General features: G+C 42.1%; 3 protein-coding genes and 1 non-coding gene across 10 annotated transcripts; 3 read left to right on the top strand and 1 right to left on the bottom strand.

Annotated features, from left to right (window-relative positions):
• Window positions 1-910: 910 nt before the first annotated feature.
• Window positions 911-3,449, bottom strand: LOC103695546 (beta-amylase 1, chloroplastic). The gene is made up of 4 exons (XM_008776910.4): window positions 2,743-3,449; window positions 2,298-2,508; window positions 2,081-2,191; window positions 911-1,995 (listed from the first exon to the last, which is right to left on the bottom strand). Exons 1-4 carry the CDS (start codon window positions 3,348-3,350, stop codon window positions 1,207-1,209), a joined length of 1,719 nt encoding a protein of 572 aa, XP_008775132.1. The 5' UTR covers window positions 3,351-3,449; the 3' UTR covers window positions 911-1,206.
• A 6,802-nt stretch (window positions 3,450-10,251) lies between these two features.
• On the top strand, window positions 10,252-56,921 carry LOC103695549. Of its 7 annotated transcripts, none has more exons than XR_003383175.2 (19): window positions 10,252-10,694; window positions 10,815-10,873; window positions 14,271-14,352; window positions 17,123-17,190; window positions 18,347-18,416; window positions 19,098-19,179; window positions 19,646-19,710; window positions 20,054-21,052; window positions 21,170-21,232; window positions 21,361-21,407; window positions 24,203-24,248; window positions 24,358-24,437; window positions 25,516-25,632; window positions 28,831-28,912; window positions 29,831-29,956; window positions 42,734-42,805; window positions 50,269-50,394; window positions 55,690-55,860; window positions 56,241-56,921. XR_003383175.2 is itself a non-coding variant. In XM_039123200.1 (19 exons), the coding sequence occupies exons 1-19, from the start codon at window positions 10,386-10,388 to the stop codon at window positions 56,410-56,412; spliced, it is 2,727 nt and encodes a 908-aa protein (XP_038979128.1). In that variant the 5' UTR covers window positions 10,252-10,385; the 3' UTR covers window positions 56,413-56,921. The 7 variants fall into 7 exon arrangements, 5 of the variants coding, with proteins under 5 accessions (XP_038979128.1, XP_038979132.1, XP_038979135.1 ...); XM_039123200.1 differs by having other exon boundaries at window positions 55,690-55,751; XM_039123204.1 differs by having other exon boundaries at window positions 28,876-28,912; window positions 55,690-55,751.
• LOC120109460 lies at window positions 31,497-33,948 on the top strand. Its single transcript, XM_039123222.1, has 2 exons — window positions 31,497-33,468; window positions 33,545-33,948. The coding sequence occupies exons 1-2, from the start codon at window positions 31,743-31,745 to the stop codon at window positions 33,670-33,672; spliced, it is 1,854 nt and encodes a 617-aa protein (XP_038979150.1). The 5' UTR covers window positions 31,497-31,742; the 3' UTR covers window positions 33,673-33,948.
• A 12,658-nt stretch (window positions 56,922-69,579) lies between the features above and the next one.
• On the top strand, window positions 69,580-69,685 carry LOC120110044. Its single transcript, XR_005510823.1, has one exon. It is a non-coding gene; the product is annotated as a small nucleolar RNA R71 (small nucleolar RNA).
• The last annotated feature ends 2,065 nt before the right edge of the window (window positions 69,686-71,750 follow it).

The following is a 71,750-nucleotide window of genomic DNA, read 5'->3' on the forward strand; positions in this document are numbered from 1 at the left end:
CGAGGTCGTTCCTGCCGAGGTTATTCTTATTGAGATTACGCCTGCCATCGGATTCAGGTGCTTTAATTATATTTTGTGGGGTGGTCCACTTTTTTCCCCATCAGAACTTACCCTCTATTAGCTAATCTATAGAAGATGATTCTGTTTCGATCTTTGAAGCTAAGAGTGAGTTCGATTGAGTTGCTTCTTATGTTAACTATTGAGGGTGTGGTGCCGAATTTAGTCTCATACCGACTAGGCAGCGGAAAGGTCTGTGCCTTATAAGGAGGGAAACCTCTTTCCTCACGAAGCGCCTTTTAGGGGGCAAAACCATACGGGTATCCCTCCGTCAGCATTGGACGCGCGGGCCGGAGTCCCAGAGCGGACAATACCTCGTGGGGGACGCAGGCCGTTCTCTGTCGTCAGTTGGTTGGGACTTTGCTGTTGTTGGGTCAGAAGGCCCGCAACAGATGGCGCGCCAGGAAGGGGCCTTTCCGTACAACCGGCCCAGGACCTTCCCGCTGGGGGGGCTATGTTATGGGTGTGGTGCCGAATTTAGTCCCATACCGACTAGGTAGCGGAAAGGTCTATGCCTTATAAGAAGGGGAAACCTCTTTCATCACCAGGCGCCTTTTGTGGGGCAAAACCGTGCGGATATCCCTCCGTCGGTGCTGGACGCACAGGTTGGAAAAAATTTCCCCCGTCGTCAGTTGGTTGGGACTGTGCTGTTGTCGGATCGGAAGGCCGCAACATTAACCACCATTTTGACAATATCATGTGGAGCTCCATCTCTGTTTTCTTCAATTTCTTTTTGCAGCTAAGTCTCCTAGCATTTTTGCAATTATATGCCCAGTAATTTCACCACATTTCAGAGGAGTAAAAAAACTGCAGCTAGAATTGAAGCTCTTGCATATCATGGCAAAAAAGGTACTCGAGATGATAAGCATCCGTTGTTATATGTAGAAGCAGCAAGTAAAGGACCAACAACAAAAAAAAAAAAGGACAAACACTTCATTAACCTTCGAGCAACAGATAATATACGCCAATAATTTGATCATTTCACACTCCCCACTGTAATGATCCGAGTCCACTGTAATAACTGCAACAAACTGAAAACAATATATCCCCACTTCAGTACTTCACTCTCCCCACCACCGGTAATATATACTCCAATGTTACAAATAAAAGGTGCAAATTCAAATACAGTGTACCCCGTTATTTTTTCGTTTAGCCGTTCATCAACGCCACGGCAGCCTCCTGGACCAGCGGGCCGGTGGCGTGCACGAATTTCTCCGCCTCCCTTTCCACTTGTTCCCGGCACTGGCCTCCACCTTCCCTCCCCTCTCCCATTCTCTTGACGAACGCCACGAACCGCCTCCAATTATCCGGCTGGAACAAATCCGGCCCCATCCTGAGGTACGTGAACGCCTTCATCTTCTCGCCCTCTACGGCCGTCTGCACGATCTGGTCGTGCGCCGTCTCGTCGTACCGCGGCAGCGCGTTCTCCCCGGCGAGCCCCACCCCGGCCGCCCGCGCCGCCGCCGCGACCTGCCGCACCAGCCCCTCCGGCCGGCAGCAAGCCTCCCCGGACTGCTCCTCGTCCCGCATCTCCACGCACGTGAAGTTGAACACCGCCCCGTGCCGGCCCAGCATCTGCGCGATCGGGAGGTAACCGTCGCGGAAGCGGGTATTGTAGTAGCCGGCGGTTAGCTCAGGGGCGTGGGAGCGGGTGCCGTAGTGCCAGTGGATGCCGGCGACCTTGACGGAGATCTTGACGCCGGCGCCATGGAAGACAGAAGTCGCGGCGGAGAGGACGCGCTCGCCGTGGTCGAGGAGCATCTGGGAGTACCAGGTGAGGAAGAACTCGCCGTACGGGCCGTTCCATCCGCCCTCGCGCTGGAAGAACGGGGCGTCCTCCGGCCAGCTGTTGTAGTTCCCGGCGTCGGAGGGACCACCGTGGCCCCACTCCGGCTTCCCCGCCACCTCCGCCGCCGCCTTCAGGCTGCTCAGCATATACTGCAACACAGCCAAAAGCAAACTTTCCGGTGAGATCTGATCACAATCCCGCGATCTCTCAATCAGAATCCAAAAGAATAAATACCTTATCATAGCACTGGAAAGCGCCGATGCCGGGGTACTTCCAGGTGCCGTTGAGCTCGGGATACGATGGAAATCGGAGCTCGCCTGCGGGCCCCATTCCAACTTGTATCTCCTGGCGACACGTAAAGAAGAAGAGAGTCTCGATGCGTTAGGTTAGGTTAGGTTAGGTTTGATCTGATTCGAAGTTTGATGAGGAACGGAGCCGAGAAGAGACTTACGACGATGGTGGAGCCGAGACGGGGTTGGAAGCGGTCGCGGAAGGCGCGCATGAAGTCGGCGTAGCACTGGGCGGGGGTGCGGCCCTTGAGGAGGGGGAGGGCGTCGCAGCCTAGAGAGACGTACTCGTAGTTCCGGCGTCCCCACTGGTCCGTGTAGGCCAGGTCCGGGTCCTTCTCCATCTCCTCCAGCACCCATCTCGGCAGCGGTATCCTGCACCCGCATCACCATTTTAGGCATGATCCCGTGAACGGACGCTAGCGCTCCACGTGAACAGACTCGAAAATCACGTGATGAATCACATGCTTTCCGCGGAATCGCAACTACCAAGCGCATGCGACCCTGCCGTTGCCGGCACGCGAGCGGCCCGTACAGGAAGGAAAAAAAGAAATATATAGAAAAACAAATAGAAAGAGATAAAGAGCAGGAGGGGAGAAGGATACGCACGTGCAAGAGTCACCGACGTTCCCGCCGCACTGGTGGAAGGACATAACGGCCTGGACCTTGAGGCCGATCCGCCTCGCCATCTCCATCAGATCGGAATAACCTCCCCAGTCGTACTCCCCCGGCCGCTCCGCCTCCACGATCCCCCACCAAACATCCACCATCACCCCCTCCACCCCCGCGCTCTTCAGCGCCTGCAAGCTCGCATTCATCGCCTTCCGCCGGTTCACCCCGCCCCCCGGCCTCACCGTGTCCAGCGGCAGCATCACGTACACCGGCACCCCCTTCCCCATTCCCATCTCCGCCCGGCCGCCGTACTCCCTCACCTCCCCCTCCGCCGTCTCCGCCGCCGCGTCCGTCACCAGCGCCTGGCACGCCACCGACAGGTCCGGCCTCGTCGCCCCCAGCACCGGCGACCGACAGGGACTAACCGGCGGCGACATCTGGTCGATCTCCCCGGCCCCTAGCCGCCGGCACCGCAGGTTCGCCAGCGGCACCTGTGGCCTCCACACCGCCGCCGCGCTCACCGCCGTCGCCGGCTGCTCGCCGCCGTGCTCCGCCACCGGCGTCCCGCAGAGCACCCCGATTTGGTGACCTAAATTCAACGCCATTCCGATCGTCCCCTTCTCCCCTTCTCCCTCTCTCTCTATAAATATATATTTTTAGCTAAAACTCTCTCCCTATATTTCGGTGGTCACGTTGTTTAGATAAATGAGTGGAGGAGAGCGAGCCTCTATATACATTATACAGGCGAGAGATCTCGAAGGATCCGTTGGCTTCGTTGTTCGCGCGTCGTTTAAGCCACGCGATAACCTGCGGCTAGGATTACTCTCTCCATTCTTTTTAAACGGACGGTTGGTTTTGTCCAAGCGTGAGTTGCTCCCGAGTTCAACGCACAGAAGTAGGGCCAATGGGAAGACCCCGCGTGTCCCTTCTGAACTGGGGACGGCGACACGTTTGCCGATCTCTACGCGGTGGCGTGCGCTCCTGGAGGCTTCGGGAACTCGCTGGCGATGGCCATCACGAGAGAGTCGCGAATTTTGGCGAACGCCATGCGTTTGGACGGCCGGTTAAGCAACTTGGTCTCGTTAATTGGGCGGCCAGTCGACGTGATGCTTAGGAGTATTGCCAACTGCTCGCTAAGGCGGCTGGCCAAACTTCGATGTTACTGGTAATCGTAGGACCTGGAACTTATGCATTATTGGAGAGGACTCCAGAGTCCAGACATTGGGAAGGTTGTTTTTATTCCACTGCACTGGAGATTGCCAAGTTGATGCTTTGCGGATAGTTTTGTGGGTTGGATTGCAGCAAGAGATTAGGGTGAGGATGAGGGAAGCATTTGCAGTTTTGCACCAATCTAGTTTGTGAAGGGCTTCATGTCTAAGTGGAGGTCCCTTGAATAAAAGTCCTGGGACGCTAGCCATTATTCTTCGCAGTTGTTTTTATTTTTTAGTGATGAGTTTGCAAAATTGTTTAATTAGAATTAGGATTTATTAGCTAACTGTTAGTTTTTTAAAAAATTTTAAAAAAATTCTGTTCTTGCCTTTTACTCTACAATGTCAACGTATTATGTTTGCACACATATATATACAAAGTCCTATATGGTCGTATGTTTCTCTAAAGACCACAAAATTAATGCTATTTTTTAGCTATATATTCATGCTTCGTAGACACAATATGAGAAATAATTGCTCTATCTCTGTGTATGAGAGACATATGCGGGGAGAGAGAGAGAGAGAGAGAGAGAGAGAGAGAGAGAGAGAGAGAGAGAGATGTGCACATCATGCATTTATGTCATGCTATCTCTTGGGCCATTACAAAGGAAGTGGGGCCTATGGCTTGTAATTTTAAATATATCTGTTGCTGGAAATTGGACCCGAGGATGACCGTAGACTGAGGAGGAAGAGCTCCGGCTGGTGATATGGTGGCGTACGGCAGTCTTCGGCGGACCTGCAAGAAGCCTGTGGCCGGGGTTCCGGTGTAGGCCCTCCGATGCTTAAGTCAGAGAGGGGCTTTTAATGGAGAGAAGTAATGGAGAGGAAAGTGATGATCTAGAGATGTATTATTGGCCGGGGAGGAAGAGGAGGTCCCCTGCATAGAGCTCCCCCCTTCTTATAGGAAGGGATGTAGCGGTTACCTGTGATCGGGCGTGATCGTGCGAATCAATGAATTATCGGAATCGGCCCGAGATTTCTGGCTAGCTGGCGATCCGTTGAGGTCGCGTGAATTTAAATGTCTACAGCCGTTGAGACGGAAATCGCAGGATTTGATCCCGGATATGGAGGACTTCATTTTCGGTGGAGTGGGGGTTGGTTTCTTTCTTTGACTGGGTCTTTCTTAGCCTTGAGGTCGATCGGGCTTAACTCAGCCAAGACCATGCCTGCCAAGGTCATGCCGAGATCGTGGTCGTGAGCTCTGGGGTCATCGATGCCGAGGTCGAGTGCTCTGAGGTCGGGCGCTTTGAGGTTGTGACTGCTGAGAGTATGCTTGCTGTCGTCACGTCTGTCATCAAGTGTCGGCAATTTGACCATGTGCTTTGAGCGACCCGTTTTTCCTCCAACAGTACCCCCGACTTCCGAGTTCGAGCCGTTTCCGAGCTCGGGCGAAGGAAGTAGCTATTTTTATCATGCTGGCGAGATCAGGCGGCTTTAAATTGTTTCGTCATTTTGAGCGCTTTAGGGCGTCTTCAATGAGAGCACGAGGCGGCGGCTTTTTGTTTTTTGAGGTGGTTTCGAGTCGTGGGTTCATGATGAGGCTCTAGTATTCGACGAGACGCCGTTTCGATTCTGCTTTTAAAGCGACGATCTAGATTGATACGTTGGTTTGATTTCTGAGATCGGCACGTGGCGCGATCTGGATGGGAGGCGCGGCTTGCCCTTATCGATCTGAACCATTGGGAGGGTCTATATAAACCCTAGCCTGGCCCTAAAAGCCTTTATTTGGCTGCCGTAATTTTTGTCTCTTCCTTTCTTCGTTTTGCTTCTTTCCGATTGTTGTTCATATTTTCCGAAGGTGCCTTTGAGTATTTTCTGGAGGTCTTTCTCGGTCCCCCATTTCTAGTCGTCGGCGCTTTCAGTGGGGACCACGGTAGGTTTCCTCCCACGCTTGCTTGGAGGCTTGTTTTCTCTTCTTCTTTTTCTTCAGTTTTCTTCTTCTTCTTCTTCCTCGATCTTCTTCTTCTTCCTCGGTTTCCTTCTTCTTCCTCTCTTTTTTTGTGAGCGGGAAGGATGTCTGGTGGTCCCTCATCTTCTGCTGGGGCTTCTTCTCGTGGGAAGGAAGTCGGGCCGGAGATGAGCCACGATTCGGACAGGATAAGGTCGAGCCTGACCGAGGGAGAATTGGGTGTGCTTTGAACCCAATTCTCATTCCCATGCGAGTTCACCCTTGAGTTCACAGGGCCATGGGACAGAGTTACGAGGCCCCCTCCAAGTCGGGTCGGAGTGTACGTGGACACACTTCGGGCCGGCCTGAGATGCCTCCTGCACGGGTTTGTGAACGAGCTCCTGGAGATGTATCGCCTCGTTCCAGCGCATCTCGCTCCTAACTCGTGGAGGATAATAATTGGTTTTCTATCTTTTTGCCTTGCTCACGGCATACCGACCTCGGTCAATGTTTTTCACGGGTGTTACATGTTAAAGTCTAACCCCGCAGACGGAGGATGGTTGTATTTTGCCCTTCGGGAAGGTAGACCATTTTTTCAAGGTGCTCCTTCTTCCATTCGTGGGTGGAAGGAGAAATTTTTCTTTCTTTCCTCCAAGCTTTCATGGGGGGTTCAACCCGACGTGGGGCCAGCCGATATCAAGGCCAATAATATAGCTCTTGTGTTAACCGAGGGCGAGCAGAGAATCCTTCAGGCTCTTCGCTGTCTAAAGGGGGTCTGAATGACCTCCTGAGCGAGGAGACCCTAATAAATGTCGGCCTGAGCTCGGCGTGCCTCAAGGGTAAGGGCGGTTGTGCGTCATTTTTTCGTTCCGCTTTTTGCTCTTTTTTTTTGAGTTGATCTGAAACTTGTGCTTTTTTTTTCTTTTTCAGAGACCTCAGGGATGGTGTCGAGCAACGAAGCCCTGCTCGTCCGATACCAAAAAATGGCAGCCGAGGCTGGCGGAGCTCGCCCTACGCCCAAGAAGAGGGCTAGGTCGGCCTCGACCTCTGCTCCCATAGAGGTTGAGGACCTCGAAGCTGAAACCCCTCAGCTTGTTCGGAAGAACAGCCGAAAGAAGGTAGGGGAGTCTGGACCGGAGGAGGCTTCCCCTACCGAGCGCGCAGCTTCTGTCGAGCGCGATTCCTGCCGAGGCCGCAGGGGAGCCGGTGGCCCATGCTCGCCCGACCTCGGGCCCTTCGAGAGCCCGCAACTCCGCAAAGTCATTTGCCTGTGGCGCTCAGGACCGGAGGCGGGGAGCGGCCTCGAGGTCCCGAGCTCTTCCCGAGCTCCTTTGTCAGGCCCTTTGCCGGGCCCTTCGAGGCCCGATGTCCCGAGCTCCTCGGGGGTTGAGGATCGCCCCGAGAGAAAGCTCTATTGCCCTGAGTGGGTGATCTTCGAGGATGACTCCGCGCTCCACAATAGCGAAGTTGCTCGCCAAGTCATCCGCTGCGCACTGCTTCCGACTGACCATGTTGAGCTTGATGCCATCTGGGTCAGTGATTTTGTTGACCAGGCCTACTGCTTGGCCATCCGGATAAGTTTTTTCCAGCACTTTCATTCTCGTACCCCTCCGGATTTTATTTTGGTTGACCTTTACCTGTTCTTGTTACAGCACCTCCATGATATCGACATGCTAGTCTCTACGGCGGCTGACTACCAGGCTCGGGCTCGGAGGAGCCAGAGAGGGGAGGAGGTCGCAGAGAAAAAGCTCGCCGAGGGCGAGGCCAGGTGGAAGGAATCCGCTGTGAGGGTGGAGGCTCTTGAATCCGAGCTCAAGCTCATAACTAAGCATTTTCAGGAGGAGGAAGCTTCGCACACCCTCACCAGGTCAACCCTTCGTGCGGCCGAGGCCCGCTTGGCTGATGCCCAGTCCGGGCTCTCAGGCCAGAAGTATGAAGTGGGAGTTCTCTGGCTGAAGATCGAGCAACTCGAGGCTCGAGAGAAGAGGGCATCAGAGCGAGCCCGGAATGCGGTGCAGATCTTCCACGAGTCGGCCGAGTTCCGGGATCTGATGGAGGAAGAGGTGGTTGACGGGCTCATCCGTTGCCTGTCCCAAGTTTGGAAGCTTTGCCCCAAGCTTGACCTCAGCAGTCTCTAACCTCGTCTAGGGGTCGCTGAGGACGACAGCGCACCCAAAAGCCCCAAGGATGACGACGCGCTTGACAATGCGCCCGAGAGTCCTGAGGCCGAGACTGAGTGTGCCATCGTTGAGGCCGAGGCCGAGGCCGGGGCAGCTGAGCAAGTTGCTCGCAAGGTCCCCTCTAGAGAAGCAGTTGGGGGTGCTCCTGAAGTGGCTCTTGAGTCTGCTTCGGAGGGTGCACCTGAAGCTGCTCTTGAGGTCGCACCTGAGGCCGCTCCCGAGGTCGCACCTGAGGTTGCTCCCGTGGCCGCTCCCGAAGTCGGCTCTACTTCAGAGACAGCCTGATCTTATTTTTCTTCTTCTCATGTTTGCATTTTTCATTTTGCTGGCGATGTTGGCCACCAAAAGATTACCGTAATCGGCCCGAGATTTCTGTTTAGCTGGCGATCCCTTGAGGTCGCGTGAATTTAAATGTCGGCAGCCGTTGAGGCGGAAATCGTGGGATTTGATCCCGGATATGGAGGACTTCATTTTCGTTGGAGTGGGGGTCGGTTTCTTCCTTTAACTGGGTCTTTCTTGGCCTTGAGGTCGATCGGGCTTAACTCAGCCGAGACCATCCTGCCAAGGTCATGCCGAGATCGTGGTCGTGAGCTCTGGGGTCGTCGATGCCGAGGTCGAGTGCTCTGAGGTCGGGCGCTCTGAGGTCGGGCACCCCGAGGTCGGGCGCTCTGAGGTCGTGATTGCTGAGAGTATGCTTGCTGTCATCACATCCGTCATCAAGTGTCGACGATTTGACCATGTGCTTTGAGCGATCAATTTTTCCCCCAACAATATCAATCCATATTTTGTGGGTTAAAGATGTAATTTGTGCTTTGTAGTGCCATACGAGCCTGGGTTTTGTGTTGTAATTTAATGCTAAAATGGTTATTACTTCTTGACTGTTGCAAATTAGCACTACAATTCTATCCCATTTCTCGAGCTCCATGGTGGCTAGCAATATGGATTCAGAATCTCAAGATGACGCAAGATAAGACCTCCATGAAGATGCCAATTCATGTCCTTGGTAATATCTGCCATTCAGTAACATATACTGTAGTCTCAATTGGTAACATATACTTTTAAGATTTATGCAACCGGGGAATATCAAGGTTTGCATCTCTCTAGGAGAGGCAAAGCTCCATTTTATGATCAAGGTTTCTGCAAGCCGTATTGTCCAAGTCGTGCGAGATATTAGTGCAGAGGACAGCTTTCCTTTTAAGTCCAAACCCCTGTTCCAGATTGCATGCTGAAGGGCTCGTTGCAAAGTCTGAAAACCCGGTAATTCTAACCTCCATATTTGGTTGACAATTTTCTAGCACCTTCTTCGCATCTTCAAACGCCACGGTAGTAAACATTGTCATCCTAGGTTGTGCAATTGAGCTATGCCGAGGCGAGTAGCTAAATGTTCGAGTTTGATTCGTTAAAAATATTCAGACTCAAAAGTCGACTTGAGATCGATCGGGCCTTAATATCTAAACTCTAACTCCGCTCGATCAAATAAATAAAAATATTTCTCTCTTTTATTGATTTTCCAAAAATATCCTTATATCTGGGATGCATTTGGTTCACGGTCGAAATGTAAATCGGAATCGCAATTGAAATGGCTTGGAATGGATAGCGGAATGATCATATTCTTTGACGTATTTGGTTCGTGATTAGAATCAGAATAGGATTTGAATATTAAGTGAGAGTTAGATTGAATTTGGGGAGATTAGAATAGGAATGGGAGTCTCCCCAACTAAATAGTAGGAATGGGAGTCAACTCATTCCTATCCCATTTCATAGCCTAATTCCTTCCAACCAAATATGTCTTTATTTGATTTTTTAATTTTGATTCTAATTCTAGCTACGAACCAAATACATCAGAAAATAATGACCAGCTTACATCTTCACTCTCTCTATGTATGATTGAGAATATGTATGATTGAGAAAAAATAGAGAAAAATATAGCAGATATTATAACAAATTATTTAGCAAAATAATTTGTTATAATATGGAATACTTATTTAAATATATGGTCATGTGGTAAATGATGGCTAGAATATGGTCATTAAATAGAATTGGTTGAGTCCAGGTCGACACACATTAGCCGGACCATGTCTCCAATTGATCTACTTCATAACCAATTGATGTTGGACGTGCATGAATAAAGCTGTTGCAACCGGAAGCACGCGAGTGAAGAAGCAGTTTGACCGAGCTCTGTTATCATATAATAACGCTGTTATGGAAACATGGCATCCTCCCTGCCGTCGCCGTTACAAGTTCCCTCTCCTTATCTCCTTTTCTTCCCTCGCTATTATCAATCAAGAAGAGAGAGGACCACGTTGTAAAGAAGAATGATGGTCTCCGCGCTTCAGTAGAAGCTCCCATCGAAGCCCCTCGCTAATGGCTACTCTGAAGGGCTCCCACGTTCCTCCTCTCCGCTCCTTTCCCTTTCATCCCTTCTCCTTGCCTACTTCTTCGAGACCCTCCGTTCGTATCAAGAAACCCGTCTCTACGTGGGACGCGAGGGCTTTCTGCTTCGAAATACCCAAGAAAGTTCGGGTTTTGAGGCCCCGCGGAAGAGCAAGCGGCGGCGGCGGCGGCCAAGCGGTCCTTCGTTCCGGCTCGGAGGAGGCGCAGCGGCCTCCTTTTGATATCAACCTTGCTGTCGTGCTCGCTGGGTTCGCCTTCGACTCCTATACCAGCCCACCCGTAATCCTCCATATATTTCTCCTGTTTATTTCCTTTTCTTTCTGGCCTTCTTTTTTCCGGATTTCTTTCTTTTCTTGTCTGGAAATTCGTTTGATGCTTTCTTTTTTTTTATTTTGCTAGAAAGATGTTGGGTGGCGAGAAATTGATGCCGCTGATTGTCAGACTGTGTTTTTGTCCAAGTAGGTTGCATGTTCGTTTTTTTGTTGCGTAGATTGATATTTTTGTAGTGTTGCTCTTTTCTTGCAAATTGAATTCTTTTAGATCGCTAAGTAGGTTTCATATCCTATTCTTTCTCTCTAAGTAGCTGGGGTTACAAGTTCTTGATATTTTTCTGCATTAGTGCTGGGGTTGCGTCTAGCATGACGCTGTTACTGAATTAATAAAAGGGCTGCTTTGTTCATGTACATGTTACATGATCATGTTGCTTCAGGAAAACTATAGTCTAATTTGCTGGTTGTCCTGCAAAAATTGAAAAGAGAGATTTTCGTTCTGTCTCTCTATATCTCTCTTTCTTTTTTTCTTTTTTCTCCCCTTAAAATCTACCGAGCTTTTAAATTGTAATCATTACATCTCACATTTTAAGAGATATTTCTTAATAGGACACCGACACCCCAAAATCATATATATGATTTAGCTAAAATGAATACTCAGATATTAACTTATGACCTTGAGATTCTTTGATACCACAGATGTACAAAAGATTGTGACGATTGAATCTACACCTTCATACAATCTGAAATTGATATAAGATCTGATTTCTTTCTGGAATCTGTAAATAAATCAAAGATTAAAGTGCAGAGTATGCTAACTTTGAAAACTAAGCTGCAATATGTTTTCTCAAGAACTGCAACCATAATATATTGCTTCTTGAGTCCTAAGATGCATGGTCGGCGGAACTGTCCCAAACCGAACGGTTCGGGGCGTACCGACCGTACCGGTAGTGGACCGGAATGGTTTCGGTGACCGAAACGAAATAAAAGTCAATGAAGCGGGAGAAAGAGAAGGAAAGAGAAGAAAAGAGAGAGAGAGAGAGAGAGCGAGCGGGAAAGAGAGGGAGAGGAAGGAAGAGAGAGGGCCGCAGAGGCCGACCGGCAGAGGCTAGCGAGCCGTGCGGAGGAGGAGGTTCTGGAGGGGACCCCTTTTTAATTTGCCGATTTTTAAGTGAAATCGGCAAATCGCTTGCCGATTTTACTTAAAAATCGCCAAATTAAAAAGAGGCCTCCTCCGGGATCCCTGTTTGGAATGAAAGAGGGGAACCAGAGCGGAGCCCCTCCTCCGCATGGTTCTACACGGCTCGCCGGCCTCCGCTACCCTGCTTCTCTCTCTCTTTTTTTCTCTCTTCTGTTCTCCCTCTCCCCTACCTCCTCTACTGTGTCGGTATGGGCCCGGCACGGAACGATACAAGAGCGTACCGACCCGTGCCATTGGGCAACTGGTTCGAGCCTTGGTTCCGGCATAGCAGACATTGCTAAGATGTCTTTTCAAATGGCTGGTTGAGAGACAGACAAGAGGGAGATAAGGCATGGGCGATGTAGGGGGTTACAGACTAAAGATGTCCAATAGAGGTGTGAAAGGCCACTTGCTACTTTCTCTCTCTTTCACCCTCCATCGCCTCCTCCATCCCGCTTTTGTCATGTGTTGATTCTCAAGCCCCCATAAACTTAAGCTGGACGATGTGGTATATGTCTTAAATTAAACCATGTCACCATCTAATGTAAGCCTTTTGTTAGCTTGCTAGGTTATTTTATCTCAACTTCAAGTCAGAAAACTCACTCTAAAACATAAAAATAAAGTCAAAGTCAACTAAATGAATATGATTTCTGACATTGTTGCTTCTTCAAAATGAAGTGGATGATCAAAATCCCTAGAATGTGCCAAACATTGATTCCAATGATCAAGAGCTCACCCACACGTTACTATAAATTTAGGGCATCATTGAGTAGGTGAGAACAGACAAATTGCCCAAGTAAAAGCAATGCTCTTTCAAATACTAGATACATCTCATGGGCCTATTATTGAGTTTACAACACTCTTGTTTTATACCAGCTCAACACTAACTAAAATTATGTCTTTCCAATTGTCTTCTTTGGTCTAGTCGGTAACTCCAAGATGATCTTGGTTCAGTTTTTTATTAGTGTTTCCGAGTTCCTTTTTGTCTTGAGAAATATATTGAAGTGGATTGGCAAGTTCTCCCCTTGTTAAAGGATATAATACCTCATTTTGAACTTTTGTTGTTATTGCCCAGAGTTAGAGTGTTGAAGCTAGATCATATTGCTGAATCAGAATAACAGGGTGTCTCACATACTATTCGAGTGGATTAGAACTGAAAACCTTTTGAAGATACACTTGCTACAAGAAATCTACTTTTTTAATTATATATTATCCTACTGACGAAGCAAGGCTTGCCATACCAGTCGGTAGTGGTACATACCGACCATACTGTACTGAATCGGTGATGCGGTACAGGGGGCGTACTGAGAGTACGCAAAGCTGGCTCTTCTGCAAGGTTATCAATACTGTAATAGGATGGTATTGGTATAGGATCCGGTACCGAAACGGCAAACAAATGAAGTAAAGAGTCATCCTACATCAACAATCTCCAAGAGGACTAAAAGAATGGTTGTTGGTTGTCTATATGTTCATGAGAAGGTTGCTGTTACAAACTCTCGCATCTTATGTTAAGCCCAAAAGTCTTAAGTCAATTTAATACTTTCATATACTAATGCCCTGGGCAGGATATATTTTGAAATGACATTTTTCATGCTCAGAATTGTTAGTAGGTGACTAGGTGTACTTCGATTTGATTTTGGGTTGAGCATGGTGGCTCTTTTTCACATTATAGACTCTCAGCCCTGCTACTGGAACCATAATTCTTACAAGAAAGAAGCAGATTAAGGGGGCAATTCTATCTTTTTTTCTTTAATGTAAAATTCAGGCACTTCTGTATCACTTAAGGATTTGATATTGATGGAAAAGAAACCGCATAGACTAGCTAGAGTAACTATACTAGCATTTGTAGTTTCTGTGTTACCTTATTTTTAGTCTCAACTCAGTTTATTGTTCCAACTGAACACTTGTTCATATTAAGTTAAATGATCACACTTGCACACATCTATATTTTTTAAGGTTCATTTATTTTATGAAAATATCCTTTATCATTTGCTTTACATACAGTGACTGTTAAAAGCAATTTCCTTTACTTTCTGGTTAATGTAGTTAAAAACTAAATAGATCCACTTCATTAATGTAACAATAGGATTTGGAATATTATTTTCAGCAAAGTTCGCCGTTTTGGTACCGGACCCTGTACCGGTGCCACACGAGCATAGGTCGGTATGGTATGGTATGAGATTTTTTTGGCGTACTGAGTGTCAATACGCCACCCGTACCAGATACCGGTACGAAACCAGTATGGTATGGTACGCCTCGTACCGTTGGTACCTTGATTTTCAAGCACTAGAATGAAACCTATTTCTACTTCAGGCTTTTAATGATATGGCCATGATCTGTCATTACGTGTGACTATTTACTCTATAAAGAGAAAGAATTTACATTTTTAATTTAATTTTTTGTTAGGCAGTTCCTTCGTGAGGTATATGATGGGCAGCTTTATATAAAGTTAAAGAAAGGTGAAGACTTTCCGGCAATGGATCCGTGGGTATGATTCTCTTTTAATTCACATCCTAACAAAGAGACCTTTTAATTGTTTAGGCTATTTCACTACATATATGGAATATGTTTTTCAGTCCTTTCATTAGATATTTTTATATTTTAAGATGAGTGAACACTTCAGGTAAAATGGGTGCCTTTGGCATGAAAGATGATGAATATGAATGAAATATTATGAGATAGTTAAGATAAGATAAAATGATTGATTGATGGCTAAAATTGTTTTCCTAATATATGATTAACTGTGTCATGGTCTTGTTTATATATCAAGTTTTGTACACAGACTTCAATAGTAAACTTATATTGTACCTTGCATACTGCGTTGTCGAGAAGTAGTCTTACATAGGGAGTCTGTATCATGTGCCTTTCACTTCTCTCAGCCTATTCTTAACTTTGTAACTGTGAAGCAGATTAATAATTCTAAGGTGCTCGTCCTGAAACTTCAGTGAAGATATCACATGGTTGTGCATCATGTGAAATATAGGAGAGTTGAAAAGTGTTGAAATCCAACTTTACATATATCATAATTTAGGTCAGTTAGTGAGAGAGTGAGGTGATAGAAGAAGAACAAAAATTGGGAAGAAGCATGAAATACATTGATCTATTGATGAAAATAATAGCCTGATATATGTAGATCCAAAAGAACAAGGGGCCAAGCCACCATAGAGTTAAGTTTACACACTGCAAGAAAACAAAATCATAATGTTTAATATGATCAATAAAGCACAATGTTTGGATAAATGAACACAATGTGGGACCAAGAGTACACCATGCTAAGACAATATTTGTTTTTTTTAGTGAAGTGGCAGTGGATTCATCTATGCTTGTCACTATTAAGGAAAACTGTTTGTAACAGGATAGTTGTCAATTGCTAGAGTACTGATTGATGCAGTTTTATGATCAGAGGGGAAATGGTGACTGCCATTTTTTCCAGAAGATAACGAAGCCTAACTTCCTTTAGAAGTCAATCATGGCATGTTCTTCCACTTAGATAGTTATGATTGAGAAGATATTTTACTTAGTCATAAATGGGGCAAAATAAAATGTTTAAGAAAGACAAAACAAATGATGAAAATATGACCAGTCACATCATGAGACTGATGTTAAAATTGACTTTGATAACGTCAGCTTCAGATGTGTTATGATAGGCCCAATTCTTCATTAGTTGAAAATAACGAGTGGAAGGCAGGCGATGTCAACCAAGTGAATTGCTTAAAAAGTCAAATACCCTTGCTGGCCCATGGGCAGCTAAAGCGGGGCCAAAGTTCCTTCAAAATTGTACTTTCAAGTGCTCCATATCCATTTGCTATGGCAACAACGACCACATATCAATAGACTGTTCAACCCCAAATAGATGCATCGATGAACATTTAATGTACCGCACAAAATTAGCTGTGTAGGAGGCCGCCTAATTAAAATACTCATGTTAGGATTGAGATGCTTTTTTAAGATCTTATATTGCTTTTCAGAACTGTTAGATGTGTTGGGAAGGGCAAGAGTGGCTAAAAGGAGACTGCACATGAACCTGCTCATGAAGATCAACACTAAATATGTCCTTTTCTTTACTAGCACACAACGTGGTAGTGATTATTTGTTAACAGTGACAACAATAGTCAACTACATGCTTGTCACTACCTGAACATGCAGATATTTTTAGCATCTTGTTCTATGCACATATGATGCATGAGTGTTGATAGATGAAAAAACATGAATATAGTGACATATTTATGACACATTTTTTATCAATGTTGATTTGTAAATTATACAAATTCCTACCTGTCTTGAAGGTTCATTTAATTTTCTGTACCAGTAAAAGGGCTTCTTTCCTCCATTTCTCTTATGTCTAATTGCAATAGGAGGAAAAGAGTGAAAGGTAGCCTTTTTTTATTATCTCGGAGGGCAGGAGGAGTGGGAAGAGGAGATAAGGAAGGATTTGTAAAAATGCTTGGCATGTGTCAGAATGTACAGAAGCAGTGGGTGTGACATGGAGACTGGAGAGGCTATGCTGCATCTGTGTCCGCTTAGGTTATATCTTATGGGTGGTCCAAGAGAGGTGACCAGATGAGTGGGTGGATAATGTGGGTGTTTGCATATGATATTTGGACACAACTCGGTCCTGGTAACTGGTTTTGAGCACGTGTAGTTCTTTTTTTTTTTAGATGCTAAGATAGGCCAGTCAAGGGGCATTTTGGAGTTATGGGGCATGTTGATGTGTTGTTTTGGTACAATATCAGGGGCTTGGTACTTCTTTGGACCGACACATGGTATGGATGCTGTCGACTCCTGCAATGCATCTTTTGTTGCCACTGGGCTGTGTCGTTCTGTATTGGTAAGTTTTCGGTATTGGACCTGATACCTGATACACCCTTGACATGCACAATTGCCTTACCAACTTGAAGGAGGTTTCTTGCAACGAAGATGGCATTTTGTATGCTGCAATTTACTTGATAGCCTTCCTCTTGGATATTGTGATTAGAATTCATATTATATCAAGGTGATGAAAACTATGTCAAACAACCTTTAATATCAAAGTGGTTTAAACGAGGTTGCATGCAACAAATATGATTTTGCATGATGCAGTTTACTTTGTTTCCTGGTAGGATGACATGGTTAGAACTCGAGTTAAATCAAGCTGATGAATGCCATGTTCATGTAAACTTTTACATTGAAGAGACAATCTTCTTGCATTATACATAAGGTTTTCTCTTTTTCAACATTAATTACTAAGGGGATTCTTAATAATCCATATCAATTTTCAGGGAACAAGTGATCCATATGTTATCTTGCAGATAGATGGTCAGGTCACAAAAAGCAAGGTCAAATGGGGGTAAGCAACTTTTTTACTTTCTTCATAAAGACCTCAATATGCAATTTTGTCAGAAGGGGACTGAAGCTATTCTACTGCTCATTGATGAAGTGTTGCTGATGTTGTCACAGTCCGTTTTCCTGAATTGTTAATTTGTTGCCTTGATCTGCATATTCAGAAGCTATGTTGAGACCATGCATTTGTTATTGTTGAAATACTGTATTTTGGTGGATGGCATTTCATATTTTTTCTAGAATATCTTACATAATTTCTCTTCTGTAGCAAATTTTTTAGTATAGGCAGCGGTTTCCATGGACTCTGACCTATTTAAGAAAGTTAGCTCATTAGTATGACTTCGAAGTATTCAGTAAAATCCAGGGCATAAGTGGGTCTATAACTCTCTTACAGAATTATATGCAAAGAACTTATATATAATTTGCGTCTATTAAATGCTATCCAATTGAAGTAGCAGAATCCAAATTGGAGGTGAGTGTATGTGTTCAACGAGAGCTATTTTATGATCATATCAATTTTTGCATTCTGCAAATGATGGAACAGAGGATTAGGTTAGGATGAGAAACTTCTATATGCTCCTTTGCCGATTCGTACACTATCAAATTCTGTCCGTCCGTTAGTCCATGTAGCATTTCACTTTCTCTATTTACTTCTGCTTTATTTTTGTGTCACACATTTGGTAATATTCAACTTTAATTTCTTATTGGCTGCCATCGTTGAACTGGAGGAACCTGGGCAATTCTAAGTGGGTTTTTGTTAGATGAAGTAATATATTGATGGATTGATCCTGCTTGATGCTGGTGGATGGACAATCCATGAAGATGCTAATAAAAAGAACACCAAATTGAGGCAATTGAAAGTGTGTTTGATTATTGACTGACATAGGCATGTTACTCAATCCTTATAGATAGCTACACATACTAAGAACCTTAAATACATCTACAGATGAATAATAATTCATAAAATAATCTTTATTTTTTTACAGTGGCTGAAACATGATATCATCATGACTAAAGTTTCAAGTGGTATGGAATAGGCTATCTTGTATTTTTCTTGAGTGACATGTTAGAAGTAATTTGGAAAAACACTTAGAACATTTCTGAAAGGCAGTTTATGCTTATTATGATTCTTCACTAGAACTGATGTGAATTGGTGATCATAGGACAAGGGAGCCAATATGGAATGAGGATTTCACTTTAAATATCAAGACAACTCCAGCAAAAACCTTACAGGTACAAAATTAAGGACATAATCTTTTCAATATTCATCTGTTATAGAAGTTGATATTTTCATCAGAAGTGTAGATCACATCTATATTTTCCCTTTGTGATCCTAAATTTTGATAACTTCGACAGTCTTTAGTGTTGAAAATAGAACATTCTTGTACTGGACCTACTCGTTAATGTCTAATCTGTTTATTGTTGTTGGACAGTATGTTAGGAAGGCTAGTATGTGGTTTTTCAATGTGAATACATGTTGACATTAGCATGATACAATATGATGCACATTGTGTTTGTGTTTTGTAGGAGCACAATATGTGTAAGTTTAACTCTTGTACCTTGCCACACCTACACACTATTTTCAGACAATTTTGATGAGCTGTTTAGACCAACAGTGTCCTTATCAGACCAAACTTTAACAGACTAGTTCCAATATTGTTCACCATTATTACATTGTTGACTTCTTCATAAGTCCCACTGTACTTGGCTTGTCTTCCTGGCATACTCTCATTGAGGCACTGTGAATGTTTTGAGGGGAAGTTAAATTTGTATAAAAATAAATGACTACGCTTTATCTATGTTGTGTGTGCTATTGTGATGTAGCAATGCTAACTGCTATTGCAACTACTTTGCTACTATACAAATTTTGTACATATATTACATCCTCCCAACGAGCTATTGTGTTAACCTCAGGTTGTGGCTTGGGATGCAAACCTTGTCACTCCACACAAACGAATGGGAAATGCAGCAGTTAACCTAGAATCACTATGTGATGGTGAGTGTTTTAAATTATCAATTCTTCATGATGACAATTTCCCATCTCAAATTTTATGCTTTTGTACTTCTTGTGGTTCAAAGAATGACAAATAATTATAGTCTTTTGGGTAACTTTGTCCAGTTATGGACCTGTTAAATTATTGTTCACTTCATTGAATCTGTACAACTATTTCCTTTAATTATGTTTAATACTGTCCTCACAAAATTTTTTATTCCAAAAACAAAGACTAAAAAACTCATGAAGTTCTTCAGCAGCTTCTCCATATATCAGTTGGAAGGTCATAGAAACCTTACCAACAAGTTTCATCCCATCTTTATCTGCTGGAAAGATTTGCCATTGCCCTTTTCTCTCTGGTAGTGATGCATTTGGTGATGACATGTAATAACTTGGAAAAGATTTTAGTATATAAATATAGCAAACACTTGCTCTTGAATCAATGAAATGATGAGATTTGTTCTTCTAGGAAACTTGCATGAGATGGTGGTGGAATTGGAGGGGATTGGAGGTGGTGGAAAGATATACTTAGAGGTAATTTGTTTTATTACTGTTTTCCAGAATTAGAAAGAAAAAAAATACCTTCTATGATTTCTTTTGCCGCGTTTTTGGCGTCTAAGCCACTATCTGAGGAAGAAAACTGGAGTATATTTTATTACACCTACCAGATTTATGCATTGAATGGCTTTTTATTATGTGCCCATTTGCCTGACTATTCCATTGGATTTCTCTTAGAAATTCTGAATAAATTTATCACCCAGAGAAATAGCACCCAAATGTTTTCACAGTATTTTGTTTCAAGTCTACTTTCTGTCTGCTCTTCATTTATTGTAAACTCGAGTATTTTGTAACCTAGATATCTGATTTGATTCATCAGATTAAATATAGGAGCTACGATGAAATTGAAGAAGACAAACAATGGTGGAGAGTACCTTTTATCTCGGATTTTCTTACAAAAAGCAGTTTAGAGTCTGCTATAAAAATGGTCCTTGGATCTGAGAGTGTAAATGTTAGTCAGTTTGTACAATTGGCGTTCGGACAGCTAAAACCATTCAATTATGCTTATCTTTGGAAACCTTCATCATCTGATGGTGATAATGATGGATCTAAATGTGCTGAAAGATCTTTAGATGCAGTTGCTGATTCAAAGCAAGTTGTATGGCAGTCAAGCAGTTCGGAAAGCTCAGGACATAATGCGAGTCCTGAGAAAGAGAATAATTTACCTGTTTCTCATAATGATGCTAATGTGACTAGTTCTTCGTTGAGAAGAAAAGCTGTTGAAACAGCAGCACCAGCTGAGTATTTCTGGAAGGCTTTTGCTGACATCATCAACCAAACTGTTTGGCAGAAGCTTGGTTTTTCCATTCCAGAGATCAGAATGTGGGATGGATTCGACTTGCTACATAGGGGGAGCTTACAATTGCGCAAAACTGCAGAAGAAGAATATGTTGAATCCGGACTTGCAAGTCCTGAAACAGAGGATGAGAATGACAGAAAGAGGGATCCCCCATCTACTACAAATGGAACTCCACTTTTGGACATTAAGAAAGTATCCTGGAATGTTCTAAGTCAAACAGAGGCAATATTCAGGGCAATGATGGTTCTTACTGCAACCCTTCCGCAGGAGAAAAGGAATTCATCTTCAGGGGTTGAAGAAGAGGATAAAGAATATTCCATGAATAAAGTAGGAGGTATTGCTGTAGATGGATTTCCAGTAGATACACAGAAAGCGGAGGAAATGAGGGAACTGTTTTCCAGTGCAGAAAGTGCTATGGAGGCTTGGGCTATGCTTGCTACTTCATTTGGCCGTAAAAGTTTTATCAAATCTGACTTTGAAAAGATATGTTTTCTTGATAACTTTTCTACAGATACGCAGGCAAGTTGATATTTATGATTGGATTATGTTCTTTTCATCTCATAACCATGAGTCAAGAAAAAAAAAAAAATTCTTCCAAATAGAAAGATATATTAAATTGTGACATAAGAGCTGCAGGTAGCCATTTGGCGTGACTCCTTGCGAAGAAGATTGGTTATTGCCTTCAGAGGTACTGAACAAGTAAGCATGCTGTTGACTTTAATGACCATTGAATATTTTCAATTTTTTTCCTCTTAGAATGTTTTTTGTGTATACCAATATACAGCTGAAATGTAGATGTGCTGGTTTTCTATTGATTCCTTGATCAGGCAAAGTGGAAGGACTTGCGAACTGATTTAATGCTTGTTCCCGCTGGGTAACAATTCTCATACTATAGAAATAAATTGCCATCTGGCACCTCCTCTTCATTCGTTTCTCCATTATGGAAATCCATTTTTATTAGAGGAAATCAAGCTTGAGAATTCATATACCAGTGTTACTTGTGGATCTACATTCAAATACAAATTGAATTAATGGCTTGTGGGTAGAAAACTATGAGTTGCGCTCAAGGTTTTCGTCTTGGCAGAGATAACGATTTGTATCTGTGTTGGCCACCTGCTGATGTGATGTACTCAATATCTTAGCCCTTATTATCTAGGCCAATATAAACCTATATATTCCAATATATCAGCCAACCATATAAAATATTTGGCTGATATCAAAATATTGGCTGAAAGTTCCTAATCAGTGCTTTTAGCCTTTTACCATATAAAAATAATTTTTAATGACTAAATATTTAAATTAATGTTTAGGATTTTACTTAGCCTTGGGTTTACTATATTTATTGAGTTTTCAATATCTTGGATCCTAAAAGCTTGCTCTAGATCCCAGGATATCTTGGTGCATTTCCTCTTTCCCCAGGTTTCCATTTCAATTAAGAGTAATGGAGTCCTTAGTCCATCTTGGTATCAGCCACCAACAAAGATGGATGAGATCACAGGATTAAAAATCTTGGCTACACTACCTTCAGCATATATAAAATCAATGGTGTATGGCTACATTATGTCATTTGCCATGTAGGGCTACAGAACATGGTTTTAAATATGTGGTTATAACCCTCACAAATCCATGCAAATGATCGGCATAACACCATTTGACAAACTTATGAAGAATCATTCACTGAGAGCAATTAGAACAAGAGTTCTATGCAAGGGACTTCAAAAAATATAATAGCATGTCAAAAGACTGCTTGGCTGAGCACCATGTATTTCCTTGTTCAAAGATTTTGAAATTTGAACATTTCACAAAGACCTGATCTGTCTAGGTTTAAGAGTTCAGGAATTTTCCACATGCCATGCTTCTAAAGTTCTATTATTGAAACTATCAATCATCAATTACCGCCACACAACGAATGTAGACAGCTAAACTTCTAGAAAATGCTAAAAGTTAATGAGGAAAATCTTTACCTTTAAGCATGAACCATGATTTCTTTTCTCAAGCTTCTGATTCTGATATATCCTTTTGCTGTATATCTCCTTTTAACCTTTTTTTGGGAATTACATTTTTGGAGTCATCTGCAAGAAACAGTACCACCAGTGGCCTTTTGGAGAGTTGACGGATACCAAATTTAGTTGATCTCACCATGCTTGTGAACCAAGAAGGGACACATGATTGAGATAGCAATTTGGTTGTTCAATTAGGAGCGAAATGGACGATGATAGCAAATGCTGACTTCAAATAGTTTGATCTAGGAGCAAATCTTTTTGTGGTTTGATTTTAGCTTTTTTCTCTATTGACCCAAGTTGTATCCAAACTAATATAATAATTAGAATTTGTCTGGTATAATTCTAAGGAGTAGGCCTGGACTGGAATAGAAACTAAGGCTGAAGGCCTCGATCTGGGGAATTTACTATTGCATAATCTCATTGGAGCTATAACTGTCAAACTACAAGCCCAAATTAAGGTCACTAAACATCCTTGGAGAAGTCCATAATGTTGTTAGTCTAAGCATGTAGGCAGTGGTTCTTCTGGCAGCATTGCTCTCTACATTTCATCACTCTGGAAAAACTGTAAATCAAGATTTACGAATAGAGAAGGCATGGAAGGAGAAGGCACAAAGATACTTGAAGACAAGAGAAAAGAAACACTGGGAGCAATAGAGTGGATAAAAGGATGCTGCACATACTTTATACTGGCTTATTATCCATAATATGTGGGCAATCACCTGAGTGAAATGAATTATATGCTTGTAATCAGCATTCAGCCCAATTATAATAGTCATACTCATGCTACTACCAGGCCTCAGCTTGTTGGCCTATTTATGATAGATATGCCTAATCATGGTTACAGCTCATCTACTTCAGTTGTGGTTACAGAATAAGAAAATTGGGTGACCCATAAATGATGTACCGATGGAGTTTGTCTTGCAACTTGGTAGCATCAGAACATCAAATGATAAACATATGACTAACATATATGGTATGAGATTTTAACCATGCAAAGTCTGTTCACTAACATGTGAGGAATAACACTAGTTTTGTTCTCTTTTCAGATTGGTCATTGAACTTAGTTTTGATCTAACAATCTCTTTTCTGTTCCATCATGAATTTAAGATGTCACATTATTTAGCCCTCTGTCCTGTACATATTATATGAGAAGGTCATGTTTATTGTAATCAAGGTACGCCATTTCGGTACTGGGCCCCGTACCATTGCCACCCTATGTCAGTACACCCGATACGGGGGCTGGTTCGGCATACCAAGTGTCAGTATGCATCCGGTACCGCATATTGGTACCGAACTGGTACGGTACCGTATGTTCTATATCACTTTGTTCAGTACGATATGACATACTTTGATTGTAATTATATATTTCTGCCTTTGATGTTGAATTATTGTACATTTGCAATCTTTCTGGCATTTATTCCAATCTGTCTTAAACTCAAACGTTGCATGTTATAGAGCTATCCAACAATATGATGCGAATTATTTAGTTAAGATTTCAGACTTTGCATATGCATCTGACCAGAACTTTCTTTGAGACAGGCAGTGTGAGGTCTGGTTGCTTCTTATCCTTTTTGTGATTCTCTTTTATATTTGGTAAAATTTATCAAAACATTTTTAGACTTGAAATTTGTTGTCTGAATTTCCATATCAAATCCAATTTGTGTAGGCTAAACCCGGAGAGACTAGGGGGCGACTTTAAACAAGAAGTCCAGGTAAGTCATATACTTTTATCCATATGTCTCCATTTCCATTGCTCTTATTGAGCAGTCGATAATGTTTCTAAATATTTTGGAATTAATGTTCATTGTGTTAAATTTTCAGGTTCATAGTGGATTCCTAAATGCATATGATTCTGTTAGGAACAGAATCATCACGCTTATTAAAGTTTCAATAGGTTCCTCGTAAGTCATGCATCACAAAACTCAGTTAAATTTGCACATAAGGCAAGATGAACATGGCATTATAACTAAACTAAATGATGTATAGATAAAAATGATCCAATATATTATTTTCTTGGCAAGTTTTGTCACAGGATGCTTTTTGCTGCCATATTTAATTATGCGCACCTACTATACTTAAAATTTACCAATTTAATTTGTATCTACAGGAATAATTTGCGTCTAATAGAAAAAAAAGTTTTTGGAACATTGATAAATGGACAATAATTTATCATATAACCAGATGTTTGTTTCTTTTTTTTTTGAGCCTGAGGAATAGCTGTCTTACTAAATTTAAAGCAAAGAGGAGAAGATAATCCTCCCTCAGAAATAAAAGGTAATTTTGAAAAAGACTTTGTAGCTTCCTCCGGTTCTCTCCACATCCTCCATGCCCTCTTTTTATTGTAGTAATGAGACCATGCCTCCTTGGTTTTCTTTTTCAATATATTATTTATTTTTATCCCTGCTTCACCTTCTTTATGCTTGTGTCTCCCCAGCAACCCTTCTGCCTCATTTTAGAAAAGATGACAGAAAAAATTCTCCAAAAGCTCCTCTTCTCTCTATTGTCTCCATCTTTCCTTTCTGAACACCCTTCAGTTCTCTCTCTGCAAAAAATGACAAAAAGAGTTTCTTTTTCTGAATACCCTCAGAGCCTTCATTGTTTCAACTTGAAAGCATCCAAGGTCGAAAACATACTTATTTTTATCAGTTTTAGTCTGCCAATTAGTTAAATAGGATACCTTGTCTCGTATTCATGCCTACAAATTAACTAGGGCAGCTAAATCTGGTACCTTTACAAGTATAACTTATAATAGTGTAAAATCTGAAAAGACAGAAGATTTTGGCATAACAAGGACAAATGAAAATGCAATCCATAAATTAAGTAACATGAAAATATTGGGTTTATTCAATGTGAAAAAGTGCAATAATGTGAGGTTTTCCGACATTGGCATTGTGTTTTCCTTGTATATATGTATTTTATGTCATTGCCACTTATTGCCGTTAGTTATTTTGATAAATAATGAATGCTTTTCCATGACAGCTTAGGGGATGATTTGGAAAGCATGCCTAAGTGGCATGTGTATGTTACAGGACACAGTTTAGGTGGTGCACTAGCTACCCTGCTTGCTCTTGAACTTTCATCTAGTCAAATGGCCAGGTGAGTTCAAATCTGTTTTCCCATACATTGAGTGCACTCTAATTATTTCTTATAAAATTGGAAGTAAACCATATGCATCTATGAACATAGATTCTATTTAGTTATTGTTTAGGTATTATTACATTGCTGGAAACATTATAATCGGGAGCTATTTTCTGAAGAAGCATATGTGTATACAATAGGGTTATTAAATAAATCGGTCGGGTACGATCAATTTGAGATTCTCTATTTAAGATTCTACTTCACCGTTGGTTCCATTCCAAGGCCAAATCCTCCAAAATAGTTTCTAAGTTGTAGCATAATCTAAACTATCATTTCAAAAAGGAAAAAGGGGGGAAAAATACTAAACTCGGTTTTCAATTTAATTGTCAAAAGGTTGCACTGTTGAAGGTTATCTAGTTAAAGGATCATCTGAGATGTACACACATAAAAGCATAGAACTATTCAAATTTGATTTGAAACGGTTATCTTATACCAAAATATATAGATTAGGGTTGTGAAAAGGATTTGGGAGAAAATAAGTGTTTGTAACTGAGTATACTCATTAAGTTGATTCATGCTGAAGACTAATAGCCAAAAATTTACCATAAAATTATCAGATTGAAATCCAAGATGGTCAAGAAAGAAAAAATAGTACCTAGAGTGTCAGATAGATGTAAGATCAAATAAAGGTGGTGGGTGGGTAATGAACTAACTGATGAGTGTTTTTATGTTTGATGAGCATGACATCCATTTTGCTCAAACAAGGATGAAGGAATTTTGGCAATGTTCTAAAGATGACTTTCTTGGCATCCTAGGCAGTTCACCTTAATATTTTGCATCATGCTTATGTGTACAGGATAATATTAAACTATGATAATCATTGAATGTTGCCAAGTTGGCGCTTTCCATCAAAGTTTGCAGTCTCGATACCAAACTACATAGCAATATCCAACTGATACACCCCATACCTAGTCTCAATATATTACATTACCTCGAATACCAAGACTCAATATAGACATGTTCCAAGTCTTACCATAATGGTACAGTATGGTATGCCCCATCCTAGGCAGCATGATAGGTATAGCGAGCCATGCCTTCCATGCGCTTCATCTTATTGATATGTCATGTTTCTTTTTTTTTTTTAATTATAACTCTTTTTTTGCTTTGAGATTTAGCCATGATGACTCACACGTGCTCCCTTGGCCAGCCATTTACCCATAAATTGTTGGATTGTGGTGCATTAGGAAACCATCTAGATTTTATTTTATTTTTTTGAGATAAAGTGCGGAAGACTCATCTGCATTGTAATTATCCTAGCCCAAAATAGATGCAGCGACAAGGACTCGAACCAAAAACCTCTAGTTACTAAGCAAAGGGGTTTGACCATTGAGGCAAGCCCAAATTCACTGCTCCATATCAAAATCAGTCCAAAGATGGTTCCATTTTAAAGATCGAGATTTTCCTTTCCCATGCAATATTCACTGGCCCAAACGAAGTCTCATTCTATTGCACCATTTCATGCATTTGAAAGGGTAACATGATTCAAATGGTCAAGTTTGACATCTAGAAAGTGAGATAAATGATCTTAATTCTGGATTGAAGTACCATTGTTGTGCACCAGCCACTATCCCCTACTGCTTGTGCCATATCATATTCTACTGGGTACTAGCATGCCCCTTGGTACCGTACGATATAGGCCTTGTTTGGGAGAGCTGTTGGCAGTAGAGCTTTTAGAAGCAGAGCTTTTGAAAGTAAAGCTTTTAAAAAGTTGTTAGTTATTTGGTAACTATATTTCTGAACTGTTGTGGCACTTTAATATGTGTTTGGTAAATAAACTGAGAAAGTACTTTTGGTATGACAAAATGACCATAAAGAACATTGCATAATATTATATAACATAGCATAATAAAATATAATATTAAATTATTTAACATAACATATCAATGTATTATGATATAATGTAATTTAATATTATATTTATAGTATAGTACAATAATAAAGGTATAAATATTATAATTATTAGCGTAAATTAATTTCTCATAATATAATATAATATTAAATTATTTAACATAATATATTAATATATTATGATATAATGTAATATAATATTATATTTATAGTATAATACAATAATAAAGGTATAACATATTTTAATTATTAGTGTAAATTAATTTTTCACCCTTCTGATGACTATTTATTTTTGTAACAAATTCTCTAGCAGATTTTCAGGATTATAAAGGGACATGTAGTGTAATTGCTATATTTTATCACGGGTATTTTGGTCAAAAAAATAGCTTTCCGACCGAGCCTGAAAGTACTTTTTTTGAAAGCTTCAAAATGGAGCTTCTCCCAAAAAGCTGTTTTTAGCTTTCTGAAAAAGCTAAAACAACTTTCCGAAATTTTTACTAAACACCTCTATTTCATCTAAAAGTACTTTTGGAGGGTCAGAAAATGCTTTTTGGCCTTCCAAAAGCTTTCCCAAACAGGACCATAGACACATGGTACGACATCTTAGTTCTATTGTGTCAGCACCATCAGGCATGGTATGATACCGTACCAGTACATGGTACATGGTACTTTTGGGTACTAGTAATTTAAACCTTGGTAGGTAACATTATCCCTTAGGTGATTAATAAGTGGATTTAACCAACAACGAACTTAATTTTGTTACACCACTCGTCTCCAAAATTTTTACTGATTAGGGTCCTTGTAAGATATATTTTGTGACATATCAAATAATTTTATGCAGCTTAGGACTGAATCAAGGAGTATTTACAGTGCAAGTAGTATAATAAGTTAGTGGTTCTTGAATGTTGGTTTGAACTGTGAAATTGGTATGCTGCATAACAAGTATTCCTTAGGCTTGTCTCTATTAGGAGTAGTGAACAAAAGACTGGGAGCACTTGCTTGTGGCCGGTGATAGCCATGCATCCAATTAAAATAGGTTATCTTCTCATATATAGTATTTTCATGTGATATGATTCTGTGGTGTCTTCACATCCACTATACTTATTGCAGCATGATTTAACGATACTATATTTTTCTGTAGCAAAAACCATGACTCCAGCATTGCACCGAGTGTTATATGTGTCGTATAAACTCTTTCTAATTGTATCTCTTAAGAAGCCATAAACTAGAGAGAGTTGTTCTACACTACTGGAATATTTCCCAGATTGGGACTCTTTAATGTATTTTAATTTACTTGATGATGTGTAGGCATGGCGTGATTTCTGTTACTATGTATAACTTCGGTTCTCCTAGGGTTGGGAATAGAAGATTTGCTGAACTCTATAATGAGGTAATATTAAATCTTTTTGCAATTTTGAGTATATATAATTTGCATAGCTCTTTTCCTTTTGGTTTTAGTGGCTTCCATTGTCAGAATAACAAACATTGACTGTCATACACACAAATAAAAACCCAGTATCTAATTATTTCTTTCTGATTTAATTATATATGTTGTATTTTGAACACCTTGTTACATTTTCTGTTCTGTTATTTTAAGCCACCAAAACCAGAAAATAAAATTCAAAGGCGGTACCATATTTTTTTCTTTAATTTCTTCACTCTAGTTGGGCTCATGTCCATGTAGTAACTGCAATTTTGAGGTGATGGATTTTGTTACAACTTATCTTAAGAACAAAGTTGTATTAATTGAATGTAAAATAGTTAGTACAAGTTCTACGAGTACTGATCTATGCTTGGAGGTCGTGCAATAGTTAGGAAAAAAATCAGCCAAGATAGCTTTTCTACTCCTTACTGCTGTTAATCAACTTGGTCGAATTATAACTTTGTTAGACTTCTTAAATGTAGAGCATGAAAATGATAGTATTAATGTTCTGACAAATTATTTTACATCTAGGGTAACTGTGTAAGCATGACTCCTCATACAGATCTCCTCCCTCATTAGTTTCAAATTTTCAATAGAGAAGCTTCACATGTATTTCTAAATCTAAATGGTCTATGTGATTTCAAAACCTAAAATTTCCCTCCTAGAAGTCTGGATTTATTCATTATTTAATAAATTATTTAGGAGCAATCTATTTAAACAGTTCATTATGTTAATATCATGAATATGGTCATATGAATTGGTTTACTGTCATTCTCTACGAACCTTTTCTCAGCCACTGATTTGCTTGTATTCTTGTCTGTCCTTTTATGAGAATTTAACACTAAAGCAAAATTTTACTTGTTCATTGATTACACAAATATGCAGAAAGTCAAAGATAGCTGGAGAGTTGTAAATCACAGAGATATTATTCCAACTGTCCCCCGTCTGATGGGGTACTGCCATGTTGCTCAACCTGTTTATCTTGCAGCTGGAGACTTAGAAGAGACTCTGGTGAGTGGTGGATTTTGAACTTCCTGTTGTTGATAATTCTCATTCTAATGGCAAGAAGTCTAATTGTTGATTTCACCCTTCCTTTGAAGGGATCTAAGTTCATATCTTATGGCTGAAAGTTCTATAGGTTGTCTAAAGTTTGGAAACAGAAAGCATTCCACTGTTAATAGATCTTTCAATGGCTTTTATAGGTTTATCTTACAATATTTGCTAATATTATGCCGGCATTATACTTCATGTTTATTAGGTAAGGTTTAAAATTATATCTTCAAGCCCTGCATAACTAGCATATCTTATTCATTCTATCCACGTGCGAATGTCCTATAATTCATACATTGCACTGACATGATGATTGTTTTGAGTCATGACCAAGGGATGCTGTACTAGTGTGTACTGCCCTGTACTCAACATACGGCACCGTACTGGTATAGAACTGAGATATGGTAGGGGGGCGCACCATACGCCAAATTGACACCCATATCGGGCGTACGTACTAGTCAACACAATAGCGATACAGGGTTTGGAACCATGATTGTGCACCTTGGTTTTAATTGTTGAAGATCTGCCAAGGCTTGCACTAATATATTGTTTTTTATAAAAAAACATATGTCTATTCTTCCAAGTTCAATTACGGGTACTTAACATCTAATCTTTGTCACAAAAAGCCTTCTTGCACTCTTTTTGTTGCAGGCATGCTCACTATCTTCGGTATTTGCATTAGTTCACACTACCGTATAGCCAGGGTTTGCTGAACCGACCTGTACCGGTCGGTTCAGCCCGAACCGGACCGGTACCGACTGGAACCGGTCCGGTTCCAGTGTGTAAAACGGTTCCGACCCAATATGGGTCGGAACCGAATGTTTCGAGCACCATACCGGTGCGAACCGAGCCGGTTCGCACCGGTACATGCTCGAACCGGTGCGAACCGCTCGGTTCGCACCGGTACATGCTCGAACCGGTGCGAACCGAGCCGGTGCTCGGTTCGCACCGGTTCGGTGCTGGAAATGATGTGCCAGCGCTGTGGCACTATCTAGCGCTGTGGCACTATGATAGTGCCACAGCGCTGGCCAGAGGCACTTTCAAAGTGCCACAGTGTGGCACTTTCAAAGTGCCGTTTTGTGCGGCACTTTGAGCTTTCAAAGTGCCGTTTTGTGCGGCACTTTGAAAGCGGCGCTTTTAAATTGCCGCTTTGTGCGGCAATGCGACCGAAAGTGCCGCTTTGTGCGGCACTTCGACCGAAAGTGCTGGTGCGGCACTTCGCGCGGCACTTTCGAAGTGCCGCGCTATGGCTCACAGTGGCACTTTTCAAAGTGCCACTGTGACCCAATGGTTGGCTATAAAAGCTGACCGAATGCTGAAGGCTGAAGCCAAATCCATCAGCTTAAGTGAAGGAAAGGCAAAGAGAAAGGAGGAGGAAAAGAAGAGAAAGGCAAAGACAAAGGCATGAAAAAAAATTAGAAAGGTCGGAGAGCGTCGTTTTTCTTGAAGAAAAATCCAGCAAAAACTAAATAAGGTAAAATTTCTTTCCCCTACATTGTTTTTTTAATATTTCATTTAAATTGCTTAAAAAAATTAAGTAAAAAATTGCCAAAAAATAGGAAATGATTCAATGATTCTATTTCGTCTTGAATTTTTTATATGTTGTCGATATATGGACGATGTTAATGGTGACATTAACTTTTGTTTTTACAGAATTTATATAATTTAAAATTTAATTAAAAAATTTAAACATTAATTTTTAATTGCAAAAAAATAGAAATTGAAAAAAATTAATGTGGTTGTAGGAATGGAGCCGTCAAGGAGAGGGCAACCCCAAGAGCGTAATATTGGCTGGGAGCATGGGAAGATGCTCGGTGAACGGCACCAGTTTCAGTGCAATTATTGCCACAAGTGCTTCAAAGGAGGAGTAACCAGATTAAAGCAGCACTTAGCCGGTAATTCTCGTGAGATATCTGCATGCTCGGAGTGCCCACCGAGCACCCGTCAGCTGATGAGAAAAAACCTCGCTGAGATCAAAGCAGCCAAGGAGAGAGCTGCCATGCAAAAAGCGAAGGTGGAACGCCAAGCTGCAGAAGCACCTTCCTATCACTTGATGGAGTCACAGGAGGTCGAGGGTCCAGATGAGGAGGCACAGATCCAGCCTGCCATGCGGGCGAGTCTGGATGATCGGTGGCAGCAGGAGGAGGTGGCGAGGCATCGGGCTCGATTTGGGCCCTCGTTTTTCGAGTCGGACGTCGGTTCTGGTGGAAGCAGACAAGATCCAGAGTTTCAAAGGACAACCTCAGTCAGGGAGGGCGAGGGCATAGGACGTAGCCGGATTGCATCTATGCTGGGTGGTTTTGGTGGCCGAAAGAAGTCTTCCGGAGGGATTCCACCAGGTGCGTCAATCCATGATGTAGATCCGCATGCCTTCCCCAGGAGAGATTCGAAGCAGCAAAGGGTAGACACAATGTGGAAGAAGGAGAAAAAGAAGGATATGTGGCGAGCTATTGGATCCTGGTTCCACTTCAGCCACATTCCAGCGAATGCTGCAGACAATACATACTACAAGTCTGCCATTTCTGCCATACAGTCTGCCGGTCCCGGTGTTGATCCTCCAGGCCCGAGGGACATCTACGGTGAGCTTCTTGACAACAATAAGGAGGAGCTAGAGAATTGGATTGGCTCATATAAGAGCAAGTGGCCCACATATGGGCTCACTCTGATGTGTGATGGTTGGACCGGTCCGACAAAGCGGGCCATCATCAACTTTCTGACATACTGTGATACGAAGACCTTCTTCCACAAGTCAGTTGATGCTTCAGATAAGATGCACAATGCCTCATACATCCTCAGACTTATGGAGGAGGTGATTGATCAGATTGGAGAGGAGAATATCGTGCAGGTCGTCACTGATAACGGGCCGCAATATAAGTTGACCGGGCAGGTCTTGATGGAGCGGCGACCACAAATTTTCTGGACTCCATGTGCTGCACATTGCATCGACCTCATCCTGATGGACATTGGAAAGATCCGTAGGGTGCAACATACGGTGGAGATAGCCCAACGCATCACCAGGTATATTTATAGCCATACTTGGGTTATTTCATTAATGAGAAAGTATGCAGGGGGAGAAATTCTTAGACCAGGAGTCACACGGTTTGCTATGAATTACATTGCACTTGATAGCCTTATCGAGAAGAAAGGAGCCCTACGTCAGATGTTTGTCAGTCCCGAGTGGCAGGAAAGTAGATATGCCCAGGCCGGCACTGAAGGAAGCAGAATGGAAGACTTGGTAAAGAGGCAGTCATTCTGGCAGCGGGCCAATGCGATAGTCAAGGCTATCAAACCATTATATCAAGTGCTGCGGGCTGTGGATAGCGAGAGGTACCCCCAGATGGGCTTTTTGTATCACATGATGGAGAAGGCAAAGGCTCAGATCATGGAGGCAGATGTAGCCCATGCCCAGGAGTACATCGACATCATTGAGCAGCGGTGGGGAGCCCAAATGGGTAGGGAATTGCATCTAGCAGGTAAGCGATAATATTGATAATTATACTGATTGATATATTTGTATAATTATACTAAGATGGTGTCATCTATGTGCAGCATACTATCTGAATCCCCGGTTTCAGTACGAGAGTGGAATTGGTATGGATGATGAACTTCTTCATGCTCTGCGTAATGTTATTTATAAGATGGAGCCTGATCCAGAAGTCGCCGCGTCATGTATATAAGAGGTAACTATGATTTAGTAACATATGTAAATATATCGGATCTTATATTATTGACATACTTCAACAAACTTCTTTCCACAGACCAAATTATTTAGAGAGGGCAGCCATAGCTTTGGACAGCGACCAGCTGTCGTGAGCAAGACAACTATGAATCCAGGTACAATACAAATCTGCAAGACACCTCTGCATCTGAATTATCTTCAACTATGAGGCCATCATATATGTAAAATGTAATTATCTTCAATATTTTTGCAGCTGAATAGTGGATTCATTTTGGCGGATCTGCAAAAAATCTTAAGCGGATAGCTATCCGGATCCTCTCCCAAACGGTCTCCTCGAGTGGCTGTGAGCGCAACTGGTCCACCTTCGGCCTCATCCACAGCAAACAGAGAAACCGTTTGACACAAAAGCGCCTCAACGACCTAGTTTATGTGCACTACAATCTGCGGTTGAGGCTAAAATGCATTCAGGAGGAAGTGGAGCTCAAGTATGCAGATCCCATCTATAGGACTTTTACAGATGATGATGATAATCCTATGCTCGACTGGCTTGCGGCCCAGCAGCACGAGCCCGAGCTTGATGAGCCAGGATCGCCTCGACGACCAGCCAGCATCATAGCCACCGAGGCTATGGTCGATCCACAGCAATGGGCTGAGCGCAACATTCCACGCACTCCTACAGCTGATATGACGTGGCTAGAGGGGAGCCAGTCACCGCATGACTGGTACGATGCTCCCGTTCAGAGAGATGATCCTCTCATGCGAGGACGAGGACGCTCTAGTACCCAGTCGACTCGATCAGGAGGGCGTCAATCCCAGCAAAGAAGAAAAGAAAAGGAAAGGGCCCCAATGGAGAGTGTCGAGGAGGAGACTTGGACCAGCAGCGATGAAGGTTCTGGTGGTGATGGATCTACTAGCCATGGAGGAAATGGAGGACAGTATGGTACTACTTATGAGACACAGCCGGAGGAAGGTTTTCGATACACCGGTGAGTCTCAGTTTACGCATGCTACACAAGATACGGACCACGGTAGGCCGTCTGATATAGGCCGGTCGGATACCATTGCATATCGAAGAAGAGCTCCTCGAGATCGTTCAAGAGGCCAGGATGCAGCTGCAGATGACCTCCCATGTGGAGTCGGATCCATTGATGTATCAAGTTCCGAGTCTTCCTATTATCCGCGGCCTCAGCCAGCCTATGGATATGGTGCATCGGAGTCATCTTCCGATGGCTACTATCCTGCGCAGCCCGGAGGGTCTTACGGGTCGGATTTTGGTGCCGGCATATTCGGATGGGCCCCTTATCAAGACACCTCTCAGAGCCAGAGCTTCAGCGAGAGATCCGAGAGTTCTTATGACCCGACGCGCATTCCTCGAGGATTGAGCATACAAGACTACAATGCCGCTTGGTTAGAGGGATGGGTTGATCTGCCTCCATATTATGCTGATGATCCAGATATTGACGAGAAGCATCGCCACTCAACCCGATTTTAGATATCCGAGAGTGCTTTAAATGTATGTAATTGATTGTATCTTAATTTGAAAATATTTTATGTTCTTCATCTCATTATTTGAATCATTTGGAAGTAATAAGTTGCATTATCTAGTTTTAACCTTAAACCTAAACATAAAAACATCAAAAAAAATCCAAAAGTGAAAGAACTCCAAAAAAAAAAAAAAATGACGATGGGGTCGAAACCAGGCCGAATGTGCCCTATCGGTACGGTACCGGTTCGGCTCGGTTCGGCTTGGTTCGGCACCGGTACCGTACCGTTACCGGAGCCGACCGGTACGTCGGTACCATCGGTACCGCGAACCTTGCGTATAGCAACCGAAAAACTCCTCAAAAACATGGATTCATTTGCTCTATTCCAATTCTGAACTATCTTCTCTGAAGCTAACATTGGTATGGATATAAAACAACATTATGTTATCAGATTGGGTATTACATTTCTTCAAATTTAGCAATAAACTTAACTTTATTTTATGTCTATTTTCCTTGTAAGGCATGCACAGTATATGGCAAGGTTTCAAAAACTATTGGAATGGGATGATGCAATCGGTACTATATTATTCTAGTAGGATTACAGCACTAGGATGCCCTTTTGATCGGGTTGGTAAACACCGGTACACCCGGGTTTGGACCATATGATGCATATATCAAGCATCCTGGCCGAAATGGGTTGGTAGTGGTACCAATCAGTACAAACATGGTATGGGAAGTTAGAAGGCGTCTCGACTGCTAGCAGTTTTTTAAAATTTTTGATGTGGTGGGATGATAGGTGTCCATCTGATGACTTCTGTTGCCTTTAGGTATCTTGTGAGAACCTGGTAGGCTCCTTCTGACCATTTGGTTAGAAAGAGAGGGAGAGAGAAACAGAGAGAAGTGAGAGAAGAGAAAGAGGGTAAGAAGGGGAGAGGAGTGGAAGTTCTTGGTGGGGAGGGGAAGAATGGATCAGCATGAGAGGGCACACTACTTAGGTGAGTCTCTTTTTTTCAGTCTAAAAGTTGACAAAAATAGAAAAAAATAGTGGAATCCATGTTGAATTTTATTAACTTGAAATATTTGGATTTGTTGTAGGGTGGTTAACACCTAACAAGATAGTCTGCTGAACTATGCCGAACCGGCTGGTTCGGGGCTTGCCGGATCCCCTATTTCACCCCTCTCACTCCTCTTCCTCTTCCACACTTCTTTCTCCTCTCTCATTGACCCTCCTTCACCTCCACCAATAGTGTTGCCGTAGTGGCTCCACTCTCCACCTTTCCTCTCTCTGTTTCTCTCCCTCCCTCCCTCCTCTCTCCTATTCCTCTCCCTCTCTCTCCCTCCCTCTCCTCCTCTCTCCCTCCCTCTCCTTGTTTCTGTATGTTCTAAGACGGCATTGTAAGGACCTATTTTGTATTATACTGGTAGCCAACCGGTATAGGTCACTGTACTAGTTCGGCGAACCTTGTCCTACAACATGATGAATTTTGTTTTTGACCATTATTTTTGGAATATTTTTAGATTAATAATTAAAAAATAAAATATACGAAGTTTGAGTCTAAAAGTTATTGCATGCTTGCATTTGTAGTGCACTTGCTACAATTTTTATAGCCAGGATATATTTATTAAAATATTTATAATAATTTAACTGATGATTAAAATACCAAAGTTCTTTAATAAACGAAAAATATCAATAGATGCTGTAAAGTATAAATGTAATTTATGAAATTAATTCTCAGGTATTTTAGCAATTGAAGGATTTTGTGTTTTTATACTATTTTTAAGGGAAAATATTTTAAAAATTTCAAAAAGATTAAATGTAATGCGATATGCATTGTAATTAACAAGATGAGTTTTGAAATACTTTATATTGTTGATTAACATATTTTTTCTGATTTTCAAGCTATTTTCTAAGAAAAATTACTTAAAAATAATAAATAATTTGATATTTGTTAAAGACATAGAACATGCATTAATAATTAATATGACCAATTCTAAGTTACATATCTTGCATTTTGTTCATTAATAAAAATATTATTATTTTAAAATCACTTTTAAATAAAAAATAGTTCTGGATCATAAATAATATGATAAAATTCTAAGAATGTGAAAAATGTGTTAAAAATTAGTTTTATGAATCTTGATTGGATATTATCAAATATACAGGGAGCATAAATTTTTAGGTTGGCAGAGGTCTTCTAGTAAGAAGAGTTAGAAAAAGCGGATGTTGGATGGTACCATGGAAAGATGGGTTCAGAGAAACGTCATTAGATATGCAATTATTGTGGCATGGGTAATAAGGAGGTGGTGTTATCCTGTTGAAGCAATATCTAGTGGGTGGTTATAGTGATGTGCAAAAGTGTAGCAAGGTTCTTGGGTAGGTCAAATGGGCAATGCGAGACCACTTGCAGAGCTTGTAAGAAGTGCGCAAGTCATTAGAAATGAGCAGGCTTGGAATGACTGCAAGGTAGCCAAGGCCAATAGTTAGCCTTCAGGGATGATGATTATGACATGTATGAGTAGTAATGTGGTGTGAAATGTATGAGGAGGCCATCAGGCATTATGGACAGTTTGAACCGTTGCAATAAGAGAGGAATAGTCGGTCCAGAGAGCCAGATGGCCTCGTGCATATTGGCAACCTCCACATCACAGGATCACAGGTGTATGAGGAGGGCATACAGCCAGGGCGACCTTGAGCTACATAGAAGTCAATCAATTAGAGCCAGTACTACAAGCATCAAATTCTATTTAATTCATTTTGTAAAGAAAAGGGAAGAGCACCAGGTCAAGCTCCACCATATACTGATCCATGTGCTTTCCCAGACCCAACAATTAGGTAGTACTGGATAGATGACTATATCTAGAAGTGCAAGAAGCATGGCAATAGGGGTTGCCATCATCAAGTGGTTCCACTACTGTCAAATTCTGCAGGTTGTGGTGAATAGTTTCTTCCGAAACATGATCACTGAAATGCAGAAGCAGGGTCCAGGCATTGAGTCTTCCACTCCTTATGAGAAACACCGGCCATATTTGAAGATAGAAGTTGAGGATCTAAAGAGGTGGTTTGATGGATATAAGCCTCGGTAAGAGTTATATGGCACGACTCCGATGTTTTTTAGCTGGTCTGGGCAGATTAGGAGCATCATCCACTTCTTAATGTATTCTGGCAGACTGGCTTTCTTTCAGATGTAGATTGATGCATCTAACCAGATCCATGATTCTGACTGCATCCTTGGTCTATCTCGAAGGAGATGCCGTGTACATATTGGACACAGATGATGAAAGATATTTGGGATTTGTCATGGGTGAAGTTAGTTGTTGAGCAGGGGTAGACTACCTCGAAGTATATACAATCATAAATGGATGCTTCCACTGATGAGGCAGCACCTAGGTGGGGAGCTACTAAGGCTAGGTGTGACATGATTCGCCATGAACTACATAGCCCCGAAGAACCTCCTTAACAACAAATTGGGCCTTAGAACTATGTATACATGCAATGCATGGATGAAGAGCAAGTACAGCGAGCCAACAGAAGGCCAAAAATCGAGGGGATTGTTTTAAGCCATGCCTTCTCAAGTAGATGTGCAGATTTGGTGAATGTGTTAGAGCCTTTATATGCAATGCTGCAAATGGTTGACCATGAGATTTTTCCACAGATGGTCTTTCTTTACCCAGCAAAAGCTTAGTAGCAGAATATTAATGCAGCAGGTGAGAGGAAGACAGCCCTATACCTTTGGATCATTGAGGATAGATGAGACCTGCAGAGATGGGCAGGGGAACATGGAGTACCAGAGTGATGAGAACAGAGTTCGTTATAATGCAGAGTGATGAGTATGGCAGGTATAATAGCATGATCCCTTATGTTTACTTGACCGATATTTCTTACATCTTGATGTTGTGCTTCGTTATGATGCAGCCTACTACTTGAACATGGAGTACCAGAGTGATGAGAACATAGTTCTCAATGAGGAGCTTCTATAGACAATCAGGATCATGGTGCATGAATGTCTCCTGATCATGCTGCAGAAGCAATCAGTGAGGTAATAAATGAGAGTATTATATTTCACATGTAAATGACATTACCACCCGGTCCTATGTATCTCTAATCAGGGAAAAATATTCTGCAAGAGATGCAAAACTTTCAGGAAATGGGAGCTCGGTAAGAAATATCTAAGATGTCTCCAAGTACCTTCAGAAAATTATTCTAGTGAGGTTTTGTTGTCCTCGAGTGCTATGTCACCATGAATTATTTGGTTGCAAGGGAATGGTGAGTCTAGTAGGGCATCGATGTGCCCACTTAGAGGAAGGTTGCCATCCGAGTCCTTTTCCAGGCCGTCTCATCCAATGGGTGCAAATAGAACTGGTCTATATTTGCAAGTAGCAAGGTTTAAAACTGGCTGACTAGCAAGTAGCTATACAATTTGGTATCCGCACACTACAATATGGGGTTGAGATAGAAGTTTCTAAATTAGGACAAGGAGAAGAGACAAGATGACTTGTTGGTGGATGACTTTGTTCGTGATGATGATGATTCTATGCTTGGATGGTTGGCAGATCAGCAGTTGAGACATGCATGTGCTAGATGAGCCCGGGGATCCTTCACAACTAAATAGAACTATTGTGAGGGAATTGATGGTGCGCAATGTAGATGATTTGGTAGAGAAATATATATCACCCACCTATCACCCACCATGAGTGAGATCTGATAGGAGACTTAGTAGGAGTCTGAGAATTTTGATTAGTGATTCGATCGCCAGATGTTGGGGTCACAATGTGATACACGGGCCTCCAAGACCAGTCAGGGTAGTAAAAAGGGCAAGTTTAAAGAGAATGCACCAGTCATAGATCCGGTTAAGGTAGCCAACAACATACTAGTTTGGGAAGATAACAACGAGACTTGGGAGCTGTCAGATCCTAGCTTGCTTAAATCATATCACGATAACAACGATGATGATGATGATAGTTTGACTGATGGGTTTAGAGGCTAGGGTTGGCAAGGTGGCTAGTTTGGAGATAGTGGTAGTTATTCTCAGGGGCTCAGTCCATTAACTGGCGCGGTAGATTTCACATGTGCCATGCAACATGGAGACTGCAGGGCTTATATGAAAATCGGGTTTAGCTGGGAGATGGTATCTTACAGGAGGAGAGGATCTCAAGGTAATGCCGCCAGGGGCATATAGGATTCGATCGGGGTTGTATCTTTCACATGAAAAAAGGATTTACCTTCCTTCGCGCGAATCCACCATTGGATTACCCATAACATAGATCTCAAAGTGCTCCAAATAGATTCATCTATCTGCATAGATCTCAAAGTGACCTGTGGATGATCCAATGGTGGATTCGTGCGAAGGAAGGTGAATCCTTCTTTCGCATGAAAGATACACCCTCATTTTTATAGAATCGGGGTTATGGAATAGGTATGTAAAGAGGTTAGAGGTTTAAGGGTAGGAGGATTATATGTGCACCTAGTACATATTAGAAGATGAGCTGATGGAAAAAAAAATAGATGGGAGACAAAAGGAGATGAGGAGCGGTACCAGGAGAAGTAGGAGTTGTTATGTAGAAAAGAGAGAGTGGACATTAGTGATACATTTGCTAGTGCATTAGATAGCTACGCTGAATAGAAGATCTCGTCATATGCCGGAGCTAGGTTTCCTAGTGCATCAGATAGTTAAAGTGGACATTATGCTCCATCCTCGTATGTTGCATATGGTTTCTTCCACTCATCATATCTTGCAGGATCCAATTTTGTATACTACTCCCTGTGGATACGGCTATAGCTAGGAATTGAAGTATGATGTTGCTTCCTGTTACCCAAGCAGCGATGTTGGGCTATGAGTACTAGATGTACACATATTGGTAGCATCAGGGGCTACAACTGAGTCATTATTCAACATATTATGACCAACAAGGATGGTGACAAAATTCAGGCTGGATCAATATCCAACGTCCAAATTACTAACATTTTGCAAGACTTGGATATATACGAGAACCATCAATACCCTACATGAGATTAAAGTTTTAAAGTGAGTTATTATGCATTTTTTTATAGTACAATACTATATTTGTCATTCTGCACTTATAAATGTTGTTAGTTCCTAGAACCAGTACTTTGAAATCTTGGTTCATAGGCTTTATTAACCATTAAGTACTTTTTCTCCTAGGTTTCCTCCTTACCAGGTGTGTCACTTAGTTGGGCTAGACCTAGTTAAGGTGCTCAAGCTTAGGAAGGAGTAAGACAACCAACACCTTGCCAGCCCAAAATTGGGACAAATCAACATCAAGCTCTACCTGAGTTTGGTTGGGCCAAGCTGGTGTTGGTGTGGAGCTTAATTAGATTTCTCAAAACCTATTTGTGAGCCCCACTCAAACATCAACTTCTTAGGTCCTTGGGCTTGGGCCGAGCCGGCTTAGCTTATTTCTTGAGAGCCTTGAGAACTTTATTTTTCTGGGAGGGGATATGTCTTTAGGCGGATTGGGCCTATTTTGATAGCCCTCCACATAATCAGTCCAACTTTGTCTATCACCTCACCTCAACAATCATATTACATCTTAAGGTAACACACAAGAAGGTGGTGTATTTACAGATATTAGAGATCAGTTCGTGTATGGATTTTAGGAGGATAGAAACCTAAATTTGGTCCTTAGTGAAAAGTGGAAACATAGTACTACCAGAAATTCATCCCATGACTTGAGTGCTCACATTTGCTTTTGTTTAATGTTGTCAAAATATTTGTATATTTAGTTTTATATCATTCATTGATTTTCTTTAGTGGTCATGGTATTAGATCTGATCCATGCGGTTATTTGTAAATGGTTGTTATATGAGCTCGTACTCTTGGCCCATGTTTGAACAGCAATTGGAAGAGGGGAGGAGGTGGTGTTGACCATCCTTAATGGTTCCTCTACTCAAAATAAGGCGGAAAGTAATGCACAAACAGAGATAATTTCATGCGTCCAGTGTTCCTGTTCCTCTTTTTCTCTTCTCCCTCATTTTCTCACCTCTCTATTAATTTTGATGCTTCGTTAGTTCTTCATTGTATTGATCAATTGAATGGATTACCATCCGCTGCATGTAATTAGTGAACCAGCTTTTTTTTAAACCTGCTTTAGATATGGAAGCTGTTCTTTCTTTGAGGCACTCCAAAATCAACATTACTAACTGTTATCAGATGCACCAAAGTACGTGTCAAGTTTTTACTGCATGGTCAGAACCTATCAAAGCATTTGAGCACTTCATCAAATTCGCTCTTTCTTTATGTCTGCCACAATGTATAGAACTAAAATATAGTCGTCAACAGATTAGAAGATGAAGATTCCTCTCTGGTTCCGGGAGTGCATTGTGTCAGCAACTGGTCATGACCTTAACATAGCCAGATCATTTCTTTAAATTGTTAATTTTAACTGATTTCATGCCATATCATGATGGATGGTTTTATGCTCTTTATCAATATTCAATGTCCAGCCTGTTGCATTTTTTTTTAATGATGGAAGATGAAGCTTATTTTATTAAAAGGTTGTAACTTCAATTATCAACCATTAAACCTGCCATGCTGTTATAACAAATATTTTGCTGCAGGTAAATAAAATAGACGGGTATCAAGGTGATGCCATTGGAGAATTCACACCTGATATTCTTGTCAGTGAGTTTGTAAGCTTCGCCACCTGCTTAACACACATGCTTATCCATCACATGCATGTTCAGATCCAAATTCTTAATTCTGTTGCTGTGGATTGGCACTTGACGATTTTGGTTATGACTATCATGAAAAAAGTTCCTAATTTCATGTATGTGGTTGCTGCGCATCTGATAAATCTTTGTAACTACAACTGATGCTACTTAATGGTTCATGTGATCTAGGCTTCCTGACAGTATAAAAATGAAATATCATACTAGGTTCATGCACTTATCAGAAGTCATTCATAAAGAAATAGATATGTCTAGCAACAAAATTAGGCTGACCAACATGCATCTAAATATCAAAGCATGTTAGTCATATCATTAGCATTATGCGGTGACATAGATGAAATGACATACTTAAGAGTGATAAAAATATAGATGATAGATGCTGTTAGCCTTGAAGATGATGAATCAAGAAGGGGTGTTTTCGCTTGTACAGTGCTCTAAATTCTTGCATAAACAATAACTAGAAACCAGCCAGTATGAAACACACTTCATCTAGATCTCCAGATGTATTTGGTAGATCTCCTTGGGTTTATGGTTTTTTTGTTCTTTATTTATTGTTTTTATAATTTTAAGATCTCAGAAGAAAATAGCTGTCACGCCTCCGGCCCGAGATCGCGAGCCGGGGATCCGCGCCAACCGTCGCACACCCGTAGGAAACTCTCCCTACGAGCATGCAAGGCATCTAAACCAAACATCTTAATTATATAAATCTAAAATAATTCAGGCATCTTAACCAAATATCTCAAATATATAACTAAAATAATTCAGCTGAAATAAATGCAATCTTATTCCATTGACTGACACAAATTATAAAGTCTCACAGTTCTAAATACGCAGTGGAACAATAAAGATAGAACATTAATTTAAATAAAACCTAATCTAAGATAACTTGTGTCATAATTCTTTTATTCGCTCTCCCATATTGTAAAACTCCGGATCGAGCTAATTCTTCGGATCTGTAAAAAAAAGAAAGAAATCGTATAATGAGCTAGACAGCCCAGTAAGTAATAAACACCTTAACTAGTCAATTCATATAATAACATAAAATATGAATACAAATTACGATGAGTCAGCATAATAACATAATTAATTTATTTTCAAATACAAATTCATTGAAATCCGTATCTTTCAAATATCCATATATATAATTGTAAATCTGATTCGAAACAAATCACATTCATCTTAACAGCCTTTAACTACGACCACACTTATACCCTGTGGCTGGGCCAGAAACAGAACCGCACTTATACCCTGCGGTGTGGGCTAGAATACCGCACTTATATCCTGCGGTGTGGGCCAGAATACCGCACTTATACCCTGCGGAGTGGACCAGAATACCACACTTATACCCTATGGTGGGGCCAGAATTGCCAATGCATAACCTCCTATTGGCAGGGTCCAGAACATAGCCAGGCTGAGAGTTCTAAATCTGATGCACATCAAAATTCTTTTGTAACATAATAGATATATCATAATCCGATCTAAATATGCATATACTATGCAAGAACAGTAAGTATATCCGAAAAATATTAATTCCAATCCACCTATCTATTTTTCATTCAAAGCATCATCTCGTAAAATTCATAAATCACATATAAATTCATTAACAATTTATTCGATGCAAAAATAATATTATATAAATAAAGAGTCTAGAGAAGGCAGTTCATTACTTACATCGAACGCGATCTACAACAAATCCAATAAATCTCACAAATTTCTCGTAGAACCTAATATCAAAAATCATATTTTTTTTTAAAATTCATCACAATATATATATATATAAAACTTAAATCTTAACATCCTCCCATGGCCGACCCTGCAGAAGTGTCTAGCACCTCGGATTGGGGTTCGAATTCGGGTTCATACCCGTAAACCACCCTCCCTTTACTTTATTATTATTATTATTATTATTTTCTTTCTTTTTCTTTCTTTTCTTTTTCTTCCTTTTCTTTTTTTCTTCTTTCTTTTTCTTTTCTTTTCTTTTTCTTTCTTTCTTTTCTTTTCTTTTTCCTTCTTCTCCCGAAGCTTCCTCTCCTTCCCTTTTTTTTTTCGTTTTCTTCCCCTCTTCTCCCGTGACCATGGAGGAGGGGGGGGGGGGGGTGCGACCCCATGCCGAGGCTCGGAAGGGGCGGCGGCCAGAGGTCGACGGTGCCCACGACTCGCAGTGGCCGGTCCTTTCTCTGTCCCGTGGAGAAGAGAGGGCTTGAAAGGGCGGCGACTGACCCTCTCTTCTTCCCATGGAGGAGAGAGAGAGCTCAAGAGAGGAAGAGCCCGCGGCAGGGACCAGTAGCGTCGGCGACGCTCGCGGCTACACATGGGTAAGTCCCCTCTTCCCTCTCTTCTTCTTTCTTTCTTTCTTTCTTTCTTTTTTCTTCAAATAGTTTAACAAAGAGATGAAGCTAGGAACCTTACCTTAGCCCCGACGAAGATCCGGCGGCTTTCTTCTTCTCCGACGGCAAGGGAAGTAGTGGAAGACCATCCAAACCGAAGAGGAGCGGGCTTCAACGGCTCTCTCTCCCTCTTGGGCGGCTGCACGAGGAAGAAGATCACCCAATGAAGGAGGTCTGGCGGCTCCTCTTCCGGTGGTCTCAAAGGGAGGAGGAGAAGCCCTAAAAAAACAGGCGATCCCGGCTTCTTCGGGATGATTTCTCCCTTCATCTCGCGCCCTCACGTGCGACGCACGTGAGGCCAAAATTGGGGCTGGGCCGGTCAATGGATCGGGCCCAGTTTCAGGGTCTCACATCCTTCCCCCCTTAAAAAAATTTCGTCCACGAAATTTTCATACATGCAGTTCAAGAGTAGAGAATACTTCTTCCAAATTAAGTCATAACACTCTTCAAATCAAAGTCGTCTTGTCTGACCAATGTCAAATAATTCCATTCACCACACTTTCTCCGCACACACTGATTTAAACCTCAATATACCCGTGTTAAGTCTATATTTTTTTTTTCTAGAATTATCTGCTTGTTGGTACATTTATTATTATGTCTTAATCCATGGGAACACTTTCAAAATGTAAAAGTTCATATTCTTCTTTTGACAATTAATTAAAAAAATATTATGTAACTATTTAATCTTTTCTAGCAGCATAATGAGTTATCTAACAAAGAGCAGTGGGCATGGCAAAACAATAAATAGAAATAAATATTGGGACTAGATTAATACCTGTCGTCAACACATCAGAAGCTTGTGCATCTTGTTGTGTAAGTGCAAATACTCTTCCTTGAGTCTTTGGCCCCTGGCTTCCTTCCATTGCTTGAGTAGATCTATTCTCGTTTCTTTGTGGGCAGTCTGCAATTTTATGACCTATCTTACCACATTTAAAACAGGCACCAGTGTTCCAATGGCAATCCTTGTCAGCATGAGCCTCACCACATCTGGAACATTTATTGCTATTCATCTGCTTAGGGTTGTCACTCGTAGATTTCTTGTTTGAACTTTCGGCGTTTTCATTGCTCTGCCCCTGGAATTCATTTGACCTGTTCCTCTTCTTTTGATTTCTTTCCCTTTCCAACCGTTCTTCATTAACTTCCCTTTCAATTATTAAGGCCTTATTCACCACAGCTGCATAGGTAGTCAATTCATAAGGTACCACTTGTTTTCTAATTTCAGTCTTTAGTTCCATCTCAAATTTATACGCTTGATCTAGCTCATCCTCGACTAACTTTGGAACAAATTTGGCTAGTTTGGTAAATTTAGCTTCGTATTCTGCAACAGTTATATTTCTTTGCTTTAGATGAATAAACTCCTGTTCTTTCTGCGTCCTTACTCCAAGGAAAATACTTATCATAAAATGCTCCTTGAAATTTTTCCCAAGTGAGTGGCTCCCTGTCCTGCTCATATTTATGTTCCAACATCCGCCACCAGTTGAATGCCTTACCTTGCATCATGTATGATGCAAACAAAATTTTTTCATCATCCTGACATCTCAAGACAGCAAATGCTTTTTCCATCTCTGTAAGCCAATTGTATGCTTCTAACGGTTCTGTAGTCCCCTTGAAAGCTGGAGGAGCTAGCCTCTTAAATTCAGTTATATTGCCACGCTGTTCACACTGTTCCCCTCATCCTTGCTGTGGCTGTGTCTGGGGCAACTGCGTTTGTTGGAGCAACTGCTGTTGCATCTGCATAAAGCCCACTATGGTCTGCATAACCTGGCCTAAGCCCGGTTCTTGTTGTCTTGTCTGAGTATCACTAGCAGGATTGACGACTTTCTCCTGCTGAGGAGTGCTACCAACTTGTCGGGGTATGCTGTCATTTTGCGGGTTGGGTGCCTTATCAGTAGCTCCGCGAGTAGTCTTTCTCATCCGACGTGGAGGCATCCTGACTTATATCTATCGAATAGCAGCATGCCAATAATAAGCTTACTAATTAATTACAAGTATATAGGATGGTTGTTACAATCAAACTAACGTCCCAATGTCCCCACTGTCTACCCATCTACACTCATGTCATGTCAGATTTTCTTATCTTAGAATTTATCCATGCTCTGATACCACTTAAGTTGTCACGCCTCCGGCCCGAGATCGCGAGCCGGGGGTCCGCGCCAACCGCCGCACACCCGTAGAAAACTCTCCCTACGAGCATGCAAGGCATCTAAACCAAACATCTCAATTATATAAATCCAAAATAATTCAGACATCTTAACCAAATATCTCAAATATATAACTAAAATAATTCAGCTGAAATAAATGCAATCTTATTCCATTGACTGATACAAATTATAAAGTCTCACAGTTCTAAATACGCAGCGGAACAATAAAGATAAAACATTAATTTAAATAAAACCTAATCTAAGATAACTTGTGCCATAATTCTTTTATTCGCTCTCCCATATTGTAAAACTTTAGATCGAGCTAATTCTTCGGATCTGTAAAAAACAGGAAGAAATCGTATAATGAGCTAGACAGCCCAGTAAGTAATAAACACCTTAACTAGTCAATTCATATAATAACATAAAATATGAATACAAATTACGATGAGTCAGCATAATAACATAATCAATTCATTTTCAAATACAAATTTATTGAAATCCGTATCTTTCAAATATCCATATATATAATCGTAAATCTGATTCGAAACAAATCACATTCATCTCAACAGCCTTTAACTACGACCACACTTATACCCTGTGGCTGGGCCAGAAACAGAACCGCACTTATACCCTGCGGTGTGGGCCAGAATACCGCACTTATACCCTGCGGAGTGGACCAGAATACCACACTTATACCCTGTGGTGGGGCCAGAATTGCCAATGCATAACCCCCTATTGGCAGGGTCCAGAACATAGCCAGGCTGAGAGTTCTAAATCTGATGCACATCAAAATTCTTTTGTAACATAATAGATATATATAATCCGATCTAAATATGCATATACTATGCAAGAACAGTAAGTATATCCGAAAAATATTAATTCCAACTCGCCTATCTATTTTTCATTCAAAGCATCATCTCGTAAAATTCATAAATCACATATAAATTCATTAACAATTTATTCGATGCAAAAATAATATTATATAAATGAAGAGTCTAGAGAAGGCAGTTCATTACTTACATCGAACGCGATCCATAACAAATCCAATTAATCTCACAAATTTCTCCCAGAACTTAATATCAAAAATCATATTTTCTTTTTAAAATTCATCACAATATATATATAAAACTTAAATCTTAATATCCTCCCATGGCCGACCCTGCAGAAGTGTCTAGCACCCCGGATTGGAGTTCGGATTTGGGTTCATATCCGTAAACCACCCTCCTCCCTTTATTTTATTATTATTATTATTATTATTTTCTTTCTTTTTCTTTCTTTTCTTTTTCTTCCTTTTCTTTTTTTTTCTTTCTTTTTCTTTTCTTTTCTTTTTCTTTCTTTCTTTTCTTTTCTTTTTCCTTCTTCTCCCGAAGCTTCCTCTCCTTCCCTTTTTTTTCGTTTTCTTCCTCTTTTCTTCCCCTCTTCTCCCGTGACCATGGAGGGGGGGGGGGGGAGGTGCGACCCCATGCCGAGGCTCGGAAGGGGCGGCGGCCAGAGGCCGGCGGCACAGGCGGCCGGTCGACGGTGCCCACGACTCACAGTGGCCGGTCCTCTCTCTGTCCCGTGGAGAAGAGAGGGATTGGAAGGGCGGCGACTGACCCTCTTTTCTTCCCATGGAGGAGAGAGAGAGAGCTTAAGAGAGGAAGAGCCCGCGGCGGGGACCAGCAGCGTCGGCGACGCTCGCGGCTGCACATGGGTAAGTCCCCTCTTCCCTCTCTTCTTCTTTCTTTCTTTCTTTCTTTCTTTTTTTCTTCAAATGGTTTAACAAAGAGATGAAGCTAGGAACCTTACCTCAGCCCCGGCGAAGATCCGGCGGCTTTCTTCTTCTCCGACGGCAAGGGAAGTAGCGGAAGACCACCCAAACCGAAGAGGAGCGGGCTTCAACGGCTCTCTCTCCCTCTTGGGCGGCTGCACGAGGAAGAAGATCGCCCAATGAAGGAGGTCTGGCGGCTCCTCTTCCGGTGGTCTCAAAGGGAGGAGGAGGAGCCCTAAAAAAACCAGGCGATCCCGGCTTCTTCGGGATGATTTCTCCTTTCATCTCGCGCCCTCACATGCGACGCACGTGAGGCCAAAATTGGGGCTGGGCCGGTCAATGGACCGGGCCCAGTTTCAGGGTCTCACAATAGCACTATCAAAAAAAACGTCTCAGCATGAAATCACATGTTTTTCTCTTTTGTTTCACTTAAAAAATGCTTATAGATTATGTCAACCACTACTTGATAGTTAAAATCTATGATTGTCAAGACTTAGATGTTTGATCATTATAATAATCCTCTGAACCAGAGGTCTGATATAGAACAATTTCCATGTTGATGAATTTTTTTCCTTATAGATGATTGAATTCTTGGAAATGATTGAGAACAATACCTCTGAGGGGGGCACAGCCTCGGTACATGTATAAAATTCACCAAAACAACCTGCATGCATTAATTTTTTTATAGGAAAACAAGATAAATAAAGTGTTTATTCTCCAAAAAGAAAGATACAGGTCTAATTTTCCGGCCAAAATTGTAAAGAAACCAAGTAATGACTGCAAGGCCCAATTAGCCTAGGGTTAGTTCACATGTCTGTTTACATGTAATAAATCAATTCTGCCTCTTTTGATAATAAATGAATCTTTCAATCAGATTTTTTTTTCCCTTTAGCAAGGCATTTAATCTTTAACTCATTGGAGTCTTCCCGCTCCACGTAATTGAATATCAGTACATCCACTATTCTAAACCAATATTCCCAGCTAGGGCTGAGAAAAGCTGTCCCCTTTTCTGCAAAAATTGACCATACATCCACTGAGATAGCTCATTTTAATGCAAGCATAAATTGTGGAAAAAAATAGCTGACATGATATACAGGACTTGTTGCATTGAAACTGAACAAGGTCTGCATGAAAACATTTATGCAGATGAAAGGGGAGAAGCAGCTTGTTGAAAAAATTCTGCAGACTGAGATAAATCTGCTTAGTACAATTAGAGATGGAACTGCCCTTATGCAGCATATGGAAGACTTCTATTACATCACACTCTTAGAGGTTTTCTCTGAATTCCTCAAGAACGTTACCTTTTGTGTCATTTTGTATACAGTTCCTTTTAATCAACTATTATTCTGATACATGAATGTTTACTAATCGAGAATTATGTTCAGTATGTTGCAAGTATCTTTCAAGAACTGCCATTGTAAATCTACAGTAAATTTGGTTTGTGTATTTAAATTACCAACTATTTTTTTTGTTATAGTGGTGGGTGCAGGTGGCTAATACTTGTGAATTGTTTCACAAAATCATTTTGTTAGCAGTGGTACATACAGATTATTATGGGGTATGCACCATAGGCATGAACTAGAATCAAAAAAAAAAAATGGGACCATGGAAACTCTAGTCTAATGCAAGAGTAACAGTATATTTTTAAGAGACTTGAATAAGATATTAGAAAAACATAATCTTGAATAGAAAGGAGCACATGAATGGCTTGATTTGGAACAAAAAATTGAGTTGGGAGATGAAACACGACTACAGTGGCATGTAGCTTAGCAATGTTTTGTTTAATAGAAAATATGAGAAAGAAAAGTATCAACTCAGAAATGAGTATAAGGAAATGATTAAAGATCTGATATTCATCCTTATTTAGGTGATAAGTGATAAAGGACTCCATATAGAGAGGGATGGTGCTATAAAAACAAAATAACACAGAGAATCTTAGTGAACTCCAGCAGTTCAGTAATGTCACGCTCCCAACAAAAAGAAAACCAATTATGTCATTTGCAATCTTAAAAACTTTGCACTTTCTTTTAGAATCAGCCCAGGCTCTCATTCTGTAAACTCTGCAAGTCAACATGTCATCATGCTCTGTACTCCAGAAGCATGTTAAACATCATTTTAAGGATTGCAAACTAATAACCAAGACATAACATGTGCAGTACATGGCATGAGGTTACTAGCAAGGATGGACATGGAGTGCCAGATATTTTGAATGTAGTTCTCATCATCCCATAATATTGCTCAAATTATCCTTGATAAGAACTTTCCCAAGATGGAAGAACATACAAAGCTTAAAACTTTTGAGGGATAAACTAGCTTCTAAGCTGCTTTTACCCTCTTTGATCTTTGTGACATGAACCATTAGTAACAGGCACCTTGTATACTTTATAGTTTTTTAGCTTGTATGTGTGCATATGTCATATCCTCTCAAGCTCTTATATTCTAATGTCCTTTTGCTTTACCTCAAAATATGAAATTCAAATATATCTTAAATCCAACTAAACCCTCTTTGCTATATCATGTTAATGTCATTATGACTTCTGCTTCACCATGTAAATAGTTATGCACACTTGTAGCAAACAATTGACCATGTCCATCCTGGATACTAATTTACCAGCAGTCTTACGTCTAAGTCCATTGATTTGTTTTGGATCTTATTTATATTATTTTTATCACAACCCCATGACTTACTTTGCTTCATATCTTATATTTTTCGTGAGTTCTCTTGTTAGTTTTATTTCTTCCCTCAAGTTACAATTTCTTTACTAGAACTTATGCGAGTTCTCTTCTTAGTTTTATTGCTTCCCTCTAGTTATGATTTCTATACTAGAACTTATGCCTTTGGCTCTTATAATTTCTCTACTAGAACTTATGCCATTAGTCATATCTTGCTTCTATGTTTCCTTATGTCTTCCCCTTGTTTTCCTACATCCTTCAAAAAAGACTGTAGAAGCCCTCCATATTGGTCCTCTAAAATTCTTTACTTTATATGCCTATGCTATCTCAATCGATTTTTCATTACTTTGTTCGTAAGTTGTGCAACTCCTACAACTCCTATAGTATTCTTGATTGTATACTTTGTAGATTTGCCATTCAGACTTTTTCTAAATTCTGTTTGTTTTGTAAGACTTTCATCACAAACACTTTGAAACATACAACATTAGAGGCAAGGTACACGGAATCGGTACTGAGCACCGTACCAGTTTTCTGGCGGCACGAGTCGGTACGGGCCGTGCTGGGCCTGTATCGACGGAGGAGACGACACATAGACCGTGGGAGAGAGAAAAAGAGAGAGAAGGGGGAGAGAGGGAGGGAGGCGGCAAAGGATGGCGGACGCCGGCAGAGGGCTGACGGAGGCCGCAGCAGTGAGGCCGTTGCCGGTTTTTCTGTTTCGAGCGAAATAAAGGTCCGGCCGCGGCTAGGGGTGCAAATGGGTTGGGTCGGATCGGGTCATGAGTGACCCCGACCCAACCCGATTTCTTATTCGGATCTTAATTTTGGATCCAGATCCAACCCTAGAAGATTGGGTCGGGCAGGGTCCACCGCTACAATTTTTGACCCAACTGGTCATTCGGGTCGGGTCAGGTCCATGTATAACTCGGACCTAATCCAAAAAATTCGGGTTCGGGTCGCGTCCGGATCGGGTCAATCCATCCATGGCTTTCTTCTTCCTCCTCATCGCACCATCAGTTGCTCAGAGGCCTATTTTGGACTTAAATATCTATTAGTGATTGCACTCATGACAATGTTTACTGAATTCCTTGAAAATATGTATTATCAGATTACAAATGGTTTTCTCATAAAGGCTACACTTATTTGCCAGATGAATAAATGCCATATATGCATGGCAAAATGCCTCAACTACGAAAGAGGTAAGAGGTACAAGAAAAATGCCCTTCTACCGTGCACATCCACAAACACAGACATGCATGAAGAGTGAATAAAAAAATAATTGTAAGCAAACTCACCTCCATGATATCCTTGCATAAGCTTTTTTAGACATGAAGAGAGCACTTTTGGACCAAATCCTTTCCATTTGCCAATGGGCATGCAAGGGTATAAGTATAACAGCGCAATCCGCCATTTAAAATTCAAATGTTTTATTCAACGCATTTCATCACATCATTAAAGGGCAAATTGGACTCGACGCCAGATCATTTTCTACATCGTACGGAAGGAAGTCAGCTACAACTTAAATGAATCCAAAAAACTAAAATTGGAATCAAGTCCCATTTAACACGTCAATTTACACGTCAAAGCATGTTAAACCAATTGTAGTTTCTTGGAAGGGTTGAATATGCCCCACGCCAAACCACCACCACCACCCCTAAAAGAAGATCCAATATTATTTTTCTTGGTATTAGAACAATAGAACTTATCAAAACCCTGATTGTTTCAAATAATGGTTAGGTATTTAGCTATTAAAAATGATGTTTCAATCAATAAAGAAGAGAACCATGATTTACTTAACAAATTTAGGGCCTCAAATGAACCAGTTACTCAAGCTGCAATTTTAGGTTGTCTTATGAATGATGCAATCCTGGAAAGTTGCCAGCTCACACTTAACAGGCTTGTTGACAAGGGAACATTGATAAGTGAGTCTTATGTCAATGTTGTAAATTGTATGAGTTTTCCGATGTGTTTTAATGAATATTTTTTGGATTAGTCTAAGTGGTAAGTTGTATTCCTTTTTTTTTAAAAAAGCCTACTACTTTTTCCTAGGTTTTTCCTTGCTATCCTTGATATCGATTTCTTTGTTCTTTCTCATAAAAAATTGGAAAGAGGCAATCGATTTATGACAAATTTGATCCACTTGCGCAAGTATTAAATATTCATCTCTCATTGTATGATCTGTATTCACAATTGCCATACCACAAGCCACTACAAATTCAAGATAAAATCCACATTAAATTCTAGAGCCAAACCACGTACCTTGCATATTCTATAATATTTTTCTGTATACTCATTTAATTCATTATTTATAATTATCTTTGATATACCTTGCCTTATTCCATTGTTCTCCTTCCAAGATTGCTTTTATTCTTCTCCCCTTGTTGTGGGGCATGAAAGCTAAGTATAGTTCCTTATCTCAAATTAACTTTTCACATCTATGAGTTATCTCCATTTCTTTGTCCATTACTAAAATCGAGCCCATTTCTGTTAGTATCTTTACCTGCATACAAAAGTTTGTAACCATATGATATCCTTAGACGTTGCACCTTTTCATTTGGTTTCTGTAAACAAGCAATATAACCTGTCCTTGTATCATAATGTGTACAAGCTCACTACTTTCTAGTCAAACTAGTAAAACACATTCTCTTCGTTTGTGTAGTTAGGTTCTTGCATACTTTTGCCCCACTTTATATGATTGCCCTTGACTTCTTGCCATTCAAATTGGGTATCATTATGCCGCATATATGGCAGCATGTACCTGCACGGCGAACCTTGTTTCCATCACCTAAAGAATTGTTGCCGATTTCTCATGACAAGTGGGTTATATTATAGCTCATCAGATGGGTGATAACCTAGCCAGTTCTTCCTCATTTCTCACCACAAGTTACAATGTGGCACATTGCTTACAGGCTACAACCTAGAAAACTTTTGCCCACTCCTCACCACAACTATGTTAGGTTACAGCACGTTGCATACATCAAGGGATGCCCTTGTATTCATGAATGACAAATTTGGAACCATTTCATAGTTTGACATGCGTTTTATGATTAGCTGTCAACATAACATCAACCTACTTTTTTCATCTAGACTTAGCATGGACATTGGAAATGAAGCTTGAATAAGTGCCAACATATACAAAATAAATGGACGATATCCTTCATGCCTGCCAATATGGCAGTCCATTAATATGCCAGGAAATGCCTGTTTCTGCTAACAAAATAATTTTATGATGGTATGGTGTGACAGGAACCAAGTAATCAACTATTTAGTATTGATCTGGTGGGTTTTTGCCCGGTAACCCTATTGCCAACTAATCTAATTGGTGGTGTACTGCTACCTAATCCTGTAGTACCAGTCTTCCTTAAATTCAATATTGGTAGATATTTGACTATCCCGATGTCAGGCAAAGACAATTGAGGTCAGTATTACATTGCCAAACCAGTTGTTAAATCATAAATGCCAAGCTATCATTCAAATCCTAAATTGAACCCAAGATATTTTGGATAACGCTCTTTGGTTGTGGCAGCTTATGTAGTCATGGTAGGTACCAGACTACCAGCAACCAGCCTTTCCTAATTTTTGAGTCTTAAAAGTTGCCTATACACTAAGGAGCCTGCTACCTGAGAAATAGTTTCCCTGAAATGCTATAATTCTGGGGGCAGTGCACTGGCAAAGATGAATTCTTCTTTGATGGACTTACTGCAGTGATAGTACCAAGCAGAAAGGTCTTTACTGGGTTTAGAATATTTAATTTGATGCCTGGAGATATAGATAGTGATAAAATATAGACTAGAATATATAATTGCCAGTGGATTATTTCGTGTGTGCATTTGTTTAACAGTCTTTTGGTCTCCAAAATCTAGTTACTTCGACTTAAAAATAATTGTCATTGTGCAGAGTGTAAGAGCAAATTACCAGAGGACTGACAGTTCAAGTGAGGAAGGTTGCCAATCTACCGTGTGAGCTAACCTATCATTGCTGCAAGCATCAAAATCCTCGCATGTGCACGTTACTGTTTGAATGACTGTTAAAGAGCGCTGCCTGCTTACAGTTTTAGCAAAATAGAATGTAAGTCTATGCTCTGCAGAGATTCATTCATGATGTTCTCTTCATTTAGGTTTTACCTTCTATGAAATCATAGAATCCTGATGGCATCTATACATGCAGAGTAAACAGCTAGCATGTAGCCATATACCGAATTTCATAATCTGATATAAAGTCATGGACCTCAGCATCTTTAAATCAATATGGTCATATTAAGGGGGGAAATGAATCGAAGATTCATGCAAACTATATACCCATAACAGATACTATACCAGCGTATTTTCATTATAATGCCAAAGGAATGTGGAACTGTCACTAGGTTTTAATGTCTTTTTCAATTTTTATATTGTAGAAATCTTTATGGAGCATATTTGCTTAATGCATATGATATCATGTTTCTACAGGATGACCTTTGCATTCCGGTCCCCTGAAAACAAGAGGCAGGGGTTTTTCCATTGCCCGTTGGCGTTGGTAAGCTTAACATCGGTAGGCTGCAGCCTTGAATCTGTGAAAGTGGGTGAGCTTCAGTTACTTCCAACAGCTAGGTCTACTATTTATCAGCTAAACAGTACCTGATGATGTAGTCAGAAGAGGTCCAGAAGCATAATTAAAATGCCACGGATTTAATTGGTTATTGTCTCAAAGCATCATTTTGCAGCTGTCCTGACAAATAGTGTCCCAACATTCTTATGCAGCGTACCTGATCTGTTATAAGCACAGAATGGTATTTCATCCTGGTCGTGTCTGGCTATCACATTTGGAGTTCTGCTCTTGTGATCATAAACAACCAGCCAATATGATTGCTGGTTATGTATCTACCAATATGATCTGGTTTAACCAATCAAACTTGCCATTGCAGGCTGCAGAAAATAGTTCTTAGTTGGGTAAGTGGAGCTGAAGAACAAATAAAGTAGGAGACTAAGAACTGTAATAAGACTAATCGGTTGGTAGATGGATATAAGTATGTGTCGCAATCTTTCATTCTTTTTTATTTTATTTTACTTCTTTTGTATTTCATCGCTTTAGGAGCATTCTTTGTTATTATTGATTGGAATGTGGAAGAGGATACATTGTTTACAGAATCATTCAGAATGAATGGCTCTAGGTGGAAGTTGTTGAACCATTCCACGGTGCTATTGCGGTGCACATGCCTGCTTGCCAATTGGTTAGCATCCTGTCACTATGGATGGAGCACAGGAAGGTAATGGAACAAGGGAGGCACTAGAGAGTAGGTCAGGTCAGTTTAGAAGATTAACTCTAGTCTAAACTTGACCAGGACTGAAGGACTAATTTGACTAGAGTCAGCTCTAGCCTGAACTTGACCAGGGCTAACGGACTAACCTTGGCTAGGGCTACAGGACTAACCTCGACTTGAATTTGATAAGGGTTAGAGGAGTAATTCTGGCATAAGCTTAACAAGGATCATAGGACTAACTCTGATTTGAATTTCACTAAGGTTAGAGAACTAACCCCAGTATAAGCTTGATGAGATTGTGTTGCTGGAAATTGGACCCGGGGGCGGCCGCTTAGCCGAGAAGGAGGGGCTCCGGCGAACACGGGCGGGCGGCGATCCGTCGGCGAGCGGCGTTCTCCGTGGGGGGGGCCTGCAAAAAGCCGGTGGCCGGGGTTTCCGGCGCCGGCCCTCCGATGCTTAATTTTGGAGAAGGAGAGAGGAGGAAGATATATTCTGCTGGGTTTTTCTTTGAGTCCAACCCCCTCTGGGAAGAAGGGGTTCTTCTTTTTGTAGGAGGGTTGGATTACCTGTGATGTGATGGGGCGAGGTTGTCGTACGACTTAGCACGTTGCTTAAGTTGGTGCGCGATCAGGTGAATTAATGTCTTGATGTCGGCGGTGAGGCCGGGATCAGAGAGTTGTCACGGCTGACCGAACGCTGCCGAGCTGATTTGCCATGGAGGGCTGAAGATCCGTAGATAATAGGAGCCACGCGCATTAATTGTTGAGTGAGTCGGAGATATGTATTAATTGTTGAGTGAGTCGGAGATATGCATTAATTGTTGAGTGAGTCGGGGGTTTGCAGAGACCATGCGCATTAAACGCTGGAGGCGGTGGCAGGGTATGGCCCCTGACCGGACTTTAGAAGGATGTAACCGCGGTAGGTGGGCGGTGAGGTCGGACTTCCGAGGTCAAGAGCCCTGAAGCTAGACGCCTGGTGGGGCGCCAGGTCGGGCGTCCGGGGTCGGGCGATTCCGAGACCGTGGGCCGTTGGTGCGCTCGTGTGCTTAGGGGGCGACTTACGTTCCCCCAACACTACCCCCGACTTCTGAGTTCGAGCCGTTTCGTGAGCTCGGGCTCAGAAAGTAACTGTCATTATTACACTAGTGGGGGCCGGTAAGTCTTAAATTAATTCGGCGCTTCGCGCGTTTCGGGGCGCCTTTAATGGGAGAAGAGGGGGCGACACCCTTTCGTCCTTCGAGGTCGCTTCGTATAGTGGGCTCATGATGGGGCTCCGGGATCCGACGGGACATTGTCTCGATTCTGTACTCGAGGCATCAGCCCAGAATGAATACGTTGCTTCGGCTTCCGAGGCCGACACGTGGCGTGATCTGGACGGGGGGTGGAAACCAGCCCTGTCGATCTGGGCCGTTAGAAAGGTCTATATAAACCCCTCAATCTGGCCCTAAGAGAGGTCTTGCTTGGTTGCTTTCTCTATTCCGCCGTTTCTGTTCTCTTGTCTTCTTTCTCAGTCACAACAGAGCCTCCCCGGCGGTGCTCGGAGCGATTTCCGGCGATTCCTCCCGTAGGTTTCCTTCTTGCGTTAGCTAGGGGGTCCCTCCTTTTCTTCCTTTTTTGCTCTTTCCCGTCTCCTTCGTCTTTTGGTCGTTTTTCTTTCTTCTAAAATGGGTCTTGGTCCGGGTGAGGCTGGATCTAGTTTGTCGGGGGAGGAGCTGGAATTGGTCCGTACCCGGTTCTTTTTCCGGCCTGGGTTTCATCTCGAGACTGCGGGGCGGGAGGACAGGGTGACACGGCCGCCCCCAGGTCGGATCGGGATTCATCTCGAGACGCTCTGGGCCAGTTTGCGGTTCCCCCTTCATGAGTTCATGAACAGCTTGCTGGTGGAGTACCAACTCGTCCCAGCATAGCTCGCTCCGAATTCATGGAGGACCATCGTCGGATTCTTGTCCCTTTGCCTTGGGCACGGGATTCCGACTTCGGTGAGCGTTTTCCGCCGGTGTTTCTTATTAAAGACAAACCCGGCGGATGGAGAGTGGCTATATTTCGCCTTTCGGGGTGGTATGTCACTTTTCCGAGGTGCCCCTTCCTCTATCCATGAGTGGAAGGAAAAATTTTTCTTTCTTGCGTCCGAGGCGCCATGGGGATTCGACCCAAGGTGGGGGCACCCTCAGCTGAAGGCCCTTAACAGTCTCTCCGAGCCCTCGGCGAGCGATCAGAGGATCCTCAACGCTCTGCGGGGCCTCGGGAAGGGTTTCAACCTGACCGACCTCTTAAAAGAGGATGCCTTGGCGAGCGTTGGCCTGAGTTCGGCGCGTCCCGAGGGTAAGAGCAGTCACATTGTTTTGTCTTCACCTTATTCGTTTCTTTCTCTCGCTCTTCTGATGTTGGTCTGACACTTAGAAGAATTTCTTTGTTTCAGACATTCCTCACATGCCGACCAGCAACACATCCCTCTTTTCTTGGTTGAAGAGGCGGAAAGCCGAGGCCGGCGGGGCTATTCCTCAGCCCCGAAAGAAGTCCAAGCAGGCCGCCACTTCTACCCCTACCGAAGTGGGGGGTTCTGAGGCTGAAGCCTCGGTGACTGCCCGGGGGCGAGTTCCGGCCGCCAAGCGTGCGAGCTCGGACTCTACGGGGGCGCTTGGTTCGGCGTCTCCGACCTGTCCCGCCCCCGTTTCTCAGCAGGCCGGTCGGCCGGTTATCTGCCTGCGACGCTCGGGGCCCGAGCCGAGCAGGGGCCCCGAGGTCCCGAGTGCACCTTGTCTTGTTGCCACGAGCTCGGCTGGGCCGAGCTCTTCGGGGGCCGAAAGGAGGGAGTCGGCTGAGCCGGGGTCTCCAATACCCGAAGGGGGCTCGGCTTTCCGAGACGGCGACGTCGCGCGCGAAGTGTTCCGCCACGCCATGCTTCCAGCCGACCGGGCTGAATTCCAGACCTTTACGCTGGAGGAGGTCGTCGACCAAACCTACTGCAACACTGCTCGGGTAAGTTACTCTCTCATCTTACCTATAGTCATTAATGTTTTCTTCATTTTGACTTATAGTTGCTTCCTCTGCAGCATATCCACGAAATTGATACCCTAGTATTCATCGCCTCGGAATGCGAGGAGGAGTCTCGGCGGCTCTGCAGGCAACTGGAGCCGGCCAAGGAAAAGATCGCCGAGCTGGAGGCCGCGCTGGCGGAGGCAGTGGCGCGGAGGGAGGCTACCGAGGCCGGTCGGCGAGCCGTCGTCGACGAACTTGAAGAGGAGAGGCCCGCACACTCCTTGACAAGATCAGCACTGCGCGCCTCCGAAGCGCGTCTTGCCGAGGCCCGCTCTGAAGCCGCCGGCCAGAAGTACGAGGGCGGGGTCCTCCGCCTAAGGGTCGAGCAGCTCGAGGCCCGAGAAAGAAGGGCGCTCGAGCGAGCTGAGAATGCCGTGGAACTCTTCAAAGAGTCGGAGGAGTTCCGCGACATGTTGGAGGAGGAGACCGTGGACGGGTTCCTCCGGGGCTTCGAAAATTTTCGAAGGCAAATGGCTCGGTATTGCCCCCAGTATGATCTGTCTGGGATTCGGCCAAAGTCGGGATTTGGCGATGATTTTGGTTTGCCCTCCACACTTGAGGACGAGGAGGAGGCTGACGAAATCGAGGTCGGACGACAAGTTGCCGAACTGGAGGCTGTCGGGGGAGAGCCATTGGTTCGAGGGGCTCCTACTGGGGAAGCTGCCGGGAGAGTTACTGAGACTGCTGGCGGAGTTTCTTCTGAACCTACCGCGGGGGGTCCCGAGCCGAATCCCGTCGAGGATCCCCAGGTGATCGTGGTGGACGATCCTGGCGCCGATGAGGCTGCAGCCCCCTAGGACTTGCCTTTCTTTTGTTATTGTTGTTGTTTTTTTTTTGTAAGCGAGGCGGCCTTCAAACTTGTTGTTCGGCCGACCCTCAATTTTGTACTCCAGCCCTCGGGCTTTTTATTAATAAAAGAATATTCTTTGTCGATTACTCCAGCCTTCTCTTTTTTTTTGCACAATAATTTCTCATAGGTTTCTGAATTCGGCTAAGCTCTCAGGCTCGAGCTCCGTAGACTTAGGTTCGAGACATTTTCACTAAGCTATTAGACTTAGCCCCGATAAGGACAGACCTTGAGGGATTTTGCTACGTCCTTGAGCTCGGCCAGGTTCACAAACCTTAGTTCCGCGGGGCTAAGTGCCAACAAGCCCTTAAGTTCGGCCTTTGGACCCCGACAGGGTTCCGTCAGGCCCGCTGGTTTGCCTTTCGAGAAACTCAGCTAAGCTTTTTGAATTTGGCTATCCGATCGCGGGCTTACGAGAGGTTTCAGGGTCAGTCTTCGAGGAGACTGCAGGTCGAAACGGCGTTGTTGTTGGGTCAGTCTCTTAGTTGAGGTACCAACGAATGGGGCAAAGATGCCTTGGCACTTCCAAGCTCAACTAGAGTATTACAGGTCGGGGCCGTCACTGTGGGCCGGCGCCGACCTTTCAGTGTTTGGGCTTAGCCGGGTCCCCACTCGGAGGGGGCTATATAGATCAACATGGAGATTAACAAGGAGGGTGCGGACGAGGTCGGTGGGATCTCGGCCTTAGATTTACCCAGAGAAGGGTCCCGATTTTGGTCGGGAAAAATCTCGGGTTTACTCGGGATCTTGCCGGCGGTATGTGAGTGAACAAATGAAATGGAGTAGGTGCCGAGTAGGAGGTACCTCTCGCGCCTTTGAGAGCGAGCGCCCCGTGTTGAAGCGGGCCGCTTTGTTTCTTGATCAGCTTTTGGGGGCGTCCTTTGGCTTGGGGTCCGTTCCGGGAACATCGGCGAACCGGGAGATGCTGCTTTTGTCGGAGATTTTAGCGGGTGTTTTTTCGTTGTCGCTGTCATGTATCCCGAGGGGCCGCAAAGGCGCTATCCCCGGTCTTCCGAGGTTGAGGGAGCTCAGGCTTGCTATCGAACTGGGGGTACTTTCCGAGGTCGAGGGAGTTCGGGACTCTACGGTCGACTCACGAGGCATCCCGACCTTAGTCGAGGTATCGAGCATGAGGCCGAGGGAGCTTGGGCTCGCCATCGACCTAGTGGCGCTTCCCGAGGTCGAGGAAGTTTGAGACTCTACGGTCGACACACGGGGCATCCCGACCTTAGTCGAGGAATCGTGCGCCACGTCGAGGGGTCTGGAAACGCATTGTCGACTTGCGACGCTTCCCGAGGTCGCGGGAGTTTGGGACTCTACGGTCGACACACGGGGCATCCCGACCTTAGTCGAGAAATCGTGCGCTAGGTCGAGGGGTCTGGGAACGCACTGTCGACCTGCGATGCTTTCCGAGGTCGAGAGAGTTTGGGACTCTACGGTCGACACACGGGGCATCCCGAACTTAGTCGAGGAATCGTACGCAAGGTCGAGGGGTCTGGGAACGCACCGTCGACCTGCGACGCTTTCCGAGGTCGGGGGAGTTTGGGACTCTACGGTCGACACACGGGGCATCCCGAACTTAGTCGGGATTTCGAGCATGAGGCCGAGGGAGCTTGGGCTCGCCGTCGACCTAGTGGCGCTTCCTGAGGTCGAGGGAGTTTGAGACTCTACGGTCGACTCACGGGGCATCCCAAACTTAGTCGAGGAATCTGAGGATAACAAATGTCCCAATATTAGGAGAGACATAACATAATCATTATGAGGAGGTAAATCATTGTAAGGAGGAGACAGGATTCATGTTCCTGATCACCAGGGACCCCTTAGGCTTTTACTGATAATACATTTGTAGATTCTCGGAATTCCAGCTTCGTGGAATAGGGGTTCCTTCGAGAGACTCTAATTTGTATGCTCCGGATCGTTGTACTCGGGCGATTCGGTACGGTCCTTCCCAGTTTGGGGCGAGCTTTCCTCGCTCGGTGGGCTGAGAAGCTTCGGCTCTCCTGAGGACGAGATCTCTTACCTTGAAGAGCTTGGGCTTGACTCTGGAGTTGTAGTACTGGGCCGTTTTCTGCTGGTACCTTGCCATGCGGACTCGGACGACCTCTCTTGTTTCTTCGACGAGGTCCAAGTTATTCCTGAGTCGAGAAGAGTTGGAGTCGGCGTCGTAGTGTTCCACTCTCGAGGAGGGGAGGCCGATTTCGAGCGGGATAACGGCCTCCGTCTCGTATGCTAGGTTGAAGGGGGTCTCGCCCGTGGGTAACCGGAATGTAGTTCGGCACCCCCAAACCTATGTTTTGCTAGTCCTCAAGCAAAATAAAACTAGAAAAGAAGAATTTTAACTCACTTTCGCAGGCATCGCGGTTACATTTACCATATGTAACAAGGCTTTAAACCCCTAGGTTACCCTAGTGGACGAGTTGTAGTCTCGTGAGGATTTTCAGTGAAGATACCCACAAACTTCAATAAATCATTTATCATAATTGTTATTATTAATTTCTTTTCTTTTTTTTCTTTTTTTTAAATCAATTGATCTATGAGGTGAAAATCAAATTCCAAATGCATACTGGCTAAGAATTTCGAAAACTCTCTTCTTCTTTTTTTTTTTTCTTAAATCAAATTTAAGATACATAAATGATAAGAATTTCAAAGCACACATGGTTTTATTTACTAAGTCAGCCCAAATCCTAGGTCAAGATGCAATTCAAGTTGAAGTCATTAAGTTTCCGTTAGGAAGTTGTAAGACTTATTTATACTGGAGTGCTTGGTGAAATCTGGACCATACACAAGCTAAGGGTTCAGATCAACAAAATATTGCAAAGACTAGTAGTTTCCAAGGATTGGTCGAAAGGACCTGTTCACTGATTCAAAATCATTTTATCTGCAGGATTTCGAGAGTTGTGGATATTTACTTTAGTACCTCACGGGCTTTATCTGTAATATTCCAGTTTACTCGAATTTTTACAATGACGGCTTTCACACTATTGTCTTTTTCAAGGTCAATACAGTTTTTTTTTTCTTTTTTCTTTTTATATATATATTGTGCACTTTTACTCTTGTGGTGATTTCTCCGTGTAACGAGCAATCAGTCGACAACTCTCACACCAGTTGGTATAAGGTGTCGGGCATCAAGACTCCCCTACGGACTTATGCTCAGAGTCCTCATCACAAGCCCACCTGACCTTTGACAATAGGTAGCCCTTTTCGATGTTCCTGACTAAATCCATTATTATTGATGATTTTTTTTTTTGGATTAGATAAGTATGATTCATCAGGGTCCAAGGTTGCTACTATACTATCAATATAATGTCGAGCCTAGACCTTAGAAGTGTCGGCCAGTGTGTAGTGAAATTCCGAAGTATTAATTAGCTTACAACTCCCTAAGAGAGACTTAATGAAAAGAACTTAAATTTGTATTACTTCCGACTAGTCATTGGGCTTTTTAGATTTTATATACCTTGTGTGTTTAGCATTCTCGCATTAATGTATAGAAATGAGGTTTTTTTTTAAAAAAAAATTTTAAATTTTTTTTATTTATTATTATTATTTTATAAAAAATGAAAATGAACACATTTTTTTAAAAGATATTTTTATTTTTTTATTTTTTTAATTTCTTTTGATAAACCTGATATTATGAAGTGAAAACGAATGCAAGAGATGTAAACAAAACAAAAAATGAAAAAAAAATAAAAAAAAATATTTAAAAATACCGCCAAACCTAAACCTAACATTGTCCTCAATGTTTAAAGAAATCTAAGAGAATTGGGTTGCCTCCCAACAAGCGCTAAGTTTATTGTCTTCAGCCAGACACGGTGCATCCTTAATTATTTTGATAAACAGAGTTCGTCAAATTAAGGGATTCGATCAATTGCCCATCGGTAACACAGTCCACATAAGGTTTTAACCTTTGACCATTGACTTTTAAAATATGTCCACCATTGAGGTGTTGGATCTCTACTGCACCATAAGGAAAAACCTTTTTCACTACGAATGGTCCATCCCACCTAGAACGAAGTTTACCCGGGAAGAGTCGCAACTTTGAATTGAACAGCCAAACCTTTTGACCAGGTTCGAAGGACTTACGGTTAATATTTTTATCATGAAAAGCCTTAGTCCTTGCTTTATAAATTTTAGCATTTTCATAAGTCTCATTGCGCAATTCTTCAAGTTCACTTAGTTGGAGTTTTCGGTGAGGACCAGCTACTGCCATATCTAAGTTAAACTTTTTGATAGCCCAGAAAGCTCTATGTTCAAGTTCTACCGGTAAGTGACAAGCTTTTCCAAAAACTAATCGGTAGGGAGACATGCCAATAGGAGTTTTGTAAGCAGTACGATAGGCCCAGAGTGCATCATTTATCCTTTGAGACCAATCTTTCCTATCGAAACGTACCGTTTTCTCTAAGATGTGTTTTAACTCCCTATTGGACACCTCGACTTGTCCACTCGTTTGGGGATGATATGGGGTAGCAACTTTGTAGGTGATGTTATATTTGCGAGCCAAAGCCTCGAAAGACCGGTTGCAAAAATGAGATCCCCCATCACTAATGATGGCTCGGGGTGTGCCAAAACGACAAAAGATGTTTTCATGTAAAAATTTAATCACAACCTTGTGGTCATTAGTTTTAGTGGCGACAGCTTCTACCCATTTTGAAACATAATCAACCCCTACAAGAATATATTCGAAACCAAAGGATGGTGGAAAAGGGCCCATAAAGTCAATACCCCAGACATCAAATATTTCTACAATTAAAATAGGATTGAGAGGCATCATATCTCTACGGGAGATGGTACCCATCCGTTGGCACCGTTCACAAGTTTGGCAAAAGTTATGGGCATCTTTGAAAAGAGTGGGCAAATAAAATCCACTCTGTAAAACTTTTGCTGCAGTTTTTCTATCCCCAAAATGTCCCCCACAAGCTTGTGAATGGCAGAATGAAAGAATACTTTGAAATTCGCATTCGGGGACACATCGACGGATTACTTGATCGGGACAATACTTAAATAGATCGGGATCATCCCAATAATAGAACTTTACTTGTGAAAAGAATCGGTTCTTGTCTTGAGTTGACCAATCATCAGGAATTCGTCCTATGGCAAGGTAATTTACTATGTTTGCAAACCATGGCGTTTTCATTCCTTGTACCCCAAATAATTGTTCATCTGGGAAAGCATCATGTAAGGGTGAGGTATTCTTAGAGGGCTCAAGAAGAATCCTAGATAAGTGGTCTGCTACGACATTTGCAGTTCCTTTCTTGTCACGGATTTCTAGGTCAAATTCTTGTAGTAAAAGAATCCATCGGATCAGACGGGGTTTGGTGTCCTTCTTTGCAAGAAGGTGTCGAAGGGCAGCATGATCAGTGAATACGGTAACCTTGGATCCTAATAGGTAAGATCGAAACTTGTCTAGCGCGAATACTACAGCTAGCAATTCTTTCTCAGTGGTGGTGTAGTTCAATTGTGCATCTAAGAGTGCTTTACTAGCGTAGTAGATGACATGAGGTACCTTATCTAACCATTGCCCTAAAACTGCCCCAATGGCATAGTCGGATGCGTCACACATTAATTCAAATGGAAGGGTCCAATTAGGGGGCCGTATGATAGGTGCAGTGGTCAATTTCGAGCGAAGATTTTCAAATGCCTCCTCGCATGCTTTATCAAAGACAAAGGGTGTGTCCTTGGCCAGAAGATTGCACAAGGGTTTGGAAATCTTACTGAAATCCTGAATGAAGCGACGGTAGAAACCAGCATGGCCAAGGAATGATCGGATTTGTTTCACAGTTTTGGGTGGGGGGAGATTGGAAATAAGATCGACTTTGGCTTTATCTACTTCAATGCCCCTCTTGGACACGACGTGTCCTAAAACTATGCCTTCTTGAACCATGAAATGGCTCTTTTCCCAACTTAATACTAGGTTGGTCTCCTTACATCTTTTCAAAACTAAGGTCAAATTGTTCAGACAATCATCAAAAGATAGGCCAAAAACTGAGAAATCATCAGTGAACACTTCTAGAAAGTTTTCCACCATATCTGAAAAAATGGCTGTCATGCATCGTTGAAAGGTTGCGGGTGCATTGCATAGTCCAAAAGGCATCCTCCTATATGCAAACGTCCCAAATGGGCAAGTAAAGGTGGTTTTCTCTTGATCGTCCGGGTAAACAGGTACTTGATTATATCCAGAATAACCATCTAAGAAACAGTAGAAACCTTGACCAGCCAACCGTTCCAAAATTTGATCTATGAAAGGTAGAGGGAAATGGTCCTTCCTAGTCATTGAATTAAGTTTTCTGTAGTCAATGCATACGCGCCAACCCGTGGTTGTGCGTGTTTGTATCAATTCTCCTTTCGTATTTTCAACCACAGTGATACCTGATTTCTTGGGTACCACTTGTGTCGGACTCACCCACTTACTATCAGAAATTGGATAAATGATTCCGGCATCTAATAACTTCACCACTTCTTTCTTGACTACCTCCTTCATATTAGGGTTGAGTCTTCTTTGCATTTCTCGGGTGGGCTTTGCATCATCTTCGAGATGAATTCGATGCATGCAAACAGAGGGGTCAACCCCTTTCAAATCGGCTACAGACCATCCTATGGCATGTTTATTCTCTTCTAGCACCCTTAAAAGTTTACCCTCCTGTTCAGTAGATAAGTTGGCTGCGATGATTACAGGGAGGCTATCTTCTGGTCCTAGAAAGGCATACTTAAGATTTGTCGGAAGTGGCTTCAACTCAAGTTTAGGTGGAGAATCAATGGAAGGACAAAGTGGTGTGCTAGCAATGGGGGGAAGAGGTTCAGGTCGGATCTTCCAAGGAAGGGAACTCATGGGAGATTGATTATCGAGTAAGATGTTAACTTCTTCTACGGCCTTGTCTATATCAAAGTTGTCAATGTCAAAATGGGCCAAACATGCCTCTAAGGGATCATTTGCTAAGATATAGGGAAGGGCGTTCTCTACAAGATCATCCATTTCGTCAATTAGGCAACACTCGTCTTCCCTCACATGTTGGTCAGCGGCATGAAATACATTCAACTTAATTTTCATGTTCCCAAATGATATATCCATTGCCCCAGTTCTACAGTTAATACAGGCATTGGCTGTAGCTAAAAAGGGACGACCAAGAATCACAGGGATTTGTTTTTTTATGTTGGGCACATGTTCCATATCAAGGACGATAAAATCTACTGGAAAATAGAATTTGTCTACCTTGATAAGAACATCTTCAATCATCCCCCGTGGTATCTTCACAGATCGATCAGCCAATTGTAAGGACACCGAGGTAGGTTTTAATTCACCTAACCCAAATTTTTCATAGACTGAATAGGGTAAAAGATTCACACTTGCCCCTAGATCTAAAAGTGCTCGATCAATGGAGTTATCTCCTATGACACAGGAAATAGTGGGAGCGCCAGGATCTTTGAATTTTGGAGGGGTGTTGTGTTGGAGAATCGAACTTACCTGTTCAGTAAGTAGGACCTTTTTAGGCACATGTGTCCTAGATTTCCGCTTTTGGGTGCAAAGATCTTTGAGAAATTTGGCATAGGAGGGAACTTGTTTGATGGCATCAAGGAGTGGGAGGTTGATTTTAACTTGTTTGAAGACCTCCATCATCTCTTCTAATGAAGTTCCCTTCTTGCCAAAGGAAGAGGGTGCATTAAGTGCTTCAGAGAATGGACCCTTTGGAATGTGGGTTGTGGCAGATGGTGGACTAGCTGAAGAAGGTTTTGGGTTTTCATGTGATACATTCTTCTCTTCTTCATCTCCTTCCTTATTGTTACCCTTCCTAACCTTATTATCTATTATACGTCCACTCCTTAGGGTAGTCAAAGCATTAGCTTGCTCATGATTTAGTCGAGTTTCTTGAGCCACGTATTGTCCCCTAGGATTACTCATTGGTTGACTTGGAAGCTTACCTTCCTCTCGCTTGTTTAATGCAGTAGCTAGTTGACCCATTTGGGATTCTAGCTTAGCAATTGATTGCGTGTGAGAGTGCAATAGTTGTGTGTTTGCCTCCAAACCTTGAAGGGCAGTCAACACCTTCTCCTCAAAGGCTGTATTTCTTTGGGTTGGAGGAGGAGGATGCTGAAATTGAGTTGAGGGACGGTAGGGATGAAAATTCTGAGGGTTTTGAAAATTTTGGGAGAAGGGTTGGGAGGTATTAGAAGCTTGCTGCCTCCAAGAAAAATTTGGATGATTCCGCCATCCCGGATTATATGTATTGGAAAATGGATCATTACCCGGTCTGGGCTGTGTTTGGGCAGCATTGATGTGTTCTTGCACGAGTTTGGGATATTGGGGTGCTGAGGGGCACTCATGAATAGGATGCGATGGGCTAGAACAGATAGCACACACTTGTGCTTGGGAAGAGCTAACGACATGTCCTCCTATCATTAGTTGGTCAATCTTATGGGACAATGCATCTACCTTGCTAGACAGGTCCATAGAATGACTTATTTCACAAATGGCCCCTTTTCTTTGAAAATTCGGGGATGCTTGACGAGAACATGAAGCATGGTGGAGGGAGTTTTCATTAAGATTTTCAAATAGTTGCCATGCTTCATGCTCATTTCGAAGCATGAAAGTCCCCTCGCATGCAGCATCGATCATCTGACGGTTTCGTTCCGTCAAACCGTCATAGAAACATTGCACTAGCTGCCACTTAGGTATTTGATGATGAGGGCATTTACGGATTAGGTCCCGAAATCTCTCCCAAGTTTCATGAAATTCTTCTTCCTCGGTTTGGGAGAAGCTTGTAATGGCACGTCTAAACTGGTTAGTTCTTCCTATAGGAAAGTATTTTTTAAGAAATTCTTGTTGCATTTGATCCCAAGAACGAATTCAGTTAGCTTCTAAAGAATTCAGCCATTGTTTGGCTCTATCTTTAAGGGAGAAGGGGAATAACCTAAGTTTCAGGGCATCATCAGTGAAGTTCTGAATCTTGACAGTGGTGCAAATCTCAAGAAATTCATCTAAATATTTGTATGGGTCTTCGTTGGTGAGCCCATAAAAAGATGGGAGCATTTGGATCACACTAGACTTTATTTCATATTGTACAGCTGCTACCTCAGGTAATCGAATGCAAGATGGGGAAGTGTAAATAGTGGGAGTAAAGTACTTCCTCAGGAGTTTGGGTTGTTCTTCAGCCATCTTAAGAGGTGGGGATGATCCTAATGTTTTGATCTTAGCTCGAATGTTCCTAAGGGTTCGTTCTATTTCAGGGTCAAAAGGTAATAGGTTTTGTACTCTAGAACGACTACCGTGCATACACTAGTACTCGATCAATTAAGCATGCAAAGAGAGAAAAGCATATCAATCCTAGTCTTTGTCCTAAAATCACTAGACAGCTCCTAACTGGTTTGAAGAGGGCACCTAAGCCTCCAATCCGGTCTAATGAACCGAGTTGACCAGGTAAGCTCCCAGGTAAGTGGAGGGGTCACGATGCGTTCGCAAAGGTTCCACTTAAAACCCACTTGCCTCGAACAGATGAACTGTCTCCCTTATAGGGACAAAGCTTGCCTAGACATCAACTAAGCCACAGAGCGAAATTGGTGCAACTTTCGGCGATCTTCGTCCTATTGAGCTCGAATGTCCCTAGGGGCCAATGTCTAATTGATTTTAATTAAAGTGACACTATATGAGATTGAGTTCACCTAAATTGGGCAAGAGTCCGGTGATGAAATCCGGCTCTTATCTTGTTGGGGTGATTGCCCTTACTATGTGTGGATCAATTTGTGTATGTGTATCAAGCATGCATTCACACTTTTGCTGAAATTGAAATCAAACAATCACCACAAAATTTCAAGCTAATAATTAATTTAAATAAGAAAGGTTTAGAGGTTACCAAAGGGAATTTTTCCAGCAATTTAATTTTTTTTTTTAGGCAAACCTCTACAGCATTCCTTTTTTTCCTTCGATTCCTGATCAAATAAGATAAAAAGAAAATTTTTTTTAAAAAAAAATTAGTAGAAGAGAAAAAAAAATAAGAAAAGTAACAATAATAGAAAATAATTTTTTTTTATTTATATATTTTTTTGAAAGTTTTTTTTAAATTAATTAATTTTTTTTAATGATAGGAAAAATAACTATGCTAGCAATCCCCGGCAACGGCGCCAAAAATTGATGGGTTATTTCAATTTCAAAAATAAACCACGCAATAGCACGTATCCTGTAGGATAGTGATTACGGGTGTCGGTCCACAGGGATTGAAGAATAAGTTATTTTTTTTTTAAAAATAAATCAAAAAGAAGGATTTGCTAACTTGATTTAACTAAATTAAACTATAAGTACGGATTGGAATTTATCAGAGTAAATAGATCTAGGGTTTGGAATCCACCACATAGCATTGCATCAAGGATTGTGTTCTTAATTTTTGTCTTTTGGAGAGGCATGCAATTTTGGCTACAAGCCTTTTAAAATAAAAGCATAAAGAGTGTTAGGAAGATCCATCTTCGGTGTAGCATGAAGTGTCTACCTAAGTATGCTAATCTAGGATGCAGCACACTTCATCTTCCTAGGCATGGATCATCTTAGACTACTTTAGCAAACATGATTAGTAACTAGCATGCTCGAAATTTAAATATCATAAAGAAATATTTCATTGAAAATAAGAATTTAAACAAGCTCCAAAATAATAAAAAAGTAAGAATTACAATTGCCCTGATACATTGCTAGGGCTTCATCCAGCCCTAGATTGGATGCTTAGCCAAGCATGGCTTCCGGACGATCTCCCATCTTCAAATAAAATTGATCAACTCCCATTATTCCCAAAATATCAAAACTATTCTCTTTCCTCCCCTTTTTCTCTCCTTTTTTATTTCTTTTTCTCTCTTTTCTTTC

Source organism: Phoenix dactylifera, chromosome 2, assembly GCF_009389715.1.
Source record: "Phoenix dactylifera cultivar Barhee BC4 chromosome 2, palm_55x_up_171113_PBpolish2nd_filt_p, whole genome shotgun sequence".
NCBI lineage: Eukaryota > Viridiplantae > Streptophyta > Magnoliopsida > Arecales > Arecaceae > Phoenix > Phoenix dactylifera.

Coding starts and splice junctions, on each gene's coding strand:
- LOC103695549 (XM_039123200.1), top strand. CDS start 10,386: ATGGCTACTCTGAAGGGCTCCCACGTTCCTCCTCTCCGCTCCTTTCCC. Junction 19,180..19,645: donor CCTAGAATCACTATGTGATG/GTGAGTGTTTTA, acceptor TTGTTCTTCTAG/GAAACTTGCATGAGATGGTG. Junction 28,913..29,830: donor TTGCTGAACTCTATAATGAG/GTAATATTAAAT, acceptor ACAAATATGCAG/AAAGTCAAAGATAGCTGGAG.
- LOC103695546 (XM_008776910.4), bottom strand. CDS start 3,350: ATGGCGTTGAATTTAGGTCACCAAATCGGGGTGCTCTGCGGGACGCCG. Junction 2,509..2,742: donor AACGTCGGTGACTCTTGCAC/GTGCGTATCCTT, acceptor ATGCGGGTGCAG/GATACCGCTGCCGAGATGGG. Junction 2,192..2,297: donor GTCTCGGCTCCACCATCGTC/GTAAGTCTCTTC, acceptor ACGTGTCGCCAG/GAGATACAAGTTGGAATGGG.
- LOC120109460 (XM_039123222.1), top strand. CDS start 31,743: ATGGAGCCGTCAAGGAGAGGGCAACCCCAAGAGCGTAATATTGGCTGG. Junction 33,469..33,544: donor TAGGGAATTGCATCTAGCAG/GTAAGCGATAAT, acceptor ATCTATGTGCAG/CATACTATCTGAATCCCCGG.